Source organism: Pinus tabuliformis, chromosome 3_2, assembly GCF_031772625.1.
Source record: "Pinus tabuliformis cultivar Carrire ecotype Pingquan chromosome 3_2, CPIR1, whole genome shotgun sequence".
NCBI classification, from domain to species: Eukaryota; Viridiplantae; Streptophyta; class Pinopsida; order Pinales; family Pinaceae; genus Pinus; species Pinus tabuliformis.
This window is the reverse complement of record NC_142302.1, coordinates 128,640,819-128,712,907: the sequence shown is the minus strand read 5'-3', so window position 1 is coordinate 128,712,907 and position 72,089 is coordinate 128,640,819.

Genomic DNA, 72,089 nt, shown 5'->3' with positions numbered 1-72,089 from the left:
TAGACTTTAATGTCTGTAATTTCTTCTTTTTTCACAATTTCTACAACTCTACTTCATAACAAGTTCCACAACTTTTCTTATGATGTTAAATGAATAATAAGTTTTATAAATCTTTGCACCATGTAACTTGAAACACAGGAACTAACAAATGCATCTAAACAGAGCAAAAACATAACAAAAAAAAAAACAAAATAATAAAACTTGCAACATAAAATGAAATAATGTGGGGTTTTCCTGCTGCCGGACTAGTTGGGGTTTTCTTTCTCCATGAAGAAGAATGTGGCTACATTGAAGGAAATAATGTGACTACCAAGTCTAATGCAATTAGCTAAAAATTTGTGAATCTCTAGCATACAAGATTACACTCACCCTACCCAAACTTTGTGCATGGCTAAAGTGAAGACATTTGTGAAACTAAAGTATGTGTGAAAGTGCAAACATAAAAGGGTAAGTTGCATTACTCTGCACAAGATGAGCCCAAAAGAAAATATTGGAAATCACGACCCAGATATGCATACTTACTTGTTAATATTTCACTAGTCAAAGAATTCCTTTTTGCCTTATGTGGAGAGAAATTAATATGACCTTCACCTCGTAAATTGAAGAGTTACGAAAAAACACATGTAGCACTAAAATATGTGTGGAAAAAACATGCACAAATCTAAAATTTGTGCGTAAGTGCAGAGATAAAATGGTAAACTCCACTGACCTGCACAAGGCAAGACCAAAAGGAAATATTGAATACATAATCATATTGCAAAAATAACCTAGATATCTAGACTTACGTCTAGATATCTTACCAATTCTAATGAAAAAAAATCTTACCCAGTCTAATGCAATTACTTGAGAATGCATGAATCTCTAGCATACAATATTATACTTTCACTATAGCTAAATTGTACACAGTTAAAGTCTGTATAGAACAAAGATGTGTAGAACTAGAATCGATGCGAAAAAAATACATGTGAAACTAAAGTATGTGTAGAAGTGCAGACATAAAAGAGTAAGTTCCACTACTCAACACAAGATGAGCTAAAAAGCAAATATCTAATCTATAATTGTATTATTATCACTCTAGCGAAATTGTGCACATTTAAAGTCTGTACGGAACAAAGATGTGTGCAACTGAAATGTGCGGAACAAGATGAGACAAAACAAAAACATTGAATCTATTATCATATTTGAAAAGGTAGCGCAAATATCTAGACTTGGGTGCAATGACTTCTCTAGTCATAGAATTTCTTTTTTCATTATGTGGAGACAAATGAAGATGACCTTCACCTAGTAAATTGGAGAGTTAAAACCCTTGTAAAAGTGGTAAATAAAAGTGAGAATTGAAAGTTAGAGCATGGCCTATCAATTATGAATTAGTAGTCTTGGTACCTGGTAATTTTAATACTGAAAGGGGGACCAAGGATTGAAACACTTCAAAAAATATTACCAACTCTAACACAATTACCTAAGAAAGCATGATTTTTTAACATACAATTGTAAGATACACAAATCAGGACAAAGCATAAGACATAGTAATCATTCAATTATCAAAAGAATGTTAATAATTTTAGATATCAGTTTCAAGTCACTATCATTCATGCATTTCAAATTTATTTCTTTTTTCACTTGTCTGAAATAATTTAAAGTTTGGTATCATGCATATACTTGCTATATTTATATATGTGCATACAACACACAACACAAGGATTCGTCACAATCCATTTCGCTAGCCTCAATAGGGTTACTTGAAGGTGACTAGTTCATTATTACCTGCCCAATGGCCATGTCCATAGCCACAAACAAAAACAAAAAACATAAATTGAAAGAGATGAAAGGATTTTAGTTCTTGAAGCCACACATTTCTTCCACTCCAGCTTGACACAATGAACTGAAAGTAAAATACGAGAAATTATTATGATACATAATGAGGATTTCACGTTGTGCCATGGGAGTTTAATAAAGTGTTTCCCACTTCGAAAACTCTTACTAACCTTAACAGAATTAGCCAAGAAGACATGAATTTCTAACATACAACAATCACAAGACACACATCAGAACAAAGAGTAACACCTACTACTAAGGTCACTTAGACTACGAATACATTGTATTAATGTTAACTGAATTGTTGCTTCATCATTTACGCTAATGTATTATTGTTAACTAAATTATTGCTTCACAATCCACGAAAGCATAGTGTTAAGCCCATCAAATCCATGTAACTCTAAACACACAAACAAATGCACATTATAATGCCAACTTGAAACATAAACCAAGTCTAACACAATTAACTAAGAATGGATGAATCTCTAGCATACAATATTATACTTTCACTCTAGCTAAATTGTACATTGTTAAAGTCTACACAGAAGAAAGACCTACGGAACTAGAATATGTACAAAACAAAGACATGTGTAGAACTAAAGTATATGCAGAAGTGCGGACATAAAAGGGTAATTTTGACTGCTCCGCACAAGTTGAGTCCGAAAGAAAATATTGAATCTATAATCTTATTGAAAATTATCACTCTAGCTAAATTATGCATAGTTAAAGTCTATAAGGAACAAAGACATGCAAAATTTAAATGTGCACAACAAAATCAAGTGCAATACTAAAGTATATGGGAAAGTGAAAACATAAAAGGGTAAGTTCCATTACTTTGCACAAGGTGATCCCAAAAATAAATATTGACTCTATAATCATATCAGAAAAGGTAGCCCAAATATCTAGACTTAGGTCTAATGATTTCTCGAGTCTTAGAATTCTTTTTTTTGTTACATGGAGACAAAAGAAGATGAGCTTCATCTGTTAAATTGGAGAGTTAAAACCCTTGTAAAAATGGTAAATAAGTATCAATTGAAAGTTAGAGCATGGCCTATCAGTTATGAATTAGTAGCCTTGGTACCTGGTAATTTCAATACTAAAAGGGGGACCAAGGATTGAAACGCTTCAAAAAATCTTATCAACTCTAACACAATTACCTAAGAAAGCATGAATTTTTAACATACAGTTGTAAAATACACATATTAGGACAAAGCATAAGACATATAGTAAAAATTAAATAATCAAAAGAAAATTTATAATTTCATATATCAGTTTCAAGTTATTGTCATTCATGCATTTCAAATTTATTTATTTTTTTACTTGTCTAAATTAATTTAATGTTTAATATCATCCTATTAGTTCAAAATCATATAATTGTTATAATTATATGTGTACATACATCACATAACACAAGGAGCCATCTCAGTCCATTCTGCTTGCCTCGATAGGGTTACTTGAAGGTGAGTAGGTCACTGTCACCTGTTTGGTGGCCATGCCCACAACCACAAATAGAAACATAAAACATAAAATTGAAAGAGCTCGAAGGATTTTAATCTTGAAGCCACGCATATCCTCGACTCAAGCCTGGTGCAATTAATGAAAGTGAAATATGGAAAATGCTTACCATACATAATGGAAGATTTCACGTCACACCATGGGAGTTTTATAAAGTGTGACCCGCTTCGAAAAATCTTACCAACCCTAATGTAATTACCTAAGAAGACATGAATTTCTAACATATAACAATCACAAGACACACATATCAGAACAAAGAATAATACCTACTACTAAGGTCACTTATACTACGACTATATTGTATTAATGTTAACTAAATTGTTGCTTCATAATTTACATTATTGTATTACTGTTAACTAAATTGTTGCTTCACACTCCACGAAAGTAGACTGTTAAGCCCACTAAATCCATGTAACTTGAAACACAAAAACAAATGCACATTATGAAGCCAACTTGAAACACACAAACTAACAAATGCATGTAAGACCTACTAATAAGGTCACTTAAACTACAATTATATTGTATAAATGCCAATTGAATTCTTGCTTCATATTTTATGATATTTTATTATTTTTAACTGCTTTGTTAATTCTTACTTCACGAAAACAGAATGTTAAGCCCAACCAATGCATATAACTTGAAACACAAACAAACAAATGCACATTGTTAAGCCAACAAAATACATGTAACTTGAAACACACAAACTAACAAATGCATGTAAACAGAGGAAAAACAAAGCACAAAAAGAACCCAACAAAATATGAGTCAACTTGAAACACATTGAAAATAATTTGTTTGCAAACAAAAAAATATGTACTTACCAGTTTCACTGCTCTATACTTTTCTCTTTTTGCTCACAAATTCACACACTTAAATCTTTGTATTCTTTCTTCTTCACATTGTTCTATAACTCTACCTCATAACAAGTTTCACATCTCTTTGCAAAATGTTACATCACCAATGGACTCTATAAATGCAGCTCCACATCTCAATGCTAAGTTTTATAGGATGAATCCCAAAATGTCCCCTTTGCAATCAAGGTGACATATTAAACGTTCAAGGTGTGTTAATACTGCTGCAAATCAGTAGTGGGATTTGATCATCAATGTTCTTAAATGTGTTGAATGCAAATTTATTTAATTAATTTTGATGTTCACTCTTAGGCCTCAAGTGAAATGCTGCTTAGTTTTCCTTTAATTAAATTTTGGTTATAACTCTCACAAAAAGATCTTATCATCAATGCTTTTCTTGAAACAATAAGTTTTTTTAATTAAGAACACATATAGTCTCGAATAAAAATGTCATTGTGCCAGGATTTCATTTCTAACTTTACAAAACACAAGACATATGTCACGCTCTTTATTATTACTTTCAAATACCTTTTGTCACATAAAAACCCACGCACATGTCACTGACCACTTGGATTTTTATGTATTTTTGAAATATATATATATATATATATATATTTTTTACCAGTCACGTCTGACCACATGTAATTAGTCTTTTTGAGTATTTTAGACAATAAAAAAATTGCAATTTCATTTCCGAAAAATTAAAATATCAATTATTTTATTTACAATAATTTCATAAATATTGCATTTTCTGAGACATAATAGCAAACTATAGAAAACTCGACAAATTTTCCAAATTCAACTTTGTTTGTTGCAAGGGTTGACTAAAAATCGATTTCTATAGTCCCCACTATGGCAGTGACTAATAACTAATAAACATTGATAGGCATCAATCCACTCGTAAGCATCATAACACTTATCTCATTATACATCTTACATTACCCACATTAAATAAAAATAAAAATAAAATAAAATAAAAAATAAAAAATATCATAACACTAAATTATAATTGTCGTCAATTCAATTGCATTAGAATTTTGTTACATTAAATTGTCAATCTAAGTTCGTAAACTTACGAACTGTATGACAAAATATATGCAATGATTTAATTTCTAATTCAATCAAATGTAAATTGACATAAAAGGAAATTATATTCTATGAAAACAAGTAAATTGACATCAAAGAATATTTTAATATATGAAATAAATAGAAATCTAAACTAAGAAATCGATAGAAATATTAATCTAGGAAAGCAATGGAAATCTGAAGTAAGAAAGCAATAAAAATCTTGATCTAGGAAAGCAATAGAAATCTAATATAGGAAATCAATAGAAATCTTAGTCTAGGAAACTTGCATTGGAAAATTAATCTATGAAAATTGATAAATCTAACTTATGAAAGCATGTAATTTTAATCTATGAAAGCATGTAAATATAATCTATGAAAGCATGTAAACTTAATCTATGAAAGCATATAAATCTAATCTATGAAAACATTTGAAATCTAGTCTATGGAAGCAATTGAAATCTAATTTATGAAAGCAATTAAAATCTACAACTATAAACAAAGAAAGGAAAGAGTGGAGATGCTTGACAAAGGCGACCCTCCAATGCTCAACAAGCATAGTAGAAGTTGAAAATTAGAACATCATCATATATTAAGTGAAATAATCTTGGAGCAAGCTCCAAAGATTGAAGTCTAGCTACAAAGATATATCTTCAAGTATTCTGTTTAAAAATTCTAAATTTATTCTCCCTTCCTTTCCTCTCAATGGAGAAAGCGCTCTTATTTATACATGAGTTGTTTTGAGAAGAGGATAAGCAATTAATAAATTCAGATCCACTTTTTTCTCAAGTAGGTATAACCAAATTGCTAAAATTAGGAGACGATTATCTCTACAAATCTCTAATAACTTTGATAGGAGACACTTATCAAAACTTTGATGATTCTTCTCTATTGAATATGCTTGAATAATGATCTCAAATATTCCTCAAATCTTCAAGAGTTTGAAGAGGAAATTCGAATTTGAGGCTAAGTAACCAAATATGACTTTGTTGGAATCTTCAAATATGCCTATAAACATCACAAAACTCATCCAACTTTTAGATATAAGTGAAAACATGTTTTTTTTTTAATATTTAATCATAAATACATTCAAAATACTAAAATATATTCTTTGAAAAATAATAAGTCTAAACCCATATATAATCACGAAAATGGTCTTAATGTAAAGTTATCGAGCTGCAAAATATGGTAAAAATTGAGGGAAAGTGAAAGAAAAGAGAGTGAAAAAAATGACATTTTGGAGAGCCAAAATTCCCCCCCGGCCGAAGATGTTGCATGTCCTCATGCAACTTTGCATTGATTTTCGTGGACTGAAGTTGTCTCATTTTCTATAGCCTCGAGGAGTGAAAGATTTGTCAACAAGTAATTTTGTGACTTTTATATACTCTCCAAGACTTTCAAATCCTTTTTTAATTATTTATTTTTCTCAACAGCTTGTTGTTGTGGAGAGTCTTCTTACTATGAAATATTTTTAAGAGGCAACTCTTGTGGTTGGTTCTTGTGTGGCAACCAGAAGTATTACAAGTCTTGGTTCTTCTATGGCAACACTTTTCTTTTACTCTTATTCTTGTTTCAACAATAATACTTGAAAATGCATTCAAAATGAATACCCATTCATATACATATCACCTGATCCTTGCTCATAATCTGAATAATTTCAAAGTATATCCATCTTTGAATCAAACAGGAACAACAATTAGTTGGGAGAATCATGTTGATCAATAGCGTATGATGTCATGGAATATTTAATATGGGATTGACAAATGGTAATGAATATACATCCCCACCCCCCCCAACTGAAGGTGTGTTTTGTCTTTGGAAAAATGGGGAAAGCAGTGTTGCATGGGAAATTTTCCAAATGCATGTATTTTAGCATTCAAGGAATTATTGATCAAAGATTAGAAAACAACATACCTTCAACTACCTTAAAAGTTAATAGTATATGCATTTGGTATATCTTGGTTGTTATTGTTGGATCATTGAATGTGAAGTGAAAGAATCTGATCTACTTCTTCTCTTGGTTGTATGAGTATAGGATGAAAATTTGAAATTGGAACCTTTATGCCTTCTTATTGTTATAAATAAGCTACTGGAGTTGAATTCTTGGAATTAAATCTTGATTTATTGGAACATTGTTGCAAGTTGCTGAAACCATATAGTCTCCATTCATATCCACATCATGCATAATTATTTTCTATGTGAATAAATTTGGTTGATGTTGAACACATAAATAAATTATTGGATTACCGACCATTAATGAATGTTGTTAACCAACATGAGAGTAATTACCATTAATGTTAGTGAGAGTCAAGATGCCCAGGTACATCCTACTAAGTACAAATAAATGGGTTATAGTCGAGTCACTTAGAAGATCTGAAAAACAAGAGACATTCGTGCATTCCCACTGTTTATTGGTGAGATAACTTTCCATTAAGGCATGCAAGCCTCAAGGTACTAAAAGATCTCTAGTATTGATCCCAGATAATGTGTTGAAGTCAATGGGTCAAGACTTGCTAAAAGGAGGGCCTTAATGAATCCCCCATCATCTAACATGAGTATAAAGTAATGACTTAGAGGACCATAGATGAAATATTTTCACTATCAAGAAGACTTTATTTGCCAAAAGGAAAAGGACAACAAGATGACTCAACATGGTAAGTGAGTTAAATGACTTTATTCATGGGTTAGGGGTGAATGTAGGTGAGGCAGGAAAGTATGAAACTTGCAAAGGGAAAATTGTTTTGAAGTCATGATCTGGGAGTAGTAAGATGATGGAAATTTGGACTTCAACATGAATGGATTCTTAAGCTTAGAGAGAGGAAAATGAATGATGAGCAATAACATGATGGATGCGATCTAACATAGAATGAACTTGACTTCTTCATGATTTCATTGAGACATGCTCTTCTAGAAGGAATTCGGTCTTCGAAAATCACTTGTGCTTAGATTGATTTCTTTGATCATCCCGGAACCTGCAAAAACTTAACATTAATCTGCAATAAAATCTAAGATTATCGAGGGAGATAGATTATCAATCTCTCTTCATCTGATATATATGTAAAAAAATCACAATTAGTGGTAATAAAACAAATCCAAGGAAGATAAATAAAATTGAAATACATTGTTAACATGTCGAGAAGTGGTGCACCTTGAACTACCCATCAGTGTTTCATTGATAACTTTTTCATTTGATGTCTAACTTGAGTGATTCAAAAACCATATTAAAGCAAATTCATATTAGAAACATGTTTTAAATGATTTGATGATTTTTTGAATTTTATTTGCTATAAAATTCCAAAAAACACAATTTTTTTAGTCTCAAATGTGTATACAAATGATTCCATGATGTAGAACTCGCTGAGACCTTTCCAATGGCACTTAAATCACCTCAAACAGACGTCAAATGAGAAAATTATGGTCATTTAAAGTTTTTAGGAAATAAGGAAAAATGTTGTGTAGGGGTGTCACGTGGAAACACTAAAGAATGCCATGTGGTAGCACTAGAGAGTGTCACATGGTAGATGTAGAGAGTGACATGTGGATTGTATGACGTTGATTGGGTGATGACATGACAATGACTTGGAAGTTGACTGGGAAATGATGTGGGAGCCTACTAGGCAACTACCACGTGGGTCAATCTGCAGCTGCGACGTGGACCAATGATGAATTGCCACATGGTAGCATGAATTTCTCCAAAATTTGTTAAATTCCACAATGTTCGGCTAACGACTCAAACATACAAATTTCTCACGACAAACATTATGATTTACCACTAGACCACATATTCAATTTCTGATATAATATGGATTGCTTTTGTAAATTGTAATAATTTGAAAATTTGTTTAAAAATTAACCACTGGCTAAGATTGATCCTAAGATTTCCACCCAGAAAATGAGATGACCTAACCATTACATCGACATCTTGGACCATTTCTCACCCATCAAAATGTTTTATTTCTATTGAAATTGTTGTATTTTCTTGGAAAAACGGATCGGTCCATCGCCCTAGTGCTATACAACCCAGCATTTTACCAACACACCAAGGAGTGGAAGTCAATGTAATGCACACAAGAATAATTTTTTATTTGTAGGTTTTATATGAGGCTGAAGCCCGAGCACATATTAGAATCTACATTTCATTGTTTCATGTTTTCACCTGTGCACCATGACCATTGTTTATTTTTGTGGAAACTCACTCAAAACTTGGACTATTTTTTATACATTGTGAACTTGTAACCTACATTTCGTTGGTTTTTATGCATTGATTTTTTATACTTGATTTTTTATTTTTATTTTTATTTTGTGTTTTATTGTTTTTATTCTTTTATTTTATTAGTTTGTGTTTAACCTAAATGGGGTTGGATATATATATCTATATATATATATATATATATTTAATAACAAATCAAAATAATCTATTTTAGAAATCTTGACAAGAATCCGATTAAGTTTGTTTTTCTTTCTTTCCTATTTTTTTTATTTAAAAAAAAAAACAAGAAACCATTTTAACAATTTTTTAGACAAATTTATTTGAAAGTTGGAGATCAAAACTTAAGCATTTTTTTTAGAATCCATAGTAACTTTAGTCTTCTAGTCATTTCTTTATATCTTAAACATCTATAAATTTTGCTTCAAAATATCATATCAAAGTAGACATTACAATGCTAACTTATATCCATTTTTTCTTTTTTTGATTTTCCATATTATAACTAGGCGCGGGAAGAGAGCATACTCAGGAACTTTGGCAATTCTTTTATATATTTGAAATCTAAAATTTCAAAAGCATAGTAAGAAGAATTTATCTTAGACCTAAATTTTTTAGCTCTTGAAACTCTACTTGTATTCCTCCTTCATATATGTCCCTTCTCATGTAGATCTTCTTACTAATAGTTAGTCAACGAGGTGGTTCTTACTGCACCACCAAACGAATATTTCTAAGAAAATAAATGAAATCTTATAGAAACAAACTTCAAAAAAGCAACTTGGATTTATTTTTTTATTCTATCCTACTTTACTTGAAAAGTGAATTTTTTTAGCAAGTGTAGGAGTATTTCTAGTGTAACCATTTACATATCAAGATCTCTAGTGTGCTCACATCCATCTTTGAAAAATATATGTCAATTTCTACAAGGATATGAGAGACCAGTTGTACATTTGTTTTTGGTGCCATGATTTATTGAAGAATGAAGGAATGTTGTGGCCTAGTCATTGTTCGAAACCAATGTTCAATGTATTCCTTGATTTCATTTGTTGGTCTAGAGCTTCTGTCTACAAATATATTAGTATTAGGACTCTTAAAGCACTCAAAAAGAATAATTGAAAACTTGAATTTTAAACTAATTGTAGAATTGAAAAATACACCACACTTGCAATAAAGGAACAATCAAGGCTTTAGAGAAACCTCACTATGTGATGTGCAGGTTCTTACCTCTTGTCTTACCTTTTCTCTTCCACTGAGTTGTGTAATTTAAAGACAATCTAAATTAGAAACTAAATGTTAGGTCCCTATAATACTAATGTATCCCCCTTATTGTTATTGCTAGTGTAGCTCCCTTATTGTTATTGTTGTGCCCCATAGAAGCCCACTATTGTTATTGTTGTGCCCTTACATTATTATAGTTATGTGGGCTCTGATTATATTGTGACCCTTTAGACTCCTATATATACCATGGAGGTCTTGTCATTTGGATCATCTAAGAATTGTTCATTTATGTGATGTAAAGTGGTTTTCCCCCTCGAAGAGGTTAATTTTCAAGTTGTTTACCTATATTTTCTTATGTTTTGTGATCTAGTTGCATAACATTTGGTATCAGAGGTTTGGATTCTAGGGTTTTGCTGCTTCAAATAAGCCATCTTGGAATTTTCGTTATAACTTTTTTTATACAAGGCTTCAAAAGATTAAATTTCGAACAAGTGGAGCTGAAATCTTGGTGAACTTTATGTAAAAGTTATAGATCTTGGTTCACTATATTTTCCGAGATATGGTCTGAAGAATTTATGATTTTTGCATGCTCCAGAATTCGGTCTCAAACAAGTCACCTAGGTAAAAACATCATAACTTTCTCTATGAGCATCAGATTTGAATTTCGTAAAAAGGGACTAAAATTGCAAAAACTTTAGTTTGTCTTATATATTTTTTAGGGCCGAAGGTTGAAACAATGACACGTGGCATTCTGCACAATTTCGCTCTACTAAACCAATCCATAATCAGGTCATCGTCGCAAATTGGACATAACTTTACCTTGAAGAATATAATATTAGTGTGACTTGTGGCATTGAAAGAAGGCTCAGAGGGATACCATAGGATGAAATTTTAGACCGTGGAGAGCTGAAATTATAAAGATATAATAGCTTCAATGTTGAGCTCCTAAAAGCAAGAAAAATATGTGTATTTTTTTTTTATTACATAACTTTTGATTGAAAATCAGTTTGAAGTGATTTAAAGGGCATATTTAAGAAAAGATATCAGTATTTGGTTCTAAAATGCCTCCCAAACAAAATAATTCTACACCCATTAAGCCCTCATAAAGCTCTACTATGACACATGAAGAGGAAGAATTGCAACATGATATATCAAAATTACGGGACCAAGTACAACAAGTTTCACTCTCACAAAGAGCAACCAAATATGAACTAAAATGGGACATGGATGGTTTAAAATTAAAAATAAAATGAAACATGGATGGTATAAAAAGCGATATGAATGGTTTAAAAGCAGACATGGAAGGTTTGAAGGAAGATTTGGCAAAGTTTCTAGAAGAAAGGCTTCCAAGTGGTGACAAGGTATTTCATGAAACTCGTGAAGAGAACAAACAGATTGTGAATCATGATTTTAGAGAATCCAACTTTGGGACAAAGACCAACCATATTCCAAATATCGATATGCAGAAGTTTGATGAGAAGGATCCGATAACATGGATACTTCAGATGGAGCAATTATTTGATCTACATGATGTGTTGCACACACAAAAGGTATGCATTGCATCTTTATATTTAGAACAAAATCAGTTTGTGTGGTATCGATGGATTTGTTCTCGTAAATCAATTGTCACTTGGACAATTTTTACAGAATAATTGGTAGCACATTATGAGGATACAAAGAGAAATACCTTCTTTATCCAATTGATAAATCTCAAACAAAAGGGTTCAATGGCAGAGCACATTGAGGACTTCCAACGAATGAATATCAAGGTAAATGATATTCTAGAGGAGCATAGGATTGATGTCTTCATTGGGACTCTAAAAGATAAAATCCAAAATGTGGTTCGCCTTTGGGAACCCAATTCATTAGATAAGGCATTCAAGGTGGCAATAAAAGTTGAAAGCAAAATTATGGCGACAAGGAAATCTACCACTCACAACTATAAAGATGGAAGTGTTGCTGCTCTAAGCCTACCACAATCTACAAGGTTGACACCACAACAACCAGAGGAAAAAAGAGAAAAAGGGATTTGTTACAGTTGCAATAACAAATACATTAAGGTTCATACAAATGTTGAGAAGAAATTATTTTACATAGATTGTGAAGAGGAGGAAGAAAAGGAACAATAAACATCAAAAGAAGAGGATATACACCAGGAACCAACCCCAGAGAAAGAAGAGATGAATCCAACCATATCTTGTAATTCATTTGTAGGAATTACCACTCTTCAAACTCTCAAGATAGAATGATTTATCAAGAAAAAAAGGTAATAGTGTTGATCGATTCCAGTAGTACCCATAATTTTAGTCGTTGTAAGATATCCAAGGAATTGAATTGATTTTTATACCCAACACGAGAGTGTCAAGTGATGGTTGAAAATGGGGGAACTATAAATTGCTCATGGATATGCCATAATATCAATCTAACCATGGGGGAATATGTATTGAATAGTGCAATGCTTTCCGTTCCAATGATGGTGTTGATGTTGTATTAGGAGTCCAATGGTTACAATATTCGAGGACGATAACTTTTAATTTTCAAGAAATTTTCAAAAAAAAATCCGAGGAAGGAAAAGAAATTGAATTAAGGGATATCATAGGGAAATTGGGGAAGATAATCAACTCTAATGACATGAAAAATCTTTTGAATAAATAATAATGAGGCATAATTACACAATTATGCTCACTAGATGTTCAAACATCGAAATCATCTGTTTCTCCAGATCTCTAAAGAATCTTGGACAATTATTCCAAGGTATTTGAGACTCCGAAAGGCCTCCCACTTATTCATGATCATGATCATTCTATTCACTTGATTCCAGGAAGTCTTCGTCCAAAGATCCAACCTTATAGATATCCTTATGCCCAAAAAAGTGAAATTGAATGTATGGTTGCAGAAATGTTAGAAGAAGGTATAATTCAAACTAACCAAAGTTCTTTCTCTACTCCAGTAGTATAGGTACACAAGAAGGATGGATCATGGCGTATGTGTTTGGATTATAGGGAGCTCAACAAGATCATTACTAAGATAAATTTCACATTCCTGTCATTGATGAATTGTTATATGAATTACATGGAGAAATTTACTTCACCAAGCCGGAGCATCGTTCAGGATATCATCAAATTAGAATGAAGACTGAAGGCATTCTGAAAAAAACATTCAGACCTCATGAAGGTCATTATGAATTTTTGGTCATGCATTTTGGCCTTACTAATGCATCTTCCACATTTCAATGTTTGATGAATTCCATTTTCAAACCTTTTCTTAGAAAAATTATGTTAGTATTTTTTGATGATATCCAATCTACAACAAGTCTTGGAAGGATCATGTTCAACATGTTGACAGGGTGCTCAAACTATTGGAGGACAAACAATTGTATACAAAAACCTCCAAATGTTTCTTTGGGGTACAAGAGGTGGAATATTTGGGTCATATTATATCTCCATAAAGGAATGGAAAATCCCCATAACCCTAAAGCATTTTCGAGGATTTCTTAGGTTGACAGGGTATTATCACAAGTTTGTTAAGAATTATGGGAAACTAGTATCACCTCTAACGACATTACTGAAGAAAGATGCATTTTTTTGGACTCCAAAAGAAACTAAGTCCTTTGAACATCTTAAAGAGGCAATTTGCCAAGCTCCAAATTTAGCTACTCCAGGCTTCACAAAAACCTTTATGCTGGAATATGATGCCTCGGGAAATGGAATTGGTGTTGTTTTAATGCAAGAAGGAAGACCCATTTCTTGTGAAATTCATCCAATCAAGGGAAATTATTTACACAAACCTATTTATGAGAATGAAATGCTGGCAATACTACATTCCCTGGAGCAATGACACCCTTACCTAATGGGAACACACTTCAAGGTAAAAACAGATCATGATAGTCTTAAATACTTTTTGGAACAAAGATTATCTTTAAAAGAGCAGCAAAAATGGGTCACTAAGATGTTGGGTTATGACTTTGAAATCATGTACAAAAAAGGGAAGAAAAATGTTGTTGCAGACGCACTTTCATGAAGAGATGAGGATGTGGAAGCATTGCTCTATGCCATTTCTATTATCCAACCTAATTGGATAATTGAAGCAAGGGAGGAATGGTTGAATGATGAAGAGGTGTGGACACTCATTCAAAATTTATTGCAAGATCCAAATACATATGATGCATTTATCTAGAAAAATGACTCATTATGGTACAAAGATCACTTATATCTATGTAAGAAATCTCAACTCAAACAAAAGATTCTTTTGGAATTCAACACCTCTCTTTTAGGAGGGCACTCAAGACTTTTATAAACTTACCACAAAGTTAAGAAGGAATTTTTTTGGGATGGACTTAAATCTGATATTCAAAATTTTGTGGCAGAATGTTTGATTTTCCAACAAAATAAAGTTGAGACAATTAAGACTCCAGGTCTTTTACAACCTTTATCCATTCCAAATCAGCATTGGGAGGAGGTCCCAATGGATTTTATCACAGGTTTACCCAAGTTCAAAGGAAAGAGTGTCATCATGGTGGTAGTTGGTAGACTTACCAAGTATACACACCTTTGTGCATTATCTCATCATTTTAAAGCCAATAAAATACTACATTTTTGGAAACAATTCAAAAGCTACATGGAAACCCAAAGATTATTGTAAGTGATAGAGTTCCCATTTTCACTGGAAAATTTTGGACGAAATTATTTTCTTGTCTTGGCACTCAATTAGCTCATAGCTCATCTTATCATCCTCAATCTAACAGACAAACTGAGATAGTGAACAAATGTTTGGAATGGTATCTTTGTTGCTTTGTATTTGATAAATAAACATAATGGGTCAAGTGGTTACCTCTAGTTGAATGGTGGTATAACACTTCCTTTCATGCTGCAACAAAAATGACCCCATTTATGGCACTTTATGGATATTATCCATCATTCATCACATCATATTTAAGAGAAAATTACAAGGGTCAAGCAGTGGAATATCACATTGAGCATCAACAACAAGTTCTCCAACTCTTAAAGGATAACCTCACTCTGGTTCAGAATCAAATGAAACAACAGGCATATCAACATCGTAGTGAAATGAGTTTTGATGTAGGCGAATGGGTATTTTTACAGCTACAACCATACAATCAAATGGCCCTCAAGCAAGCTAATAAGGTTAATAAAGTATCACCCAAGTACTATGGTCCTTACAAGGTGTTGCAAAATATTGGTACTACGATATGCAAATTGGAGTTGCCTGCATCTTCCTAAGTACACCTAGTTTTCCATGTTTCATTCTTACAAAAGGTTATCGATGACATGCTCCCAGTTCAAACAATATTGCAGAACTTTATGAGGAAGGAAAAATCATATTGGATCCTAAAGCAGTCACGGAAACAAGAACCAGACAACTATAGAACCAATCAATTTCAGAGTATCTCATTAGGTGGAAGAACTTACCCACTGAGGATTCCACATGGGAGGATGAGAATTTTATACAAAAGCATCCATAACTACTCAAGTGTCGAGGACAACACTTGTTTTGAAGGAGAGGGGCATGTTAGGTCCTTGTAATACTAGTGTAGCCCCCTTATTGTTATTTTTGTACCAATGTAGCCCCCATATTATTATTGTTGTGCCCATGTAGCCCCCATATTGTTATTGTTTTGCCTTATAGAAGCCCACTATTGTTATTGTTTTGCCCTAAAATTATTATTTTTATGTAGTCTCTAATTATATTGTGACCCTTTAGACACATATATATACCAAAGAGGTCTTGTCATTTGAATCATCTAATAATTGTCCATTTATGTAATGTAAAGGAGGTTTCCTCCTCAAAGAGGTTAATTTTCAAGTCATTGATCTATCTTTTCTTCTTTTTTTTGTGATCTAGTTGCATAACACTAAATCCTATCTACACTTCCTCGACAACAACGTACAAAATGTCAGTTATTTCAATATCATTATAATTTTGTTACATTAAATTATTAATCCAAATTCTTAAACTTACAAAGTGCACAACATAATATATGCAAGGATTTAGTTTCTGATTCTATCAATTGTAAATTGACAAGAAAGGAAATTCTATTATATGAAATCAAATAACTCGACATGAAAGGAAATTTTAATCTAGGAAAGAAATAGAAATCTAAATTAGGAAAGCGACAGAATTCTTAATCTAGGAAAGCAATAGAAATCTATACTAGGAAAGTGCTAGAAATCTTAATCTAGGAAAGCAAGGGAAATCTATACTAGGAAAGTGCTAGAAATCTTAATCTAGGAAAGCAAGGGAAATCTATACTAGGAAAGTGCTAGAAATCTTAATCTAGGAAAGTAATAGAAATATTAGTCTAGGAAAGCATTGGAAATTTAATATATGAAAGCAGATAAATCTAATTTTTGAAAGCATGTAAACTTAATCTATGAATGCATGTAAATTTAATCTATGAAAGAATGTAAACTCAATCTAAGAAAGCATTTGAAATCTAGTCTATGAAGGCAATTGAAATCTAGTCTATGAAGACGATTGAAATCTAGTTTATGAAAGCAATTGAAATCTACGACTATAAACAAAGAAAGGAAAGAGTGGACATGCTTTGCAAAGGAGACCCTCCAATGCTCAACAAGCACACTAAAAGCTGAAAATTAGAACATCATCATATATTAAGTGAAATAATATTGGAGAAAGCTCCAAAAGATTGAATTCTAACTACAAAGATATCTCTTCAAGTATTGCAATTAAAAATTCTAAATTTATTCTCCATTTCTCTCCTCTCAATGGACAAAGCACTCATATTTATACATGAGTTGTTTTGAGAAGAGGATAAACATTTAATAAATTTAGATCCACTTTTTTCTCAAATAGGTACAACCAATTTACTAAAATTAGGAGATCATTATCTCTATGAATCCTCTCACAACTCTCTAATAGCTTTGATAGGAAACACTTATCAAAACTGCATGATTCTTCTCCATTGAATTTGAGACTAAGTGACTGAATATGACTTTGTTGGAATCTTCAAATATGCCTTTAGACATCACAAAACTCATCCAACTTTTAGATATAAGTGAAAACATGTTATTTTTCTATTATTTAATCATGATTTCACTCAAAATACTATAATAAATGCTTTGGAAAATAATAAGTCTAAAGCCATATGTAATCATGAAAATGGTCTTAATGTAAGGTTATGAAGTTGCAGAATATGGTAAAAACTGAGGGAAAATGAAAGAAAAGAGAGGGAAATAGATGGCATCTTGGAGAGATTACAATAACTTTATTTTAAATATTATTATTATTAATTATATAAATAAATAATATATGAATTAAAGATATATACATTTTAAAAAACAAGTAGCAATATTTTTAACCATGGAGATTTATCTCCACTTTAGCATGAAAATTCTTAACTTGTAAATAGCTCTTCTTACAATATCATGGCTTACCAATACCACATGCCCAATATGACCTGTATGACATGAAATTTTTTTAATAAATTAATTAAAAGAGCATAACTAACTTGGAGATAAATCTTAACCCTTAATCTATGAATACTACTTTGAATATTACAACATATTCCACGCAGGTTAAAACTCTACCATCCACTTAATAATTGTTGATAACTAAATTAAAATTGTGGAAGGCCTATTCTAAAATAGATATGCATATTGACATAATAATATATGTTTAATTATTTAAAATTAATTGTATTTTATGTTTCAATATATAGTTTTAGGTGAGTTGAAATGAAATAAAAGTTAAAGTGTATAATAAATATAACATAAACTTATATGTAAAATGTTAATTGGGTTTTGTTTGGATGGTCGAGAGAGGGAGTGTTAACTTTCTACTCATGTTCAATGCTCACCAGTGATATGTTGAACTTTTAATGAGTATATTATGGACAAATCTTCAAGGCTTTAGATAATTTGGTGTATCATTCTCAGAATGAATGGAAGTGCCTAATTGTTGAATTAGTTAGGGCAAGTTTTTAAAATAGGACTTGTAATGCAAAAATTGAGAACTAAAATAGAGATAAAGAGTAAAGAAAATAAATATTATAGAGACACAATATGACAAAATGTGAAAACGAAGGAGGAATTGATGGATTACACCGAAGATCATTATGAAGGAAAAATCTATTTTCACTAATAGATTTAAGTCCCCAAGGGAAGATAGGGATGGAAGTGGAGGGGTCTAAAGGATACAAAATTACTCAAATGCAAACTATAGTTAAGACCATATCCAAGCATAATTAATAATACGTACAAGAATTAGAGTTTGACATTAAAAAGGATGTCAAATCCCATCCTTTGGCACTAAAGGTATCTTTTGGAGTTGAGGCTAAAAAGCCACCAAATAATCAACATTTAAATGCTCCAGCATGCATGAGTAATTCAACTCTATTTCTAAAGGGAAAAGGTGGTAGAGCAGAAGTGGAAGGTGTTGAATTTTGTTGCCATGGTCAGAGTTCATAATTCATATTTAACCCTCAAAATTACATGAGAAATAATAAACAAAAATATAGTTTTTCATGTCAGCTTCATAGGAAGGAAATTTGAATTTTAAAGCTGAAATTTTAGCGCCAAAATATCAAGTTGTCCTAACCCCTTGACCTAACCATTCAAGATCTTTGATTCACTATATATATGCCAATTTGTTCTCCACTTCAAGCCAAAACCTCAAATCACTTGTGTTCAAGCGAAGTAAGAGAAACAAGGGCAGATCGAAGTGAAGAAACAAGAATGAATTTTTGGGTAGATCAAATATGAAAAAGACCATCTATAGCAGACCAAATTTTGGCAGAATGAATTTTTGGGCAAATTAAATCCCTAACAAAACAAATCTCTTCTGAACAGATTGAATTTGTGAGACTATTTAACCTCTATTTGACCAGGGTCAACCTGGATTGTCTATGGTCAGTTTTACCCTGTTTTCACTAAAAGGATTATATGTATCTCTTTTTGAATGAATACTTTCTCTAATGAAAAGGTTGTTGGGTTTTCCCAGGGTATAATTCTTGTGTTTATTTTTGGCTATCTCTTTATTATCCTACTGCTTGCTGACGTCTTCTGTGTAATTTCTTAATGAAGAATAAAAATATGATAAAGATTAAATCATTAGAAGTAATTATCATTTTATAATACCTATGAAAAATCAACATGGTATCAGAGCAATGGTGAAAGACAAGTCTTGGATAAGTCAACAAATATTGAAGCTGGTTATCCTCCTAGGGCCTGCATTATTCCTCCTTTGTGGCATCTACTGCTAATGATCTCTCGTTTGACAAAAGTGTAGTCTGAGTAAAAATTCTGAGGAAGACTTTAAGGTCTATTTGAGATTTGTCTCTCAAACTCCCTAAGATTTTCATTTGCATCTTTGTGGCAAAATTAGGCCTAATCTGAGGCCGAGTTCTCAAAGTATTTTGGGTTTATATTTTACATCCTCTTAGGTAATTTGTTCTTTGGCTACAAGAGAAGTTCTTTGGTCCTATTGTAGAAGCCTCCTAAGGCTCGGACCTAGTCTATTCCTGAGACCCATTTTGATTTGATTGAATCTGAAGGGTAGTGTTGAAGACATCTTTGCACAGACTGAAGTAACTTTTGTTGGCTTGATTTCAATTAAGTACATAGATCTGATGCATTGTGAATGTCTACTTTTATGGATTGAAACAAGATTGAAGCAATTGAAAGTCAATGATGTGATCTAATTGACCCCTACACATTGAATGTAAATCAAATTAATGTGACTTGACTTAAATGATTACAATTAGACTTGTTGACTTCTGCCCAATTGAGAGTTATGTGCATTGAACATAAGTATGTATGATTGAAAAATGATGACCATGATTGTGTGGATGCTTGTATAATGATGTGATGGTATATCAATATTATGATTAGTATGATTAATCTTGTAGAGGCCATATGAATGAGTCTGTAATAATGTGCCACTGAAAGGGAGTGTGATCTATGCATGGAACCTGTCTCATATTTTATAATATAGTGCAAGATGAACAACCTGAATACTTGGGTGATGCACAAACATTAGTACTAGATTATATAGATGTGATCCAGGTGGATATTGGAGTTCACTCTCCTATTCCACCTAGACCTCTAGTTGGTTTCATCAGTTTCCTTGATTATAGCAACATTTACTATTTTTAGTAGTTTTTTTGGGTCCTAAACTTTTGGCGCTGTTTTGACCCCCTAAAAAGTGTTTTTTTGAGGTCCTCAGCAGGCTCATTACCATAGGTAGGGGCTTGCCACAAATCCTGTAGTACTCAGAGATATCTTTCCTATGAGGTATCATACATGCCAAATGGAGATCATTTGACCATGACCTCAGGAAGTTGGCTGCCTAACTAACCCCAATGGGGCCCATAAACTCTTGGTGTTCCATCTCTTGGGGCTAGGGTTTTGGTTGTTTAGGGTTTCCGTTTGTTTTTCAATAATAAAAATGCCCTTGAGCCTCGTTGTAACATAGTTTAGAGGCATGTAGCCTCCACATATCTTCTCAGAGATAAGTTATCATCCCCCGAGCTAGTTTATTTCCATTCTACTTGTAAGCATCTTTCAATTCTTTGATATTAATGAAATGAAGATTTGTGTGTTTATGTTTATATTAGTATTTTGTTGCATTCTTACATAAGTTCATATCAATATGTTATAGTTTATGTCAAAGATCTATTGCAAAGTATATTTGGCATTATGAAGAATAATCTTATAAAGGACCGAACACATGAGATCAAAATCTGAGCATTGGATCTAAGGTAAAGATACCTATGGAAAAGGTTTAACATAACATATTGTTGAGGATAGTGTTGATATGGTCGTAGGTATTAATTTTATGAGTTCAAATGGTAGAGGTAGAGTACTATACATGCTTATAGTATTGGTTGCAGAAAATTCCTTGTTGTGACTATTATAAAAAGGTTTGAGTCATACTCATAAGAGTTGAATGGTGAAGGGTTTGGTGTTCGAATATTTCTTCTTGATTCTTCTGATTGATTAAGGACCTAAATTCTGAAACTTAAGATAAGGAAATCCACATTACCTCATTGAAGGATAGATCGGTGGCCAAAAGGCTTATAATTCACTTGACCAAATTATATCCTTGAAGTTATGCCAAGGCTAGAGCCTTGTCATGTATGCCTTGCACATGTTGCTAATATTTTAATGTTGAGGTTATGATTGGATGCCAATGCTTGATTCTAGTTGTTGAGAGTTTTAACTCCTGTGCTGCGAGACCTTATTGGAAGTCCTTATTCTTGAAAATTTATAAAAAGACTTAGGGTTTGTGGACAAACCCCTAGACCTAAAATATTAAAAGAAAATGATTCTGTTGGAAGAAGAATCCTTAACTCATGCAAGGAAGGAATCAAATCATGCTAATGATGCAAATAAGGATGATAAATATGCAAGATTGACACAAGAAGGCTAAGATCAAGAGGGACCTGACAATTCCCTGTGATCCTCAAGAGATAAATAACTTATATCTCTCTTCCTTGATTATTGTTTTTGTTTTACTATTAGTTAACCTCTTGTCTTTGCATCTTTTGCTTGGTTATAATTGGTCTTCCATTGCATCCTACTGAGAATTGCAGGTACATCATGAAGGATTCTAAGGCTCTTATTGTTGAAGAATGTAACTCTGTCAGTCTTCATAATTGTATTTGAGTCATGATGTAATTTATTTATCAAAAGAAAGAAAAATAAATTTTATTATTAAATAAATTGACTTATTAAAGCATGGGTTTCATGCTTGGTTCATTTGTTTATAGGTCAAAGCCTCCATTGCAGGCTTCTAGGTTTTATGTCAAGTGCCCTTTTTCATGTCATAATGTATAGAACCCTTCTTGGGATTTATTTGTCAAGAAAGAAAAATATTTTAATGTAAATTATGTCTTCTAGGCTCCTCCACAAAGTCGGCCTCAAACTAGACAAGTCATCTTAAACTGCGGGGAAAAAACACCTCTATAAAGGTAGCAGCTTGACCACATTTGGAGCACTCACTCACTAGGTTCGATTTGTATCTTCTAGGCCAGAAAAAGTGTGAATTTCAAGGAAGAAGAGGAAGAAAGCTAGCGAAAAGGAAGAAGGTATCTCTTAATAACTAGAAGTCGAAACTCTCTCTCTCTCTCTCTCTCTCTCTCACGTGTGAATTTTCTGAGTTGTTGGAGTGGCTGAAACTACAGTTTTGCTATTGCGTCAAAGTTCTATTACTAGAAGTCGAAATTTTGTAGCTAGGAAGTCAAATTTTTGGATTGTTGCTGTTGGATAAGAAGAGACTACTAAATCACCTTGGAAGGCCGACTTGGTGGAGGAGGAAGGTATATTAGTCTAAGGTGTTAATCTATATCATTTTGAATTACTGAAGGGAGAGTTATTGACTGGGTTTTCCCCTACATAGGGGTTTCAGCCTTGGTTGAGTGCCCATATCTGGTGTCCTTTATCTTCGTGTTTTGGATTTAGTAATTTCTTGATGAACTAAGATAAAAGAAGAACATAAGAAATATAATAAGAATTCAAAGATATCACAAGTAATTATCAACTAGAGAAAATCTTTCTGCCTTTCTGATTTTCTAAAATGGTGTCAGAGCTAAGGTGAAAAAGGAAGAAAAATGCAGGTTAAAATAATTATTAAGGAAAGAGAGATCAAGGAAAGTTCATTAAAGGGGGCCATATAAAGTATCAAGCCTACTATCTACAGGAACTATGTCAAACTCAATGAAGGGATAAAACAAACTATAAGGAGCCTCCAACTATAGGGCCTGGAAAAAAAGGATAGGCCAAATTATCGAAAAGAACAAAGTTTTGGATCCCATTCAAGGAAAAATCAAGAAACCTACAGATGAATCAAGTGAAGTAGAAAAAGAAAAGTTCAGTGGAATAAAAATCTTGGCTATGAACCTTATAGTGGATGGAGTTAAGGAACATATAATTCCATACATATCTAATATAAATATCGCTCAAGAAATGTATGAGGCTCTCTCCAAATTGTTCACCATCAAGAACATTGGTCAAATAGAAAACCTCAAGAGTGAATTAAGGACTATTAAGATGAAAAAATACGACACTGTATCATCCTACTTTATAAAGATATCTAGAAGAAGAGATGAACTCCAAGAAATAGCTGAAGTTATCCTAGAAAAGGAGCTCATAATCACTGCTCTTCTAGGACTACCAAAATCTTGGAGTGCCTTTGCATCAGGACTCAATAGTTGGAAGGATACTCCAACATTTGAACAAATGTGGAATTCATGCAATCAAGAAGAAGCTCAAGTATTATAAATAAACAACAAGAAGGAGGATGAATAAGAAAATACCTCTAATGCTTACTTCTCTCATTACAAAAAGAAAGTAACCTTCAAAAGGTTAAAAGGATCAAAGAAGAAAGTTGACCTATCCAAGATTGAATGTTACAATTGTCACAAAATGGGTCGTTATAAAATTCATTGTCTTGAAGGTCCAAAGAATAAAGATAGGGATCAAGCAAATGTTACGATGAAGCTCCACCCAAGAAGAATAAGACCGAAGAATCAAAAGTCCACGACTTATACTACTAAGTTCTCTCTCTCACTTTTCTCTCTTAATGTTATATTTTTTATTTGTTTTCCTTTATGATTTGATGTCCAGAATTTGTAGGTCTAACATGTCTTGCTATAACATCTTTATTTTGAATTTTGATAAGTTGTAGGTATCCCTCAAAGACTAGATTAAGAGGGATCCTTCACCATTTTACCAAAAGATAAGTATCTTATTCCTTGTCTCCTCTTTTGTGTTTGGTTTCTCTCTCATATCAAAATATGTTTGTATTGTAAGCTAATAACCTTTTCTTTATATTTTCCCTGGTTAGGAAAGCTTACTGAATACTCAAAGGCTATGAAGAAGACTTCAAAGAACAAACTTGAAGCATGGAAGAAGTTCCGCTCCAAAGAAAGCCCTTCAAGGATTGATGTACTACAAGGTTTGTTAAGAAACAACTCAAGGTATGTCTTAGACTATAAACTTTGTTATAAAATTCTCTTCATGAAAAAGGTACGATCATTCTTCTTTTAAATTTTTCTTTACATTACAAACATCATTATGTTTAAGGTTTTGAATCGTAAAAGATTCTTGTTAGGGTGATTAATCATTAGATCGAATCTACCCTCATTATTTTATCATTCTTGTGGAACCCTAAAGAGGTTCACTATAAAACCCTAAACTAAGGGTATGTCAATACTTTTGAAGACATAGTCTACTTAGGGTTGTTAATGAAATCTGGAAATCCTATTCTTTTGATATTTTGGGTTTTTGTATTGTTATGGAAAAATCCTAGTCCTCTAGGATTTGTTGTTAGTGTCTAAACCCTAGCTATTTAAGGTTTTATAAATTAGGGTTTATAAGTTAAAACCCTTGTGATAATTGTAGTAAGATCCTAGGAATGCAACCCTAGGTGTATGTTCATTTGTATGATCAAAACCCTAGCCTGGTCAAAATTATTGTATATCTAACTTTAACGTATTCATGTTTGTGTCTTGGGTTTACCTAGTAGATATTATTGTGATATGCTAGTGCATGATTATGAAATCCTAGTTATGTATATGCAAGTATGCTTATTGATACTCATGTTTTAGTTTGTGAATTCTAGGGTTTGTAACAAAACCCTAGTAGAAATTGATATTCTAGGACTTGATGATATTATTGATATGTTTTAGTTTTGATGATGAAAATCTAGGGTTTGGAACAAACCCTAGTAGAGTTTATCATAGAATATATTATTGAAACCTTAGATGTATAGTACTGTGATTGGATTATTATTTGATTTGTTATCTAAGGTCTTGTATCTCGAAATGGAATCTAGGGTTTGTGACAAAACCCTAGTAAGAAGTTGAAGTCTAGTATGCAAATAGATGTGTCTCTTATCAATTATGAACCTAACTAGGTTTAGGTATTTGATGTCTAAAGTCTGAATGCTTTGATGCTTCCATTATAAGAATTTGACATAATTAACCTCATGTTTCTATATGTATTTGGTTGTACTTGCTATTAAAGTTTTGCGGGTACATAATCTTCAAGATGTTGGAGATATTCACAATTGAAAATTAATAATGAGAATGATGAAGGAAGATATAAGGATGATGATGATCAAGATAACCTTGATGAAGTCATGAAAGGTTGAAGCTTCTCCGATGTTATAAAAGAAAAAATTGTTGATCTCCCTAAGTTAAGAGGGACCATGGTCAGAATAAAAGAGTACATCTCCCTAATTGAGAGGGAGGGCATATTATGAGTCAGGATGGATACCTTGCAGAAGAAATTGGGGAATGAATAGATCTATAATGTATTGAGGATCTCTTGGTATTGCGGAATAAATGAAAGAAGAAAAGCTTTTGAATAGTTGAATATGGATATATAAGTGGCATCATGATGATTGAGAACCCCAAAGGTTTGTGTTTAGTTGTATGTATATTTGGAAGTTTATTATTGATTGGGGTTTGTGTTTGTACAAGTAAATCTCTCCATAAAAGGTTGAACACTCTGGAAGCATGCTTGGAGGAATGGATATATCTAGTTTGATAGGGAGAGTTGAAGCATCTAATGGTGGATGCTTGGGAGGACATCTGGTCAGCCTATATGTTGATGTCTAGATATCGAAGAGGGAGGGTCGTGTTAGTCATGGAGCTATGACCTTGGATACACACCTAGATCCCTTGGTTGATGGTTAGAAAGTAAGCTTGATTGTACCTAGATTGGCTAAAAGCTTGAGTCCATCTTAGTCCCACCCAGATAGAATACCCTGGTTAGGTTTCTAGTCCGTAGCACTAAGTGTGTTAGAAATCTTCGTAGTTCATTTTGGATATCTTCCATTTACCTCTATATATTTGTAGTTATGAATACCTCCCGAGTTAAGAGGGAGTGTTGAAGAATGTAATTAGTGTTAGTCTTCATAATTGTATTTAAGTCATGATGTAATTTATTTATCAAAAGAAAGAAAAATAAAAATTATTATTAAATAAATTGACTTATTAAAGCATGGGTTTAATGCTTGGGTCATTTTTTTATAGGTCAAAGGCTCCATTGCATACTTTTAGGGTTTATGTCAAATGTCCTTGCCCATGTCATAATGTAAAGAACCCTTCTTGGGATTTATTTGTCAAGAAAGAAAATTATTTTAATGTAAATTAGGTCTTCTAGGCTCCTCCACAAAGTCGGCCTCAAACTAGACAATTCGGCCTAAACTGAGGGGCAAAAGCACCTATATAAAGGTAGCAGCTCGACCACATTTGGAGCACTCACTCACCAAGTTCGATTTGTATTTTCTGGGCCAGAAAAAGTGTGAATTTCGAGGAAGAAAAGGAATAAGGCTAGCGAAAAGGAAGAAGGTCTCTCTCAAGAACTAGAAGTCGAAACTCTCTCTCTCTCTCTTTTTCTCACTTGTTAATTTTCTGTTGGAGGGTCCGAAACTGCAGTTTTGCTACTACGTCAGAGTTTTGTTGCTAGAAGTCGAAATTTTTTAGCTGGGAAGTCGAATTTTTGGATTGTTGTTGGGTTGAAGCTGCTTGATAATAAGACACTACTAATGTAGGTTTTAACCACGTACAGAAATTACCTACATACAAATTCTAGAACACAGAAAATAAATAATGCGAGAGCATAACACATAAAACACATATACACAGAGATTTTCCCATGGATCCCAAATCGGGACTACCAGCTTGATTTTTCATTATGTTCCTTTTAATATTACAATACATATTTATACATGTCGAAGCATCCAATACCATGGACTGAAAACCATCGCGTCCAAAACCATGTGCGAAAAACATGCACAAAACCATAGGTAGGTCCGCCCAACCTAATATAGGGTCCAAAAGGGTTACCTACACCCCTCAAACCCCCTGTGACTCCCCTCGCTATGTAATCGATGCAACGAAGATGGGGCTCCAACCCCCTTCTAACCCCCCGGTTAACTATGTGAGCTAGTTGTGGAAAGAATATAACACAACCCAATATTCTCCCACTTGTTATTTTCTTTCCATAGGGGGGCACAAGAGAGCTTAGTCATTTATCCAACCCTCCAATTCCCATTGTTTCTCTACACCAAGAGAACTTCTCATAGCTCACAAATTTTGTCAATGCATCTGCAGTATTCTTAAAAGTGTCCACCTTTACTAGCAATAACTTTTTGTCTTCTATCATATCCCTCATAAAGTGACACTGAACATCAATGTGCTTTGTCTTTGAATGATATGCAGGGTTCTTTGCCAAGAATATTGCACTTTGCCTGTCACAGTCTATCCTTATAGCTCCCTGTACTAACCCCATACTTGAACACAATCTCTGCAACCAAACTGCTTCCTTGCTTGCATGAGTGGCTGCCATGTATTCTGCCTCTGTAGTTGATATTGCCACTACATATTGTTTCTTACTCATCCAACTGACTCCACCTCCAAATAGGTTAAACACATACCCACTTGTAGATTCTCTCTGATCCAGATCTCCAACCCAGTCTACATCAACAAAGCCACGAATATCCAACACTCTGTCCAATCCTGGTCTTCCTTGGTAGCACAACCCATAATCACTAGTGCCACTCAAATACCTGAAAACCTGCTTCACTGTTGTCTAGTGCTCCTTCCCTAGTTTTGACATAAACCTGCTCAATACTCCCACTACATGTGCAATGTTTGGTCTAGTACATACCATCGCATACAGCAGGCTACCGACTGCACTTGCATATGGAACACGGGACATGTCCTCTTCGTCTTCTTGTTCCTTGGGACACTGTTCAGCAGATAACTTTACACCTACAGGAATAGGAACCTTCACCGATTTACTATCCTGCATATTAAACCTCTGTAATATTGTCTCGACATACTTCCTCTAGTTTAATCAGAGCTTCCTCTTTGTCCGATCTCTTTTAATTTCCATGCCCAAAATATAGTTTGTAGCACCAATATATTTCATGTTGAATTTGGAGGACAAAAGGGTCTTCAAATCCTGGATAATTTCTTTGTCATTTCCAACCAACAACATATCATCCATGTACAAGACCAGATAAATAACACGGTCACCAATTAATTTAAAATACACACAGAGATCTGCTTTGCTTTTGGTGAAGCCAAGTCCCTGTATAAATGTATCAAATTTCTGATACAACATCCTTGGTGACTGTTTTAACCCATATAGAGACTTCTTTAACTTGCATACCAGTTCTTTCTTACCCTTCATCGCAAAGCCTTTAGGTTGCTTCATGTAGATCTCCTCTTCCAGATCCCCATGAAGAAATGTTGTCTTCATATCCATCTGTTCTACCTCAAACTCAAAAGCAACAACAATAGATAAAAGTAATCTAATAGAAGTTACCTTGGCAACAGGAGAAAAAATATCACCAAAATCAATTCCCGGCACCTGGGAATAACCTTTTGCTACCAACCGAGCTTTGTATTACTCCACCTTTCCTTCTACGTTTGTCTTCTTCTTGAACACCTATTTGCTGCAAATGGGTTTCCTTCCAGCCGGAAACTCCACCAGATCCCAAGCCTCATTTTTGTGCAAAGATGCCATTTCATCAACCATGGCCTCTTTCCAGAGTTTTCCATCCTCTGAATCTACTACTTCTTTCACAGTTCTAGGATCATCATCAGTAATAGATAAAGCAAAATTTGAACAGAAAGCAGATGGACTATACCTTTCTGGCTACCTTCTTTCTCAAACTGATCTTCTCACACCCGAAGTTTGTGGCTCTTCATCTTCTGATTCCTCCTCTGTTGTAGAGTTTGATTCTTCCTCCTTTAGCTCAAACTCTATCTTCTCAGGTTCCTTTGGTTGGACGTCATGTTTTACCTCTCTGAACACCACATCTCGGTTGTACACAACCTTCCTTGTTACTGGGTTCCAAAGCTTATAATCCTTTAAACCATCCTTATACCCAATAAAGATGCACTTTTCAGATTTACTATCCAACTTGGTTCATTTCTCCTTTGGAATATGTACATATGCATCACATCCAAATACCCTCAAATGTGAAAGAGAGGGTTTCTTACCAGTCCATACCTCTTGTGGAGTCTTATCCTCCAACGTTGATGAAGGTGAGCTGTTGACTAGGTAACATGCTGTCTCCACTGCCTCTACCCAAAATTCTTGTCCTAACCCAGCACCACTGAGCATGCTTCTGGCCCTTTCCATCAATGTCTTGTTCATTCTTTCTGCAACTCCATTTTGCTCAGGTGTGTATGGAGTAGTATTTTTCCGTGCTATACCACACTTCTTACAGAATTCTTCAAATTCCTTATTGCAAAACTCTCCACCGTTATCTGTCCTCAGCACCTTTATCTTCTTCTCTGTCTGGTTTTCCACCAGAGCCTTAAATTCTTTATACTGTCAAAGACTTCAGATTTCTTCTTAAGGAAATATATCCATGTATTCCTTCAGAAGTCATCTATAAAGGATATGTAGTACACAAACTTACCCAGTGATGGAACCTTCACAGGTCCAAACACATCACTGTGCACAAACTCTAATATCTGTTTCGCCCTCTTACCACCAGAGGGGAAACTCACTCGATTTTGCTTCCCATATACACAATTTTCATAGAAATCAAAATCCAGAGAGTTATTATTCATACCTTCTATACCTTTACCATGAAGTATTCGAAGGCCCTTCTCTCTAATATGTGCAAGCCTTTGATGCCACAACATGGTCTTCTCTCCAGAGACCACTAGATTTTCTGCTCCACTTTCAAGAACCACTGAACTATTGCACCCATCAACAACAATGCTACTTTGCAGCTTGTACAGAGTTCCAATTCGAACTCTCGACATCAATACCAGTGCCCCTCGAACTATCTTCCAGGTATCCTTCTCGAACACTGTTTTTACACCTGCATCATCCGGCTTGCTTACAAAAATTAGATTTCTGGCTAATGCAGGAATATGTAGAACACCCGGAAGTGTTCTAACCCTTCCACCTTGTAACTTCAACTTTACTTTCCCGTGACCAACGATTCTAGCCTTCCTGTCATCCCCCAAGGAGACATCACCACCATCATATTTCTCATACTCGCAGAACCACTCTCTATGGGGAGTGAAGTGAAAGGATGCACCTGAGTCAATCAACCATGCCTCGTGATCTACATGTGTACTTGAAGAAGCCAAGTACACATACCCACCTTAATTTGAGGTGGTTTTCACCTCTGCAGAAGGAGCATCATCAGATCCCTTTCCTTTATCAGGAGCTTTAGATTTATAGTCCCTTTTGTAGTGCCCTTCCTTTCCACATTTCCAGCACACCACCTTTACAGGTTTTCCTGGAGATTTAGATCTCCCTCTAGATTTAGACCTCCCACTCGATGACTTATTTTTGTTTCTGTTCTGGGACCGTCCTCGTACAAACAAGGCATCACCATTCTGGCTCTCCATATTTTTCCATCTCATTTCCTCCGTCAGCAAGGATGAGACTATTTCATCAAACTACAAGGCAGTTGCATTGCTACCTATTGCAATAACCAGACTATCCCACGAATCTGGTAGAGAACACAACAAACTGATGCACTTATCTTCATCTGAAATTTTAATATCAACAGATGATAACTAACTTACCACAATATTAAATGCGTTCAGATGCTTTGTCACCGAGTCTCCATCTTTCATCCTCAGGTTATACAACTTTTTCCGTATGAACAGTTTATTCACCAGAGACTTAGATTGGTATAAAGTCCCTAAATTCTCCCACAAAGCCTTCGCCGTAGCTTCCCCTGATACATTCAACAATATTGAATCTGAGACACAATTTTTTTGTGCTCTTTGCCTTCTGATCCAACTTCTTCCATTCTTCATTGGACACTCCCTTTGGTTTAGTACCTGGATCTACCATGATCCACTACTCTTTATCCGCCAACAGATCCTCCATCTTCAGTTTTCATAACTCAAAACTCTGACCATTAAATTTCTTGATCTCTATCTTTCCATTGCTCGCCATCTTCTTTCACCACTAGAATCGATCCCGTAGATCTCCCACTGAACAGGGTCTACCACAAGCCTGAGCGAAACCCCTCAGCAGCAAAGGCATCCCCTTGAAGCCAAAACAGCTCTGATACCAAATGTAGGTTTTAACCCCGTACAGAAATTACTTGCATACGAATTCTAGAACACAGAAAATAAACAATGAGAGAGCATAACACATAAAACACATATAGATTTTCCCCTGGATCCCAAAACCGGGACTACTAGCTTGATTTTTCATTATGTTCCTTTCAGTGTTACAATACATATTTATACATGCCGAAGCATCCAATACCATGGACTGAAAACCATCATGTCCAAAACCATGGATCGAAAACCATCGCGTCCAAAACCATGTGTGAAAAACATGCACAAAACCATAGGTAGGTCCGCCCAACCTAATATAGGGTCCAAAACCAAAATTTTTCGGGGCGCTGGTCATGGGGTTACCTGCACCCCTCAACCCTCTGGGACTCCCCCCACTACGCAATCAATGCAACGAAGGGGGGGCTCCTCCCCCCTTCTAACCCCCCAGTTAACTATGTGGGCTAGTCGTGGAAATAATATAACACAACCAAACAAGTAAATCATCTTGGAAGGTTGACTTGGTGGAGGAAGAAGGTCTATTGGTTTAATATCTTCGTCTATCTCATTTTGAATTGTTGAAGGAAGAGTTCTTGACTGGGTTTTCCCCTACATAGGGGTTTTAGCCCTGGATGGGTGCCTATATTTGGTGTCCTTGATCTTGGTGTCTTGGTTTTGGTAATTTCTTAATGAACTAAGATAAAAGAAGAACATAAGAAAGATAATAAGAGTTCAAAGATATCACAAGTAATTATCAACTAGAGAAAATATTTTCATCTTTCCAATTTTCTAACACTAATAGAAGATATAAATATGGGAAGAACAAAGCAAATTTTATGGCAAGAGGATTCTCTCAACAATAATCTATGTTTGTGAGGGAGAAATAATACGATGCTAGGTGACCAAAAGAACCTGCAACTTAGAGGGAGAAGATTGTCAAGAAAATAAGTCTAGAAGAATTATGTATATGAAAATTGTGTTGAGACTTAAAGGGAAGTCAGTGGTGACGTCCAAGGGGATATAAAATACCTATGGCAACATAGATAAGTACAAACCAAGAATCATGAAAATTTTCCTAGAAAGTGGGAGAAGACCATATTAAGACATCTACTCAAAATTATCATGTACACTTCTGTTAGAATTATTATATCTACGATTTGCATTGAAGGTTACACCAGATGGATGTAAAGATTGTTTTTCCTTGATGAAGTAATTGAAGAAGAAATGCACATAGAGTTACCTTAGGATTTTTAGGTACATGAGAAGGAATCTCATGTTTGCAAAAGAATAAGGATTTGTACAAACACCTCAAAATTTGTATACTTGGATTAATGGATCAAGGTTGATCTTGTTATTGTATGACTTAAGCAAAAGGACTCATGTGACAGAGGGAGAAACAATTGCTTCCATGATAGAGAGTGAAATATTCCTTCTATGAGTGGACCATGTTAGAAAACATATATGCTTTAGTGTTTAGGAAGCAGTAATGGGAGCAGACAAGATTGCCACAACCAGATCCATCTCAATGTTAGAGGGAGCACCGAGTTAAGGTGACTGAAAAGTTGTCGTGGTGATTGATCCAATAAGTCAGTCTATTTATGCTTGATTCAAGGCATGTGGCTCAACATGTGTTGAAGTAACTGCATGGTATAATTGGACATGGATTGAATTTATGAAGTACAACTACTAAAATATACAAATTCATATTAGGTCAAGAGCATTGAAGACATGAAGAGAACATGAGGATGATGATTCAATTTAGATTCTACTTGGGTAGGAAGCAAACATTTGGAACACTCATGACTGCAGGAGTTGAGTATATTGCAGCTAGTTTGGTGAATTATGAAGCAATGTGGCTTTAATGAATAATTATAGGATTTTTTTATCAAGTGCAAGAGATGACCGTGATGATAGATCAAAGAAAATACTGAGACACGGTACAGAAGGGAGTAGTGAGGCTCACAAAGTGTCTGTCCCAAGGAAAAGTTTGTATACTTCAGGGACAAGTAAGAGTGGTTTCCTTGATTAAATGGAGTGGTGATGTTGTTGCATCAAAGGGAAGACATTCTCTCGAGGTCAAATATAGACAAGTCAAAGTATTGACCAGGGGCCACAAAATGTGGCTAGGGAAAATGGTCTAGAGAGCGTCAAGGCCCAAAATTCTCCCCAAGTGGGTGAGTGAGTGCCTCTAGCATCAGGCAGGAGGGATACCATTCAATTAACATTTAGGAATGGTAGGAATGGTAATATCCTAGGGTTTCAATAAAGGTCACAAGTGTTAACCAGGTTCCAAGTGATGACTGGGATAATTGGTGAATTGCTCTAAGTGATGACTTATTGGGCATGATGTTGATGTAGGATGCTTTCCACAAGTAATGTGTTGACATATAAACATATCTAGATTATTCAAGGATAGTAATTCTCTCTTAGTCAAGTGTGTTGACTAGGAGTAGGAAGAATGGTCCTAGAGGCCCAAAATTACTCAACCATAGAATTGAGTAGGTGCCTTTTAACATCAGGCTCAGGAGTACTCTCTACATAGGTCGAGTTAGCACATTTAGCATCATGGCCTAGAGTGAGGCCTTTGGATTTGGGACCAAATTACCTAAATGGATTGAGCGTGTCCCTAGGGTTTCACCAAGAGTCAAAGAGATTGACTAGGACGATGGTGAACTAGGAATAGCCTATATACCATGGGTCAAAGGCACCCTACATAATCATGGTGACGAGGACGATGGTGAACTAGGAATATCCTATATACCATGGGTCAAAAGATCAAGTTGGCTTGACCCCTTGACACAATCATTCTAGCCCTTTGATTCACTACATGCACACACACACACACATGTCAATTTGTTCTCCACTTCAAGCCAACAACTCAGATCACTTATGTTCAAGAAAAGCAAGAGAAGCAAGGGCATATTTAAGTGAAGAAGCAAGAATGAATTTCTGGGCCGATAAAATTTGAAGCACACCATCTACGGTAAATCAAATTTGGGTAGAATGAATCTATGGGTAGATCGAATCCATAAAAAAAAAAAATTCTTTCGAACAGACCAAATTTGTGAGACTACTTAACCTTTATTTGACTAGGCTTGACCTAGATTGTCTATGGTCAGTTTGACATTTTTTTAACTAAAAGGATTAAATGTATCTCTTGTTGAATGAATAATTTATCTAAGGAAAAGGTTGTTGGTTTTTCCCCTGAGTGGGTTTTCCCAAGGTAAAATTCTTGTGCTTCTTGTTTGGTTGTCTCTTTATGATCCTATTGTGATAAATGTTTTATTATTGATGTCTTTTGCATGATTTCTTAATGATGAATAAGAATATGATAAAGATTAAATCATTATAATTAATTATTAGTTTAGAAAACCTATGAAAACCCAACAGAAGGAAATATTTCACCACCAAGAGGCTTACTTTGCCTAAACCCTACATAACTAGTTCCAAGAATTAGAAGATAATGGAAACAAGGTTCAAGATACCATAGGTTTCAATGGAGCAAGCAACATCACGAAGGAGATAATCCCTATGAAAGTAAATCGAACGAGGAAAGGATGTAAATGAGTGAAACTACAAGAGCCCAATGTTTCAAGAAAACAAGGTATTCCATGGAGGACAAACAACTTTAGTAACCACTCACACAATTAGATCAAAGATTACAACATGAGTACTTTTATAAGTTTGAAGCACTCTAAGAGGGAAACAAACCATGGCGCCAACCAATGTGGCCACTTGAAGAAAAATTATCAATGAAAAAGAAAAAGAAATATGTAAGAGAATTCTCATAAGTAATAATCAACCATGACCATCCATGCTCTTTAAATAGAGTTCATGGACCAGTGGCATGTTAAGCCAAGGATAAATAGTTGTTAGTATCACGAAGAATATGAGTCATTGATTACTTTATGTCTGGAACATATTGTGACCATGGATTACAAAGAAACTAATGCATACTTAAGAAACAGGCTAATAAACACACGTTTACCTAATATACACATTATACCAAGTTGAACTTAGCCCCAAGGGTTAGCTCAGTTGGTCAAAAACTGTGCCTCACCATCGGGAGGTCACAGGGTCCAATCCACCCGAAGCCCTTGGGATCAGGTCTTGCAGTAGGCCGAGGGGCGATTTAGCCTAGCTATTGCCCAGATTTTTCCATGGACATAGCGATCACTCACTGACCAGGGTGCTCGTGAACCACATGCAAAAAAAAAGAAAAAAAAAGAGTTGAACTTAACTAAATCCTATGTGTCTACATATCCTAACACCCTCCCCCCCCAAACCCCCCAAAGAACAACTATTGATTTGGGGTAGCATCGGATGTGCTCTAGCCACGAAATTTGGTGGAGAGGCTGGGGCACATGAGATCTCCAATACCCAAAAAGGGTTTGGGCAGATTCTAAATAGTTCAGGAGATATTAAAATAATTAATATTTTTAATGGAGTCCTTAAGTCTAAACTTAGGGAAAATAAAATATTAATGTGGATTAATATGAAACTGTGTTAGAATGGTCCAGAAGACATGGATCAAGCCAAATCTAATCTTAGCCATTGACTAGGGACTTAATCTCGGCCGTTCATATGTCAACAGGAAAAGTATAAGAGGAGGCTTGAGGGTCACTTGGTGAATACACCAGAGGGATCAGTCATTCTATTCTCTAGAGCGGGGTTTGCTAGGAGAGATAGAATTAGTGATCGGGAGTTGCAGCTGAGGGGCATTGAGTATAGAGATACAAAGAGGCAAAGATAGTGCCAGGAGAACAGCGCAGTAGCCGAGGAGAGTGAGGTAGATCTAGCCAGAGCTCATGTTGGGCCACGCAGAGGCAGTCAGGAGCTGCACAGAGACTCAGAGAGGCCAGCGTTGCTAACGTAGAGGGCCAGACGGCTGACGCAGGGCCTCCTAAGGTTGACACATACCCATCTGGGGTGATGCAGGGTGAACGCTGGGTAGAGAGGGGCTGACACAGTCCAGAAAAGGTTGACGCTAGGCTTTCTTGGGCAGATTGGTGCTGAGGAGCTGTCGAAATGATTATCCGAGGTTTCAGCCAGGAGATTTGTCTCAAACTGAGAGGTATTACTGCCAAGGAAATTCTCTGTTGGGTAGGCCAGTTTTGACACCTAGATTGTACTCTGATATTACTTAATAAGAAAACCCTCAGATAGCTACACTGGTTTTCCCACATTGGGTTTTTCTAGGGACATTGGTCCAAAAATAATGGTGTCATATGGTGTGATTGTTTCTGTTTCCTTTAGTTTCTGATCTGTAATATGTTGAGCATGCACCAGTGTTTATTTTTAGTATTTACATTGTAAATAACTTGTTAAGTAAAATAACAAGTAGATAGGAATAAATCAGATAAAGTGCATGGAGGGTTTCTAACTAAGTAGACTTAGAAACTTCAACATGGTATCAGAGCGTGATTGCAGATAACAGGAGGACTAAGGACATCAGCCGAGCGGAGAAATAGCAGCAGAAAATAGTTGTCCTGAGGTGACAGAAGTTGTTTCTAGCGGGGTAACAACAAGGAAGGGTGACACAGTGCCTATGTCATCAAGGGTGAGGTTGCTGGGATTTAGAAGGCTGTGAGAACATTGCAAAGTGAAGCTGGTGAGGTACTGTAGTCAGAAAAATACCTAACAGAGCAAGGCCAAGAGGAGGGAGTTGCTACCAAGGGTTTCTAGCCGAGGAACCGGATTAGTGGTGCGATTGCACAAGACGATCAGAGTAGGGGGCATCTCAACAACGACAGAAGGATTTCCAGGAGGGAAATCAAGACTCAGAGGGAGTCCAAAAGAGAAATTTCAGACGGGAAGTAGAGGCTCGGAGGAGTCGAACAGAGAATTTCCAGGATGGAAGTAGAAGAGCATCATGGAACTACACGGAGTAAGAGACCAGGATAGACTGGACGGAGCGTCGAACTTCGCAGTCTGGAAGGCCAAAATCTTATCCGTACTTGACAGAAATCGTGTCAAGAACTTCGCCTTGAGGGTAATAGCTATCCCAGTCGACCCCAATGATAACGACAAGTATGAGGAGGTAATGGCAAGGGCTAAGAGCATCATCCTTGATGGGGTCAAGGATCATGTAGTACCACACATTGCTGAGAAGGAAACAACATATGAGATGTGGGAGGCTCTCAAGAAATTGTACCCACATACTTTTGTGCAGAGAAGATGTTAGGCCCCTATACTACTAGTGTAACCCCTTATTGTTATTAGTACAACCCACTTATTATATTGATGTACCCATGTAGTGCCCATATTGTTACTATTGTGCCCCATAGAAGCCCACTATTATTATTATTGTGCCCTTACATTATTATTGTTATGTCGGCTCTGATTATGTTATGACCCCTTGGACTCCTATATATAGAAAGGAGGTCTTTTCATTTGTATCATCCAACAATTATTCATTTATGTAATGTAAAGGAGGTTGCCCCCTCGAAGAGGTTGAAGTCCAAGGCGTTGATCTATCTTTTCTATCTTTTCTTGAGCTGGTTCATAACATTTGGTATCAGAGCTTTGGATTCTAGGGTTTTGCTGCTCCAAACAGGTCATCGTAGCATTTTCGCTATAACTTTTTTCTGTGACGTTTCAGAAGTTGCAAAAAAAACCCATTTGAGAAGAAATCGCGCTGAACCTCGGGTCCGAATTTCAGAGCTTTTCGCACTATATTTGCGGAGATATGATCTACGAAGTTGGTATTTTTGCAAACTCCTGAATTACATTCCAAACAGGTGACCTGGGGAAAATTGTCATAACTTTTTCTCTGAGCATTGGATTGAAATTTCGTAAGAAGGTGCAGAAATAGGACGGACTGTAGTTTCTTGTATGCATTTTTTAGATTCAAAGGTCGAAACAGTGACACGTGGCACTTCATACAAGTTTGCTCTTCTGGAAAGGTCTATAATCAGGTCATCTTGGGAGATTGTGCATAACTCTTTCTTGGAGAATCCAATTTGGATCAGACTGGTGTCATTGGAAAGAGAACAAAGAGGGCTAACACAGGTCGCAATTTCAAAACTTAAAGATCCAAAAGTACAGAGTTATAGTCGTTTTAAGATTGAGCTTCTAAAATCAAGAAAAAGCAAGATGAGGAAGTTTGATGGCAAGGATCCGGTAAATTGGATACTTCAGATGGAGCAATATTTTGATCTACATGGTGTACCACTATTCCAAAAGGTATGTATTTCATCTTCATATTTAGAACCAGATCAATTTTTATGGTATGAAGGGCTTTGTTCTCGTAAACAACTTGTTACGTGGTCAATTTTCACGGAGGAAATGATAGCACATTATGAGGATACAAAGAGCAACACCTTCTTTAGAGCAACACCACAACAATTGGAAAGAGTAAAAGGGCTTTGTGACATATTGGAAAGAAAAACTATGGAAACCAGGAAGCATAACCCTCACAACTATAAAGATGGAAGTGTTGTTTCTCCTAGCCTTCCACAACCTACAAGGGTTACACCACAACAATTGGAAGAAAAAAAGAGAAAAAGGGCTTTGTTACAATTGTGATAGCAAATGCACTAAAGGTCATAAGTGTGCTGAGAAGAAATTATTTTACATAGAATATGAAGAGGAGGAAGAAAAGGATCAAGAAACATCAAAAGAAGAAGATATACGCCAGGACCCCACCCTAGAGAAAGAAGAAATGAATCAGACCATATCTTGTAAAGCATTGGCAAGAATTACCACTCCTCAAACTCTCAAGATAGAAGGACATATCAAGAAGAAAAAGGTGAAAGAAGTGAAAGATCACATCGAGAAAGAAGAAATGAATCCAACCATATCTTGTAATTCATTGGTCAAAATTACCACTCCTCAAACTATCAAGATAGAAGGACATATCAAGAAGAAAAATGTTCAAGAAGTGAAAGATCACATCGAGCATCAAGAAATGAATCCGACCATATCTTGTAAAGGATTGGAAGAAATTACCACTCCTCAAACTCCAGAGCTAGAAGGACATATCAAGAAGAAAAAGGTTCAAGCAGTGAAAGATCACATTAAGCATCAACAACAAGTTCTCCAAATTTTAAAGGATAACGCCACTTCGGTGCAAAATCAAACGAAACAACAGGTAAATCAACATTGTAATGAAAAATGTTTTGATGTAGGTGATTGGGTATTTTTACTGCTACATCTCAAGCAAGCTATTTATGAGAAGGAAATGTTGGCAATACTACATGCACTTAAAAAATGGTGACCTTACCGAATGGAAGACTCTCCAAGGATGAGGATGTGGAAGCATTGTTTTGTGCTATTTCTATTATCCAACCAGATTGGATAAACGAAGCAAGGGATGAATGGAAGAAGGATGAAGAAGTATGGCCACTTATTCAAAAGTTGCAAAAGATCCCAATTCAAACAATATTGCCAGAAATTGAAGAGGAAGGAAAAATCATATTGGAACCTGGAGCAGTCACAAAAATAAGAACCCGACAGCTACGAAATCGATCAATTTCAGAGTATCTCATCAAGTGGAAGAACTTACCCACTGAAGATTCCACATGGGAGGACAATAATTTTATACAGAAGCATCAAGAACTACTCAAGCGTTGAGGACAACGCTTTTTGAAGGAGAGGGGCATGTTAGGCCCCTATACTACTAGTGTAACCCCTTATTGTTATTAGTACAACCCACCTATTATATTGATGTACCCATGTAGTGCCCATATTGTTACTATTGTGCCCCATAAAAGCCCACTATTGTTATTATTGTGCCCTTACATTATTATTGTTATGTCGGCTCTGATTATGTTATGACCCCTTGGACTCCTATATATAGAAAGGAGGTCTTTTCATTTGTATCATCCAAGAATTGTTCATTTATGTAATGTAAAGGAGGTTTCCCCCTCGAAGAGGCTGAAGTCTAAGGCGTTGATCTATCTTTTCTATCTTTTCTTGAGTTGGTTTCATAACAGAAGAATGCTACTTGAGAATCAGTTGAGGTCATATCAGATGAAGAAGGGAGAACTGATTGACACCTTCCTCGGAGGACTGAATGAGATCCAAGATCAGTTGACTGTTATAGGGGCCACACCGGATGAGGAGTTGATGGTGAGGACACCCTGAATGTTGTCTTATAAGACTGGGAGGTATTTGTCCAGAGTATGCTGGGAAGAGGGACTCTCCCACCTTGTGATCTGATATTCACCCTATGAGTGCCATCAGTTAAATATTTATTAAACTAAAGGTATTATAGACTCATGTGCTGGTGTGTGTGTCCTCTGTTATTGGAACAACGGATCGATTAGATTGCCAATACATAGAAAATAAAATGGAAAGACAACAGAGAAATATAGTAAGCAACACAAAGACACAAATAGTTTTAATAAGGAGTTCACCCTATTCTCCACGGCTACGTCTCAGGTCCAACTTCAGTGGTGGCCTTGTTTTATTGTGTCTTTCAGCAGAGAAATTACAATACAGGGACTCAATATGAGTTCTCTTGAAGCAAATTTTGCTTGGCAGGGTGGTTCTTGGATTCCCCAAGCCACTCGGAGTACACAGACTCTTCTTCTTCCTACCATCTTTGTGACCCTTGGTTTATAGTGGAAAGAGCCAAATATGATGCTAAGTCCGGATAGATTCCTTTATGGGAAGGCTTGAATCTTCAAGCTCTCTGGTGCTCGACGCTGCCTGTGGTCAGCTCGGCCCTCTATCTCCTCTGCTTGGCTTTATTGTTCTCTGTTTTCAGTCCTCCTCTCAGGGTTCACTGTTCACTGTCTCTCTTGGTCGCTTGGACTCTTCTCAATTCTGATTCCAAATCAACTCTAATTGGTTCGACTGTCTCTGTTCATGGCTTTAGCCATTCAATCCCTATGCCTGTTCAGTTCCTCTTCTGCCTGTGTCGATTCACCTTTTGTAGCCGCGCTTCGAGTTCCCTGCATTCGGCGTCATCATGAACGCTTAGGGAGTGGCCACTTGTCCTCCTTTAAATGGTGCCAGCATGCTTCGTCGGTTCGTTTCTTCAATTACGCCGTGGATGCATTCTTCCTCCACCATGGCAGTCAAACAGATTCCAAATCCCTTTAGAACGCGGCTTAATTCCCTATTGATTCAGCTTCTTTCCATCGGGCACTATCTCAGCCGTCCAATCTAGGCCCTCCAGATCCAACGCCATACGCACGGTTGACTTGCTCGACTGATAGCGCACGATCAACAACGGTTTTCTCTCACCTCTGCCTGCCACGCGTCGATCGATGTATGGAATCACTCTGCTCCTGTCCAAAACCTCTTACCGTTCAAGGGCACCCCAATCAAAACCGCTGGTTTCCAGAGCGCAGGTCCCGCCTTTGTACTTTAGCGCTTTTACCTTTTCCCGCCCGCGGTCCTCCGGTTCCCCCACGCGACCGAGTGCTTGAGCTTTCCCATTTTGGCCCTATTCACTTAGCGATGCACGATTAGCACTAATCGCACATCAAAACCTCTCCCTTTTCCCATTCCGGGGCTCCCAGGGGCTACTTTGGCCTCCTGCACGGCTCCATGGACCTCGATCAGTGCACTTTGCCCGAGGTCCTCGTCGTTCCATGTCGGTTTCCATGGTCATTGGTTCAGGGTGTTTTTGATACTGTTTTGGATTTCATTAAAGATTTGTTTGACCTGATTCAATCATGGTTCTTGACAGTCTTTCTATGGATCCAATTCGGATCACGACCTCCCTACTGAAAAATCTTTTGGACCACCAAAAGTTGGTTTTCGAGCATCGACTAAGTGAGAATATTGTTTCTTCACTTGTCCAATCTCAATCCACTTTGCGCTGCTCGGCTTTGAACCTTTGAGCCCAATCCCGAGGTACTCAACTTCTCGCTTGCGCGTTGTCCTCACCTTCCTATCCAACACTGTGTCTTCCTGCAACTCATTGAGGTATTCAGGTAGCAGGTCATCAATAGAAGGCAATTGACTTTGCTCTTCAGGGTCCTCAATCATTGAAGGTTCAAACAATCTCAAACAATCTACATTTACGACTGAGTAGATGTGCATGTAAGCTGGTAGATCAAGGCGAAACGCATTTTCACCAATCTTCTCAAGTATCCTGAAAGGTCCATACCTGATAGGCTTTAGCTTTTTACCTTCACCTTGCATCCTGTCCTTGCTGATATACAGCCAGACTTGGTCTCCAACTTGAAAACTATGCTCCATTCGATGCTTATCATGCCTAGCCTTATACTTGGCCTGGCTCTTTTCCAGCTGTTCCTGTACTGCCTGATGGATCTCCTGGATCTATTCAATGAACCTAGTTTCCTTATCCACATCACTGTGCCCATCAACCATGGTATCTTTACCAAAGACAAAATCTAAAGGAGCCCTTGGTGTGAAACCAAAGAAGGTCTCAAAAGGAGATCTCTGTGTAGAAGAGTGTTTGGCTCTGTTGTAAGCATGCTGCACATAACACAAGTGTTCATCCCAGAGCTTAGTATGTTTACTGCAATATCCTCTCAGTAACTGGATCACAGTCCTGTTTACTACTTCTGTCTGGCCATCTATTTGTGGATGAAAAGCTGTGCTTTTCTTTAACTTGGTGTCCATCAGTTCCCACAGATTAGACCAAAACTTCCCCACAAATCGGGTGTCTCGATCAGATACAATGGAAGTGGGTAATCCGAAATGGACCCATACATGTTCAAAGAACAGTTTTGTAGTCTGTTCAGTTGTGACCTGTTTACTACAAGGTATCAAAATGCACATTTTTCTAAGCCTATCCACAACAACATATAGATAATCATGACCTTTCCTAGATTTAGGCAGTCCTCCTACAAAATCCATGGAAACGCTTTCCCAAGGGTGAGAAGGGACTGGCAATGCAGTGTACAAGCCTAGTTTTCTATTGTTGGGCTTGCTTTTAGCACACATGGCACACCCTATTACATATCTAGAAACTATCTCATTCATTTTCGGCCAATAGTAGAATCTTTGCAGCTATGCAACTGTTTTGCTTAACCTAGAGTGACCTGATATCAAAGAAGTGTGTGCTTCCCTAATTATCTTTATCCTCTCTGTTTGTGGAATGCAGAGTTTCCACAATGGTATAAGAGTCGGTCCTTTATATGATAGTCAAATTCTTCTACTCTTTTGCCTTGACTCAAAGTTGCATATACATCTTTAAAATCCATATCCTGAGCATATTGTTCTATGTAGCTTTCATGTAGTACAGAATTATGCTTAAGTATGGTAGATGCATTTATAATGGGTCTAGATAACATGTCTGCAACCTTGTTATGTATGCCCTTTTTATATCTGATGACTACGTGAAACTGTTGTAGAAAACCCATCCACCTGTAATGTCTTGACTGTTGTAACTTAGTTTGGGAGTGTAGATATTGGAGTGGCTAGTGATCAGTATGTATTACTGTCTCTTTGCCCATTAAGTAATGTTTCCACTTTTTCACACTCTGAACTAATGCATACAATTCTTTATCATATGTTGGACAGTTAACTACTGCAGGATTAAAAGTATCAGAATGATAACATATGGGTTTGTCGTGCTGTGTCAACACCGCTCCCATGGCATAGTCACTAGCATTAGTTTGGATCTCAAATGGTCTTTGCAAATCTGGCAGTGCTAGTACAGGTGATGTACTTATTTTGTCTTTCAAGGTGTTGAAGGCTTTCTGGTGTTTGCCTCCCCACTGAAACACCTTATTCAATCCTATTAAAGCGTGTAAGGGAGCTGCAATCGTGGAGAAGTTAGAGATGAACTTCCTCCAATATTGTGCTGCTCCTAAGAAGCTTCTCACTTCTGTAGCAGACCTGGGTTTAGGCCAGTTTACAATCACTGCCACTTTAGAGGGATCTATTTTCAATTCACCTCCCCCTACTATGTGACCCAAGTAGTTTAGAGATGTTTTGCCAAATTCACATTTTGAGAGTTTAACATAAAGTTTTTCTCTTTTCAAAACATCTAATGTTTGCTTAACATGCTTTAAATGTTCTTCCCACGTTTTACTAAAAATCAGAATGTCATCCAGATACACAATAACAAAATCATCAAGAAAAGGTCTGAGTACATCATTCATTAATCTCATGAAAGTAGCAGGAGCATTAGTTAAGCCAAAAGGCATAACTAGCCATTCATACAATGCCTGCTTTGTTTTGAAAGCAGTCTTCCATGCATCTTGCTCTGCAAGTCTGACCTAATGGTATCCACTGTGCAAATCCAGCTTGGTGAAATAAACAGCTTCTTTTAATTGATCTAAGAGATCATCTATGCAAGGAAGGGGATAACGATTCTTGATCGTTATCTTATTCAGTGCTCGGTAATTAATGCACATTCTCCATGAGCCATCTTTCTTTCTCACCAAAACGATTGGTGACCCACATGGTGATGTGCTAGGCCTGATGAAGCCCTTCTCGAACAACTTTTGCACCTGCTTCTTGATTTCAGCATTCTCTAAAGCAGACAACCTGTACATCCCAATGTTAGGCAATGGAACATCTTGCTGCAAAATAATATCATGTACTATTCCCTTTTTGGGTGGCAAACCTTTAAGTTCTTGAAACAAGACATCATACTCTGAAAAAACCTTTTCTATATCAGCTTGTTCAGCATTACAACCCTCAAATACATTGGTTTTATCAGGTTTCCTTTCCTTTACAACCATCAATAAGAATTGTTTGCATGAATTAATCATTCTTTTCATCTGTCCTGAGTTTATGAGAGTATAATTATTCTTGAGCTTATGAGCTCTTACAAAGTATTCGATTACATCTTTAACCAATAGATACTTGTTCTCAGCTCTATAGAAATAGCCTTTCTATCGTACAAGTAAGGACTTCCTAAAACAATTCCATATATATCCAAGGGAATTCTGTCTAACTCAACCTCATCGCAAACACTGACCCAAAAGAAAACTTGAGTTTGCACTGTCTAGTTACTTGTAGTTGTGCTTTATCATTCAACCATCCTAATGGGTATGGTTTCTTGTGAGGTGTAGTTGCTAATCCCAATTTCTTTACAATTGCTTCAGAAATCAAATTTACTTGAGAGCCACTATCAAACAAAGTATCAATCTTTTGATTTTTGGAAATAACTCGAATATGGAAAAGCTCATGTCTTTTTCTCTCATTTTCTTCATCAATAACAGATTGAGCAGAATTACTAGTAGATGCTTCAGAATTCTTACCTTTTATACCTGTGGCTGCTATGGTTGTTTCATCTCCCGAGTCTGACCCCAAATCTCTCTGAATAGCTGCAGCTGTCTTCTTCTTCTTGCCCTCGGACTTCTTAGGTCTCAGCTCTGGATGCAGAATCCAACAATGCTCATCATCATGCCCCTCCTTTTTATAGTGAGTGCATGAAGCTTTGGCTTTCTGTGCAGTGTTAGCCTTCCTTGCTTTCCACTTTTGTTTTCTTTTCTCCTTGCTCTTACTTACAGTGGGTTGGGATGGTCCCCCAAATTCTGGATTGCCATTCTTTCCTCTAGCCTCTAGATAAGTAGCTTGTACAGACACCTCATCTATATTAATGGGATTAAACATGAGGATGGTATGCCTCATGTAGCTGTGTAGACCACCAATGTACTTCAAAAGAGTCTTTGGTGAGTCTAGTGAGATACCCAACGTCAATGATCTCTTTCTGAACTCTTGAGTATACCCTTGTACACTTTGCCCCTTCAACTGCCGAAGAGTTTGCCAACTCATCATGGCTTGCTGCATGTAGGCCAATGGATAGAACTATTTCCTGATTGGAGAAATGAAGTCACTCCAGACAGAGATGGTCTTACCATGGCTTTTCATATCAGCTTAGGTTCTACCTTCCCACCAAACCAAGGCAGTGTCTCCTAGGCGTAGGCTTGCCAGCTGAATCTTACTCTTGTCTGAGTTTATGTTCTGTACCCTGCAATACACATCAATTTGTCTAATCCAATTGTCCAATTTTTTGGCATTTGGCTCTCCATCATATATAGGCAAATCAAACTTAACATCTAACTTAATCAAAGATGCTTTCTTATTATGTATAGGGCTATTAGGAGGTGTGAGAAAGTTTTCCTCTTTCCCTTTTCCTTTGGAGTTGTCATGGAAGTGAGACTCATCTTCTTCTTTCTCTTGCTTAGACCCTGATGCATCTTCCACCTTTTTCTTTCTAAAGTCTCGATACATTTCTTCAACCGTGGACTTCATAGCTAGGAAACTCTCTATGAATTGAGGGTCTGGTCCCATAGAACTTTCTTCTGACATGGTCTTTCGAGGATAGACTCTCCCAATTTCAGGATTAGTTTCCACCAACTCTCCTTCTCCTAATTTGAGCTTTGATCTTGTGAGCATTCACAACTATACCAACACAAGCTTGTCTAACCTTACAACCTTATGCTCTGATACCACTTGATCTGATATTCACCCTATGAGTGCCATCAGTTAAAGATTTATTAAACTAAAGGTATTACAGACTCATGTGCTGGTGTGTGTGTTCTGTGTTATTGAAACAACGGATTGATCAGATTGCCAATACACAGAAAATAAAATGGAAAGACAACAGAGAAATACAGTAAGCAACACAAAGACACAAATAGTTTTAATAAGGAGTTCACCCTATTCTCCAGGGCTACGTCTTTGGTCCAGCTTCAGTGGTGGCCTTGTTTTATTGTGTCTTTTAGCAGAGAAATTACAATACAGGGACTCAATATGAGTTCTCCTGAAGCAGATTTTGCTTGGCAGGGTGGTTCTTGGATTCCCCAAGCCACTCGAAGTACATAGACTCTTCTTCTTCCTACCAACTCTGTGACCCTTGGTCTACAGTGGAAAGAGCCAAATGTGATGCTCAGTCTGGATAGATTCCTCTATGGGAAGGCTTGAATCTTCAAGCTCTTTGGTGCTCGATGCTACTTGTGGTCAGCTCGGCCCTCTGTCTCCTCTGCTTGGCTTTACTATTCTCTGTGTTCAGTCCTCCTCTCAGGGTTCACTGTTCACTGTCTCTCTTGGTCGCTTGGACTCTTCTCAATTCTGATTCCAAATCAACTCTAACTGGTTCGACTGTCTTTGTTCATGGCTTTAGCCATTTGATCCCTATGCCTATTTGGTTCCTCTTCTGCCTGTGTCGATTCACCTTCTGCAGCTGCGCTTGGAGTTCCTTGCATTCGGCGTCATCATGAACGCTCAAGGAGTGGCCACTTGTCCTCCTCTAAATGGTGCCAGCATGCTTCATCGGTTCGTTTCTTTAGTTACGCCATGGATGCGTTCTTCCTCCAACGTGGTGGTCAAACGGATTAAAAATCCATTTAGAATGCGGCTTAATTCCCAGTTGATTTCGCTTCTTTCCATCGGGTGCAATCTCAACCATCCGATCTGGGCCCTCCAGATCTGACGCCATATGCACGTTTTGCGCGGTTGACTTGCTCAACCGATAGCACACGATCAACGACACTTTTCCCTCACCTCCGCCTGCCACGTGTCGATCGATGTATGGAATCACTTCGCTCCTGTCCAAAACCTCTTACCATTCAAGGGCACCCCGATCGAAACCGCCAGTTTCCAGAGCGCGGGTCCCGCCTTTGTACTTTAGCGCTTTTACCTTTTCCTGCTCACAGTCCTCCGGTCCCCCCACGCGACCAGGTGCTCGGGCTTTCCCATTTTGGCCCTGTTCAATCGCGCATCAAAAACCTCGCCCTTTTCCCATTCTGGGGCTCCTAGGGGCCACTTTGGCCTCCTGTGTGGTCTCCAAGGGCCTCGGTCAGCGCGCTTTGACCGAGGTCCTCGTCATTCCACATCGGCTGCCATGGTCACTAGTTCAGGGTGTTTTTGATACTGCTTTGGATTTCATTAGAGATTTGTTCGACCTAATTCAGTCATGGTTCTTGACAGTCTTTCTATGGATCCAATTCAGATCACCTTGGGACGAGACGTGGGCGGCTCTTTGCCAGGAGGAGATGAGATGACAGTTGAAGACGGGTAGCAGCAACAAGGGGATAAAAGTCAAAGAGGAGGAGGAAGATGTTGCCCTAGCATCTGAGGGAAAGCAGTAAAAGCTGAAGAAAAAGGATCTGTCCAGGATCAAGTGCTTCCACTGTGGGGAGCTGGGTCATTATTCCACCCAGTGTCCAAGGAAGAAGAGTAAGGGAGAGTCTTCGAAACTAAGGCAGCGCCAGCATGGGCAGAGAAGGAAGTTTTGATAGACGATGACTGTACAATGAGTGTACACGCACCACTTGAGCGGAAGTGGGGAGACATCGAGCTGTAGTCAGGCGGACTACAAGCAATGAGGGGAAGGATCCTCGAGGTACCCAGCCTCTTGGATTAGACCTTGCTACGGGAGCCCCGAAGAGGAGTAGAAGGACTGGCTGAGTTGGGTAGAGACGGATGCGGATGGAATGACAGAGAGAGCTATAGTGCAGGAGTTCCGAGACAGCACAAGGCTAGCAGGCTGCAGCAATGCGAGAGGCATAGGAGTGTTGCACCAGTGCAATATGGCATAGAGAGGTGTGAAACAGTGCGAGATGCAGGGAGTTGTTGTAGCAGCGCAAAGGTTAGAGAGGGAGCACTTGTTAGTGGTAGAGGGAGCTTCAACATCAGTGGGTGTCTCTAGCCCAATAGGGAGGTCAGATTGGGAGATCAGTTACTTACTTCTTAGTAACTGAGTTGCAGTGCAATAGTGGGCAGCACGATGCAACATGATGAGAAGAGGTGCAGTGCTAGGAGAAAGGACCAGCAGTAGCACGGATGCAGAGGGAGCTGTCGTACAAATGCAATAGTGGTAGTGGCAGAACCATCGGCAGCAGTACAGGATGCAATAGTGTAGAGGATGTTGGGCAAGAAGGCCTAACATCAGCACAGGTACCGATGCCAAATGATCAGAGTGATACTTAGTGAGGAGTATTGCTAGAGCACAATCCTCTCTAAGAGGGAGTGTTGATTTGGGGTAGCATTGGATGTGCTCTAGCCACGAAATTTGGTGGAGAGGCTGGGGCACATGAGATCTACAATACCCAGAAAGGGTTTGGGCAGATTCTAAACAGTTCAGAAGATATTAAAATAATTAATATTTTTAATGGAGTCCCTAAGTCTAAACTTAGGGAAAATAAAATATTAATGTGGCTTAATATGAAACTATGTTAGAATGGTCCAAAAGACATGGATCAAGACAGATCTAATATTAGTCGTTGATTATGGACTTAATCTCGGCCGTTGATATGTCAATAGGAAAATTATAAGAGGAGGCTTGAGGGTCACTTGGAGAATAGACCAGAGTGATCAGTTATTCTATTCTCTAGAGCAGGGTTTTCTAAGAGAGATAGAATTAGTGATCGGGAGTTGCAGCTGAGGGGCATTGAGTATAGAGATATAGAGAGGCAAAGATAGTTTCGGGAGAGCAGCACAGTAGCTTGTAGAGTGACACAGAGCCAGCTAGAGCTCACGCAAGGCCACGCAGAGGTAGTCGGGAGCTGCGCAGAGCCTCAGAGAGGCCAGCGTTGCTGACACAGAGGGCCAGAGGGATGACACAGGGCCTCCTAAGGCTGACGCAGACCCATCTGGGGTGACGGAGGGCCAGCGCTAGGAAGAGAGGGGTTGACGCAGTCCAGAAAAGGCTGACGCTGGGGTTTCTGGGACATATTGGTGCTGAGGAGCTGCCGGAAGGATTATCTGGGGTTTCAGCTAGGAGATTTGTCTCAAACTGAGAGGTATTACTGCCAATGAAATTCTCTGTTGGGTAGGCCAGTTTTGACACCCAGATTGTACTTTGATATTGCTTAATAAGAAAGCCCTCAGATAGCTACACCGGTTTTCCCACATTGGGTTTTTCCGAGGACATTGGTCCAAAAATAATGGTGTCATATGGTGTGATTGTTTCTTTTTCCTTTAGTTGCTGATATATAATACGATGAGCATGCACTAGTGTTTATTTTCAGTATTTACATTGTAAATAACTTGTTAAGTAAAATAACAAGTAGATAGGAATAAATCAGATAAAGTGCATGGAGGGTTTCTAACTAAGTAGACTTAGAAACTTCAACAATAACTTGGGAGAGGATTAAGGATTTACAAATGTTACACAATAGGAGAAGGAATGAGGAATTACGACCTATCCCCCTTTAATATCAACTTCCTAAACTCATATAATAGATTAAAGTTTACAAAACTTCGCTTTTGTAAGAGACTTTGTGAAAATGTTTGCAACTTTATCATCTATGGGGGAAAAGAACACTTCAATAACTTTATTGTGAATGATCTTTTTGATGAAATGCATTTGTAACTTGATTTTTTTGTTGCATTGATGTTGAACTGGATCTTTGGTGAGCTTGATATCACTTTGATTGTTGCACCAAGGGTGGTCAGATGTTGTTGTTGTAATCCAAACTCTTAAAGGATCTATTGAAGCCACAAGAATTCTTGACGTGTATTACTCATTGCTTTGTATTGTGCTTCTGGTAAAGAAACAACAATAGCATCTTGTGTTTTACAATCCCAACTGACAAGTCCAAAACCAATATTGAAAATATAACTTGCAATAAACTTCCAACCGTCAAGGTCGTCAGCCTAATTTGAATCATTGAAATCAACCAATAAAGGATCCCCCCATAAATTGTAATGTATCCCAAACTAAATTGTACCCTGTGATGGGTCTCATCAATAGGTATATTTTAAAGCCCATTTTGCTATCCTCCATCCAATAAAAAACTTATTTCCTCACATTAATTTACATTTTTTTGCTATGATGTGCTTAGTCGCAAGACTAAAGGGTGATTTTCATACTTCATGGCCTAATGTGGCTAATGTGCACGCAAAAGATAATTTTTGAGTACATTTATTATGCAAAGGGAAGTTGGAGGCATCGAGAGGAGATGTAGGAGGCTTGTCCACTGCATTTACTCTTCTCCAACTTGACTTGATTCCTAGAATCACTCATAAAAAACTCGAGGTCCATTGGAAGCTGATGAACTCAAGTGCATGCCAGGATCTAAGAGAGCTAGATCCACTATTTTCGAGGTTTTGGAGGGAAGCAATTCTCCTTCCAAGGGATCTTCCTCTTAATCATTTTTTTATAAATAAACGAGCCCAAGATCTCACTAGGATTCAAAATTTTGGAGCTAGGAAGAGATATTGAGAGCCAAGTGCTTGAGACTGTTATTTCCATTTTGATATGATGTATTTGAACTCCATTTCCTGTTAATGAAAGGTTCATTGTTGGTCTACATCTGAGTTAACTTTGGAGGGTTGAGACCCTTGGGTTAGGGCCCAACCCAGAGGCTCTAGTCTCTCTTATGTATTTTATTTTATCATTGTTTGAGTAGTGGTATTTCTTTCCTTTTTTAGGCAGAAGTTAGATTGCAAAAATTGTGGTTGCAGGCCTAATTACCACCTCTCTTGTGGGAAGTGTGGTTGAGGAGTCTACAACAACAAGCCAAAAATATGTGTTTGTTTTCCTTTGAAAGTTGTTAGGATTTGGTTTATAGTTCTCTTGCATACTCTGTTTTTGCATCCTAGAAGTTAAGATCATGTCTTTGCATATGGATTAGATGCATGTTGTAGGATAGAGTATCTCTTGATGAAATAAAAATCAACTCATCCTTTCCATCTTGATTTGTTTTGTTGCAATTTGATCACTAGATTTATGTTCTTTCCAAGAGTAAGAAGGGGTTGATTGTTAGTCTGTGGGTACTATAAGTGACTTGAAGGAATTGGCACACTCATAATGCATCCATTTTTTCATCACAATACTCCTCCTTGACACCTCATACTACTCTCAAATTTTGCCACTGAGGTCATCTTTTCAAGGTCATCGGGGGACACTCATGTACTTTTGTGAAATATGGGTCTCTAAAGGGTGTTAATCTTGGAAAAATTCCTCACATACCCTTAATACATCCTCCTCTACCTTCTCCTACCTTTAGAACACCTTTCCTACCATCAAGATGCTCTCAGATCCACTCCTGTAGCAAACTAGGGCAATCTTGTAGCATCATGTGGCAATCCTATAACAGTCCTATAACCTCCTGTAGCACTGTCTAAACTTTACCAAATTTGATTTAAGAGCTTGATTTTTGTATATTGGGATTGAATAATGACCTCCATACTTTGAATCCATGGTTGGGGAGGACCAAGGACCACTTTACACCTGTCCTTCCTTCACTGCAAGTACAAAACGACAATTAGAATTAGTAGAAAGATTTCCACATTTAAATCACAAAGATTGTTCTCTTATGCAATGTGTAAGGACTCTGTTACTAATGCTAAATTGTCTTGAAATCATTGATAAGAAGGGAAACTCTCCAATGCAAGTAGATTAGACCTAGTTTTTGAAGATATGTTCGTAGATTCTTTAGTGACGCGCTTTAGATCAAATTTCCTTTTCAAGCAATTTTTCACATTTTGCAAGTAGAGTAATGATTTAAATTTTGCAAGAAGAATATTGATTTGCATCTGCAAGTAGAATAACATATTTCATCTTTTCAATTAGTATAGTCTTCTACCATATTGAAATTATAGTTAGTCTTTACATTTGATGAATGGCACTTTCATTTATGCAAATAGGATAATGTTTACCTTCCTGCAATTAGAGTAGACTCTTGTCTTTTCATGCAAGTTCTTTTTGAAAGGCAGTAAAAGGAGTGGTCTTTGTATGCAATGATCTAATTCATTGACTGAATGTGACATCAGTATAGCTTGACCTACTGTGAATCTAGCACTGTTACCTCTAATTTTGTACAAATCCTGGGTTGATAATTAATGTGGGTAGCCTTAGGAGTCTCAACATTCTTGTTGAGACACTAGCGATCATCACTTTTTGGCACCATTGTCGGGAGGTGTCCAAGTAGGTTTTGTTTCTAATTAGAGGTTGCATTTATTTATTTTCTATAATTTGTTATGCATTAGCATTCATGAAGTGAAAAGGACAAAAAAAAAGAGAAAAAAAAAGAAAATACAGAAAACAAAACTAGTTCTTTCATGCCTCGTAGGAGTAGGGATAATCAAGGGAAATTTCTACCAAAAACCCCCACCCCATCAAGCAGTCAACCATCCTTCTTATTTGGTGACTATGAGATTCCCTCTTTGACTACAGGGGAGTTATAAAATCCTCTAGGTGAGCAACCTGAAATTCTTGAGGAACCCAGAGGGGAGGAAGAGCCCATATCACCTACCCAAACCATGGCTGAAAACAAGAAAAATTAGTTCTTTCCTATATGAGAGACCAATGGGGAGGCCAAAATGAAGAATATAAGCCCTAATTCCCTTCCACATTTCCATGGATTAGCCTCTAAGGACCCTGGCACATTTATGTTTGAGTTTGTTGTAGTTTGTAGGACCTATGACTATGTCTCTGATGAATAGAAGTTGAAGTTGTTTCCCTACACCCTCAAGGATGCAGCCTTGCCATGGTTTATGAGTTTACCTAAAGAAAGTATCACCACTTGGGAACACATGCAAAAATCCTTAATGATAAGTACATGGACTATTGTAGGTCTAAGGAGACAAAATAAGAAATCTTTAGAATGACCCTAGGGCCAGATGAGTCCTTAGAAGATTATGAGGAAATGTTCCAACTAAATTACTGGAGGGCTAACTGTACCCTGAACATTGAATCACTCAAACTTGTACTTCTCCAAGGGATTAGGGAGGATATAATGGAGACCCTCAATATGTTTTTTGGAGGAAACATTTACCAATTGACCTATGATGACATCAAGACAATATCCAAGAATCATTCCAGGGATGCTGGAAAAAAAGGTAGGTCCATTCAAGTCTTAGTCAACTCATCTCCCTTTGCATCAAATATCAAACATGAGATAGGGATTATGTTGGAATACTTTAAGAGTGAAATGTTGCATAACTTTTCCTTATATATGGATACTATGCAGATCAAAAGGAAGTAAGAGGAAGCAGAAAGGGCACTAGCCGTATTTTTCCCTAGATGCACTAAGAGGCATTCCAGAAATGATTCCCCATTGAACACCATAGAGGACTACTTTGTATGTGAGGAGAACCATGCAACAAACAAGTTCCCTATATTCTAGGCCTAAAGGTTGTGTACCAAGGGGATGAGAATGGCTTGTAGTAGCTCTATTTCATCAACCAAGGAAGGCCCCAAGGTGCTAGGCCTTATCAACAGGGCATGTCGGGTGCACAATATCCTTTTTACAATTCAAACCAGAATGCACATTTTCAGACTTAGTACCCTCTAACTCATATATCTTGGTCCATGCCCTCTCCTTGGTCATATGCTCCTCAATATCCCCATCATCATGTTAACCCACCTTTCTAGCCATATCATTCTCAACCTACTCAATGGGGAAACCCCTCACAAGGATGGAGGCCTTAGGCAACCCAACCTCCTATATTAATGTGTCATCCTCAACCTCAACCACAACTCCCTAACCATAACCCACCTAAGAAACGTCAAATGCTTGTCCAATGCAATATGAACCTGAAAAATAAGTAGGTACAACAGGTTTATAGTGGGGAGACATCCTATCTTTCTTATGTTGTGGAAATCCAAGAGATCAACCTTCATTCTAAGAAGTTACTTCCAGATTCTCACCCACCTTCTCCACTTGAATAACTTGAAGAAGATATGGAAGATAATGCCCCTCAAGCCAATGCACCTCCCTATATTAAAAGGTTGGTCGACCCTAAAAAACACACCCTTGAAGAGGTTGTAATTTTGGGAGAATTTAAGAACTTGTGTGTTAAAATACCCCTTCTTCGGGCCATCAAATATGTCCTTATTTACAACAATATTATCAACGAATAATGTTTTAAAAGGTCCAGGAGAAGAAGAAGAGATACCCCCACTATCAATGTTGTTGGACAACTGTCTGATCTAATGCTTGGGAGGGCGACATCACCAAAGTACTTGGATCCTTGTAGCCCAGTGGTGGATGTTCACATTGATAGCATTATGGTCCATAATACCTTGATTAACCTTGGGCCTGCAATCAATGTTATGACCAAAGAAACCATGCTCAAGCTCAACCTCCAAGGAGCTTTGAGAAAAACCACCACAGTACTGCAGCTTGCAGACAGGTCCACAATATCTCGTGAAGGAGTTATTGAGGATGTGATAGTCTCCATAAACTCTTGGGAGTATCCAAAAATTTCCTTGCCCTCCATCCCAAAACCAAATTTAATGGTTACCCTCTCATCCTAGGAAGACCTTGGTTGGCCACTATTGATGCCTACATTAGTTGTAGGGCTGGGAACATGACCATCAAGAATGGGCATCTCTCAAAGCAACTCATATTATATCCCCCTGCTCAACCTTCTATTGAGCATGACTTTCCCTTGTGGATAAAGTACAGCGAAGAAGAAGAAATTTATCAAACATTCCTCTACCGATTCTGTACACTAGACATTGTTGTAGGAGGTAAGCAGTCTGACGAAGATGGCCTTATTGATCATGTCTTATAGAATCAACCTCCTACTGCCTTACCAATTAATGAGCTGGTGGAAGAATCATTGGAATAATCTAAGGGAAATCCATGGACTGATTTGTGCTTTTTTGACCCTAATCTAGATCATGCCAAAGTTGTGGAAATTATCTCATCCAGAACTCTAAAGGTCAAGCCCTCTCTATCATCCGGGCAAGAAGAACAATTATGCACTGTATTGAGGAAACACCTCGATGATTTTGCTTGAGGAAATGAAATGTGTGCATCCCTCAATTTGCACTCACCATATTTACATCAAGGAAGGATGCAAACCTGTGTGCCAACCCCATAGGAGGATGAATCCCACCCTTAAGGACATTGTAAAATAAGAATTGCAAAAACTACTAGATGCAAGGTTCATATACCCCATTTCAGATAGTGAGTGGGTGTCCCCTCTTGTCATAGTCCCTAAGAAGAATGGGAAGTGGAAGATTTGTGTTGATTATAGAGAACTTAACAAGGCTACAAAGAAGGACCATTTCCATCCACCTTTCATTGATTGAGTCCTAGATGGCCTTGCGGGGAAGATATTATTTTCCTTCCTAGATGGATTTAGTGGGTACAACCAGATATGGATCAGCCTTGAGGACCAAGACAAGACCACATTCACATGTCCTTGGGATACCTTTGCCTATATAGTCCTTTCATTCAGTTTGTGTAATGCTCCTGCTACCTTCCATAGGACAATTCTAAGTATCTTTGCTGATCTTATTCATGACAATGTTGAGATATACATGGATGAATTCACTCCTTATGGATGTGACTTATAGAAAGTTATTTCTAATCTATGTAAAGTCTTAAAGAAATGAATTGAGATGAATATTTCATTAAGTCTCGAGAAATGTGAGTTTTTTATGAATGCAGGGAATTTCTTAGGCCATTCCATATTTAAGTAAAGGATACAATTAAAAGGGTCTATACCCCTAAAAAATAAAGGGATGTCAAAATCTTCATTGGATTGACTTGGTATTATATGAGGTTCATTAAAGACTTTAGTAAATTGGATTCACCCTTGTTTGGGTTACTGGCTAAAGACACGAACTTCTGTTGGACAGAAAATGTCAAGAGGCATTTGAAGTACTAAAGGATAAGTTGACCACTACACCCATCCTTAGGGGTCCCAATTGGGCATTGCCTTTCCATATCCACATAAATGCATCAGATAAAGTTGTAGGAGAAGCCTTAGGACAAGTGGAAGACAAACTACCCTATGCTATATATTTCATCAGTAAGAACCTTTCTAAGGCTAAACTTAACTATATAGTCACTGAAAAAGAACTCCTAGTTGTGGTGCACTCTTTGAATAAGTTTAGGCACTATATCACTGGATATCAAACTTTTGTTCACACTGATCATGAAACCATTAAGTATTTAGTGAATAAACTTGATGTCAATGCTAGAATCATTAGATGGTTGTTACTATTGCAACTATTGTTGAAAAACCAGGGAAAGAGAATGTGGTTGTAGATATTTTTTCAAGACTAACCTTGCCTGCAGATGAGGAGATGGTAGATGATCAACTTCCATATGAACATGTCTTTTCCATCTTTGTGCTATCTACTTGGTTTGTTGATATAGGCAAATACTTGGTTGCTGGAAAATTCCCTCCTAATCTATCCTCCAAGGAGAAGAGCAAGATCATTAGGAAGAATGCCCCTTTCACCTAGATTGGGGGAAATCTCTTCAAGTTGGGTGCAGAAAAGATTTTGAGGATATGTGTAAGAGAGGAGGAGGTATTTGAAATCCTCTCATCCTACCATGATGGACCCTGTGGGGCCCATTTTGCTTCTAGAAGGAAATCCTCCAAGGTTTTACAAGTTGGCAAATATTGGCCTACTCTACATCAAGATGAAAATGTTGATTTCTAGTACCATCGAATGTGCTCTAAGTCTCAAATTTTGTAAGGAGGCTTAGACACATTCATTCTCCAATACCCACAAATCCTTTTGGGAAATTCCACCCGGAGACTGTTTTATTAAAATAAATAATTATTTTTAATGGGTTCCTAAGTATAAACTTAGGAAATTAAAATAATTAATGGGTATTAATCTAACCATGGGTGTAACTTCTATAAGAATGCGAGTATCAATCAGAAATGATATTAGCCATTTATTAGCTTCTAATATGGGTTGTTGAATGTCAATGAGAAGATTATTTAAGGAGGCTTGAGGGTCATTTGGAGAACACACCAAGAGTTGATCAATCAGATTGAATTGCTGAGCCAGAGAGCAGAGCAGAGATTTCGTGGTGATCACAAAGAGAGGGGAAAAGATAGTTTTGGCTGGAGAACTTTCTCCGGAGCCAAGAATACACAGCAGAGAGGTAGAGAAAGACACATAGGAGGCAACATAGTGCCTAGCGAAGGTGACGCAAAGCCAGCAAGAGCTCAAGCAGAAAAGTGCAGTGCCATCCATGTAGAAGTCCGATATTATTTTAGGGGTTTGACATTCTGAGCAGGGAGAGATGAAGTCGAAGATCCTGAGAGAAAATCAATCCTACAGAGAGGTGACATAGTGCCTCAAAGGTAGTGATGCAAGTCCACGCAGTGACTGTGTAGGGGAAACAGAGAGGTAGTTGGGGACTTGTTGGTTCAGCTGTCGGATCAACCGAGACATGCAGTGTAGAGTGAGATAATCTCACTAATTTCTTCGGCCAAGTGATATTCTCTATACTAGATTGCCAGCAAGGCATCCAGAGTTTATATTCAGAAATTACTACTGCATAATAATAAAACCCTTAGATTTGTTGCACCGGTTTTCCCACATTGGGTTTTTCCGGGGACATTTGTCCAAAAATAACGGTGTCATTGTGTTGTATTTTCCTTCTTGCTTAGTTTCTTGTTTCCACATTATATTTAAATAATTGAAGGTTGCAATATATGTATTTCGATATTTTTCGTAGTAAACTGCAAGTAATTTGTTTAAAGGAATTTAACAAATATGAGAAATATCATCACTTGCTGCAGTAGGGATTTCGGTTCAGGAATTTTCACAGGGTATCAGAGTTGCAGGTGAAACAAGAAGAGCAGAGCCAAGGAAACCAGCACTAAGCAGAGAAGGAGATCGAATAGTTGCAAGAGGCATCAGTTCAAATCCCTAGAGGGATTGCGCAGTCTAAGCTAGGAGGCCTAAATTTTCAAGGAAAGTCTCTCTCTGAGTGAGTCAACCGAGAGGAAGGGCTTCCAGACTGAAATTTTGTCATGCCAAAGGGAGCAATGTAGAGCCTTAGCGTTGAGGAAAGAGTTGGTGGGACACAGTTTTCTACAGGTAGTTTTGTTGGGTAGAAAATCGCGAGAATAGAGAGAAGAAGAACAGTGAGGGAATTTTTCCTTGGTAGACTTCCCTCCAAGAAGTCTGTTTTCTTATTGGTTGAGCAACAACAATAAGAAACAAAGAGGAGCAGTTCGAGATTTTCGTGGCAGAGATGGCAGCCAGTGGGTTGAGAGATTAGGACAGGTTGGATGGGGCATCCAACTATGTGATTTGGAAGGTAAGGATGTTGTGCCTTCTAGATGAGAATTTTCTCAAGGCCTATGTCGACGGCGTGGTGGCTGAGCTTGCAGGTCCAGATCTGCTGAAGAAGTACAGGGGAGAAATGGCGAAGGCGAAGAGGATGATCCTTGATGGAGTAAAGGATCACGTGGTATTTCACATCGTTAGTAGAGGGATTGTTAAGGAGATGTGGGATGCCTTGGTAATGTTGTATCAAGGATATTCCATGCAACGAAATATGTACTTAGAGAAGATATTGAGATTTTCACAGATGCAGAAGGGGGAATGCATAGATTCGTTCCTCACGAAGCTTCAGGAGACTCGGGATGAGTTAGGAGCTGTGTGGTCTACACCTCAAGCTTTCGAGATGGTGAGATTGGACCTAAATTCAGTCTCAGAAGAGTGGCAAGTCTTTGTCTAGAGCATCTTGGGCAGGGCAGCTTTGCCAGACTGGGATAGTATGGGTGTTGTGGGGAAAAATGCCTATGCAGGACGATCCTATCCACCTAAGGTGTGACAGTGCCTTAGCAACAAACAGAGACAGCTATTCTAGTATTCTTCCTTTATGAATTAAGAATGAAGAGAGATGGATGGACTAATCGGTGTCTTCCGTTTGTCCCTCGATCCAGTTTTCCTTCTCTTTGAGAGTTCCCAGCTACTTGCCTTCTCGCTCGCCCAGCTTCAACAGGTCTCTGCAAGATCACAAGAAGAGAAGACTACACAAAGACATAGATTCATATTCATAACTAGTTCAGGATTAGAAATAAACTAAATACACTAATGCAATCATACATCAAAGACACATCAGCATATAGGAGAAACCAAGATAGCTTTATTGATGAATAACAAGGTTCAGGAAGAGATACAACCCAGAGGGCTCCAATCCAGCATCTCCTTCCCAGCAAATGAAATTACTATCTTCACCCCCTTCAAAGCATTAAGCACCCAATGATTCCAGTCTTAAACCAACAACAATTCTTTGCAATAACAAAATTCCAGCCTCTAGATCTCATGGAGGAGAGATCCATATATAGATGTTTGGAGAGAGGATGAGTCAGCTTGAGATCTGACTAGTGTCCTCTCCCTCTGTCAGTTCTTGATTCCACTTGGAGGTTCTTGCTTCCACTTGGAGATTGGGAACCTCTTACTCATCATAGTCGAATTCACTGAGGCAAGTGTCATTGAGGAAGATTATGGAAGCTTCCTGGGTCTTGACACCTTGCTGAATGAACTTGCCATTTGTCAACTCTCGCTCAGCGCACCCTGGTAGTGCTTCTACCTACGTTGCAGTGCAGGTAGCCAGTGTTGACTTTGCATTTCAGCGCAGACAGCTAGTGGAGCCACTGAATTGATCTTGAATTGACTTGTTTCTAAGCAGTTTCTGGTGGAGAACTTCTGTAAATTGCTGTGGTTTGTTAGCCTTGTTCTTCTAGGGGTAGGAACAACATGTTTAGGGACTTTGGATCCCTTAGATTATGGACATTTCATGCTTATAGCTGTAAGGCACAAAAATGTCTATAACAGTTGGCCCCTAAAGTATGAGGCCGTTTATCGGGTGAAATGCTTTATCAGGAGGATCCGAAGTTCATCCAATGCTGGGAGGAGACCTGTAATGAGATACAATACAATACATTATTTTTCATACTGCTTTCATGATCTAGCTGAGGCGGGCATTCCCATGCTCAGCTTTATAAATTCATTTTCCTATACATAGAACAGACAATCGTCTGATGGTAGACTGATAATTTTGATGCAATTATCATCCTTCGGATAGGATGATTATCTGCTGCAATGATGTACATGTCAATGTCTTTATCTTTCCTGAATATATATCGCAGCCCGGATGGATGAAACTAGATCCGGGGTCTTCAAACTCGTTCGATCTTCACTCTAAGTACAAGTCGATCCATGTGAGAAATGTTCTGAAGTCGAACATGGAAAGACATCGCTTGATTACCGGTCAATGAGGTAAACCGTTAACAAGCGCGAGAGGAATCACCGATAATGATAATGACCCTCAAGGTACTGCAGTACAATTCACGTGGTGTGAATAAAGGACTTGGCGTCGAACACCACGCAAAATCTTTCGGTCGAAGGTCATTGATGTATACCTGTCGCCGAAAGTGAGAAACTTGCCATTGAGGCATGCAAGCTTCAAAGTACTGAAGGGGTTGTTCCTAGATCAACTTCTTGGATAATGAGCTGATGTCGACAAGAAGCGATCCGTCAAAGGAGGGCCTTAATGAATCCCACATCAATGACACGGAACGGAGCTAATGATTTTGATGGAGGTGAAAACGATCTGTGACATATGATTCAGGGTGGCGGTCATGAAAGGATGAAGGATAATGTACGGCAGTGGATGGGACACGGTTGACTTTTCTGAACGACTTCTCTTGAACATATGGCGACACTGATGCGATGGATCGGTAGCATTACCCCAAATATGGATGGTATGGCGAGACCATGGTGATGTGACCGGTGAATGAAACAACCCAACCCGATTGTGGTACGGAGGAAAAGTGTCATGTTCAAGAGCGACTTGCTACCATCAAAGTTTTCTTGAGTTTCTCCCAATTTTCCCCAGTCATTGCTGACCAGTACCTCTTTATTTTTGTCAAGCTTGAGGAGGATAACATATGCTTGTTCTATAACCTGCCCTTCGGGCAAGCCCATCGCTATGTTTTAACGAGCCTAGCGATAGTGAAACTCGTTCTCGTCTAAAGACAAGTTTGTCGCTATTTAATGATTTTAACGAGTCTAACGACAAAGATAACTCGGTCCTTTTCATTTTTAGAGAGTCTGAAAAGGTACATAAAGTTAACTCCAAAAGTCCTTTTTCGTCATCTAATCCCTTAGGTCCGAAAAAGTATAAAACAATACAGAAGGGATGAGTTTTCGATAGTTTTAACGAGCCGAATAAAACAAGTGCTCGATCTTTTTGTGCAATAATCCCTCAGGTCCAAAAAGATTAAAATCTAGAGGAGGGATAGCAGTTCCTGTCCCTTTAACGAGTTGGAAGGCCAAGGACTCGGCAATCTTTTCATATTTTACGAGTCAGATGAAAAGAGCTTAAAGAAGACTCGTCTTTTGAGGAACGAGTGATAAAACGGGTTAGCAGCTGATTCCAGGTACAGGTTGGAATTTTCCAATCACGGCAGTGTCACAAGGATGGCTAGTGAAATCACTCTTCGCAGTTGTTCCTCAAAATGGGTAAACAATCATATGGAGGTGGAAGATCGGCCAATGAAAAGTGGAGGTGACGGTGCAAACACGACCAAGGCTTTAATGGCTGATGATATTACATTCACTGTGGTTATTTACCGGGATAGTTCATTTTTTAACGAGCTTAAACGCGGGTGGAAACATTTGCTCGATCTTATGTTTATTTTTTAACGAGCATGAACTATGTGCTAAAACTGCTCGGATCTTGCGTTTATTTTTTAACGAGCATGAACTGTGTGCTAAAACTGCTCGATTACCCAGTCATATGATAAGAATGTCTCATGTAAGATTCCATTTTTTATGGAGCTTGCGCCTTACCAAAGCTATGCCCCGCATCCTTTCGTTATGCAAGTTCGGAAACGACTAATCCTACGAGTTTAAAGGGTTAGACCTACAGGTTTAAAGGGAGGACCTAAAAATTTAAAAAAATAAATAGCCGCCCCTTGCTTGCACTCCGAAAGGTTTGCATGCCCCCAGGTATAAAACAGAGTTTCAAGGTTACCCCTACTTTAGTCCGGCAAAACAATTGTTTTACCGAGAGAGGCCTACCTCTTTCAGGTTATCCAAAGATTGCTCCATTCGCGGCCACGAATAAAACACTTCCTCGGCGATGTCTACCGAAAATAGACAAAGGTGAACGACGACGCCCGCCAACTCACATAACTTTGACAAAAGAATCTTATTCTAGAACAACCCCTCTTCCAATCACGGACGGGGTACGGACTAGTCATATTCTCCCGCGGAAACCTACCCTATACCCAAAGTTTTCCTGCCGAAGCAGACCAAGATGCATGCCCCCTGGGTTCCAGTCATATCCTCCCGGATTACTCGCGCTCATCAGGAGGACGGACCGTGGGTTGAGACATTTCTTGCGTGAAGAGACCATTTAGGGATGGTATATGACTATTTGCGATGCGTGATCCGGGAAATGAAAGCTGGTCCACGAGCTTGACCACTCTTCCTTCATGTGGAAAACACATTACTCTAAAGAGTGAGGAGACAATAGCTCCCATGCAATATATATAGTCTCGTCCAAGGAGTAGGTTATAATCCAAGGGTCCTTGAACGACCATCACGTTCATTTGAACGGTCTTCCCTTTCAATGTTATGGGCACATTGGGGAGGATCCCTAAAGGTCGACTGGTTCCTTTATCGAAGCCTGATAGATTTCTCATTTCAGGCAAAAGCGCTGGCGAATCAAGCGCTTTCCAAGCAATAGAGGAAAGGATACTCACAGATGCCCCCTCATCAATGATAGTGCCAGCCATTACCATTCTGTATATTTGAACGATAATTCTGAATGGTATGCTTGCTGGCAAACGGGGTCTGCCTAGTTGGTTCCAGTCGAACGAGACAACTAGGTTGCTTGGTGGTGGGACCGAATAGACGGCCGGGTATGACTCTGACGAAGTTCCTTCCTGCGATAAAGGAATGGGCAAATTGCACCCTTGTCCATCGGAGTCTGTGTTGATGAAGAGAATTTGGACGGTGTCGTCTTTATTCTCCTCTGTGATGGTATCATTCGAGGATAGAGCCTATGAAGGCAAAACCGGGTCAACTGCCGCCTCAACCTTTTGACTTTCGTCAGGTATGGATTCAGACGGTTCATCCTCAATGATAGGTGCTTCAGCTGACCACCTGAGCGGGCCAGCCGGGTTCTCAACTGGTGAAGGACTTGGCAGGAGTTTTTGATATCCAGGAGGAAGTTGCACTCGTAAAATCGGGCGATCTTCCAAAACTCTTTTAGCCTCATCTAAGAAGGGACAACGGTGGATGGCATGATCGCCTTCACACAGTTTGCAGGGAAATCTAGCTTTCCCTCTCTGTCCTGTGACTTCACTTTCACTAGTTGACGGTGAGCTGTCAACATGGCTATCAGAGGTTGACGCCACCGAATTGTGCAAACGGGAAGACCAGTCCTTTAGTATCCGAGGGATGCAGGGACAATCTCTGTGGAAGTGGTCTCCCTTGCATATGACACATGGCGATTTAGGCCTAGTCAGTGCTGTGTGTGGATTTTTGTCAGACGCCACTTGTTTGCCCCCAGTCGCTTTTGGCTTCTTCTCTTTCTTCTTCTTTTCCTTCTTCTCCTTAGGAACTTGGTTTTTTGTTTTACCAGTTCCGTCAAGCGAAGAGGAAGGAGGAGAGGAAGAATTAGATGAAGTAGAAGGCTGGTGGGTAACTTTGGTCTGGTCTAACTGTTGATTCGACTGTTCAGGAATGGTGGTGTTCTGAACGAAATTGGTTGAAAAGAGCCAGACCGGCAGGCCAATTGTCAGTCCTGGAAGCGACAATGTGGCCATATGGGGCGCACCAACATCTCCCCAAGAGGAGAAGGGACTAGGATTTCCACCAAGAGGAATTCCTTGGTTGGTGTGCTCCATTTTTTCAACCTAAAGATCAACGCAGGAATAGGGGTGATTGTTCCATTTAAAATAAATTTTAACGACGCTTTAGACACAACTTGATTTTTCACTTTTAAAGAGTCGAGAAAAAGCTAAAGATGACTCTAGTCTCCTTCGATGTTTTAACGAGCCTGAAGTGACAAATGCTCGGATGGACTTTTTCCGTTATAGAGTCTGAAAAAGGCCAAAAGGAACTGCTCTGGAGTTCTAGGCAGAGGGTGTGCCAAACTTTTCGCAAAACCGCAGAATACTTTTTAGGGTACGGGCGATCGATCTTCCTGAATGCTGTGTTCAGTGCATTGCGATCAGTAGGGCGGCCGACACGGCTTCCTAAGGATAAAGGTTTTATGCCTATAGGGGTCTCCCAATATATACGCGACGGTACGTGGGAGCACAATCCGTACTGGCGCTATCGTCTCTCAGGAGGAATCACCCACCATCAACGAGATCGACAGTCACCAGGCTTTACGACGCCGGAACACGTCTCTAGCCTAGACCTCTATGTTGTGCGTTATGTTGCAAAGCGTTGTTAAGTTCATTCAGTTTATTTTAAGTTGATCTTTTTAGAAGTTTGCCTTTCTGGATCACCACGAGATGTATGATACAATTCCTAAATGCAGTCTAAAGATGATAAGCAAGCTTTATATCTTTTCAACTATGAAAATCCTAGCTACTAAGGGAAAAGAAAGACACCATCTTTTCTCAAAGAGCATTCAGCACACTCTAATGCACTTTTCCTAAATCAATCATGCAAACTATCAAAATGCAAATGCACAATGCAGGTGTTTGTTTTCCGCTCTCTTAGTATTGATGCCTACAAAGAAAGCTTTTTGTACAACTTTGAATTTGCTTTTAAATGACAAATACAAACAAGTTTACTTTTTCGAAATCAGAGAGGGTAGAAGAGATTACAACACTTAACGATTTCTGAAATGAATACTTGTTTCGACACTTAAAAGAGACAAACTCAAACCAAAAGCAAAAGTAAATGTATAATCAACTGCAAACAGCCAATGAACTCTCTCCTAAGATCACAATCAACAGATCTGAATCAAAGGCTACAGGATGACTATTTCACTTTTGCAAAGGAAAACTGCAAATGACGCCACAAACACATAAAAACACTCACAGTCTTTTTGTACAAAAGGAGGCGGAATTTAAGCAGAGAAAAGGAGTTATCAGACTGGTACCTATGCTGGTTACAGACTGCAAAAATCAGAGATCAAAACAAGGCAAAACAGAGCAGAGAACCCCAGCTGCACAAGGCCTAACTGGATCAGCGCACCTTCAACACAGGGGTTTTGACATTCAGCGCAGGTAGCCTTCACGGGACCTGCGTTGAAATGCAGAACCTCTTCACAGGGTCTGCGCTGAAGGAGAAACGAGAGTTTCTCACTGGGTTCTAGGTCACAATTTGCTGATTAATCTACGGTTTCAGGCCAAATAAAAGCAACAAGTAAGGTATAATCAAAGGGATGCTTTGAGGGAATACTAAGATCTATCACAAAGGATCATCAAATCATTTGTGAGTCCATTGTTCAGATCATAGACAAATCCAGTGATTGGATCAAAGCAACAACTGTCTACTTTGCATCTGAGAATAGCAGATGCAGTTCGATTGTTGCTGTTGAGTCTATGAAACAAACAATGCTAGAGACACAAATAAAATGACTAAACAGATCTCCCCAGCGGAGTCGCCAATTTGTTGTGGGGAAAAATGCCTATGCAGGATGATCCTATCCACCTAAGGTGTGACAGTGCCTTAGCAACAAACAGAGACAGCTATTCTAGTATTCTTCCTTTATGAATTAAGAATGAAGAGAGATGGATGGACTAACCGGTGTCTTCCGTTTGTCCCTCGATCCAGTTTTCCTTCTCTTTGAGAGTTCCCAGCTACTTGCCTTCTCGCTCGCCCAGCTTCAACAGGTCTCTGCAAGATCACAAGAAGAGAAGACTACACAAAGACATAGATTCATATTCATAACTAGTTCAGGATTAGAAATAAACTAAATACACTAATGCAATCATACATCAAAGACACATCAACATATAGGAGAAACCAAGATAGCTTTATTGATGAATAACAAGGTTCAGGAAGAGATACAACCCAGAGGGCTCCAATCCAGCATCTCCTTCCCAGCAAATGAAATTCCTATCTTCACCCCCTTCAAAGCATTAAGCACCCAATGATTCCAGTCTCAAACCAACAACAATTCTTTGCAATAACAAAATTCCAGCCTCTAGATCTCATGGAGGAGAGATCCATATATAGATGTTTGGAGAGAGGATGAGTCAGCTTGAGATCTGACTAGTGTCCTCTCCCTCTGTCAGTTCTTGATTCCACTTGGAGGTTCTTGCTTCCACTTGGAGATTGGGAACCTCTTACTCATCATAGTCGAATTCACTGAGGCAAGTGTCATTGAGGAAGATTCTGGAAGCTTCCTGGGTCTTGACACCTTGCTGAATGAACTTGCCATTTGTCAACTCTCGCTCAGCGCACCCTGGTAGTGCTTCTACCTGCGTTGCAGTGCAGGTAGCCAGTGTTGACTTTGCATTTCAGCGCAGACAGCTAGTGGAGCCACTGAATTGATCCTGAATTGACTTGTTTCTGAGCAGTTTCTGGTGGAGAACTTCTGTGAATTGCTGTGGTTTGTTAGCCTTGTTCTTCTAGGGGTAGGAACAACATGTTTAGGGACTTTGGATCCCTTAGATTATGGACATTTCATGCTTATAGCTGTAAGGCACAAAAATGTCTATAACAATGGGGGCAGCTCTCAAGTAGGAAGAGTTGAGGAGATATCTATTCAAGTGTAATCTTGATGGAAGCAACAACGGTGGGTCGAAGCCAAAATAGGGGGAAGAGAATGCAACCCTTTCATCCAAGGCGCAACAGGAGTAGCGGAGGTGGAAGAAGGACGTCTTGAAGATCAAATGCTTTAGGTGTGGTGAAATGGGTCACTATGCAACACATTATCCTCTCAGGAAGAAGGAAAAAGATGAGAAGCATGATTTGAATGTTGCACTCGCAAGGATCGAGGAGGAGGATTTTTCCATGACAGCCGAAATACCTCCGGGAGGGAGGTGGGATGATTTGGAGTTGTAGTTCGAAAGAGATATAGATGGGCAAGATCCTTGAGGAACCAACCTCTTGGATCAATTCCTTGATACGATAGCCCATATCAGTAGTAGCAGGATGGACTAGTGTCAGTTGGTGCATAGGAGTGCTAGAGTGATAGTTGTGGTGGCTAGGTGCACCAGATACTAAGCATCACGGAGCAGAGTTGGCAGTAGTGTAGAGAGCATAGAGTAGAGGTCATCAGCAACGCAGAGGCTTCAGAGGGTCAATGTAGAGACTAGCAACAATCATAACTCCAATAATGAGATGCAGCATACTAAACACCAAATTAGTAATTTGGGATGCTTTTTTGTTGCTGATGCAGTAGCAACAACAGTTGGAGAAAATTGCAGTGTAGATGTAGTTGGCAGTGGTAGTGCCAGCTGCAGCATGGATGCATAATTGAGAGGGATTTGCAGTATGGATGCAGTGTTGACAGTGGAGGGATTAGCAACAGTACATATGCAAAATTTATGCAGTAGTTGGTGGACAGTATGTTGGACATCAATAATGCAGAAGGAGATGTTACATAACAGAGTGATGCTTCAACAGGTTGCATTGTTAGAGCACATTCCTTACTAAGGGAGTGTTGATTTATGGTAGCATCGAATGTGCTCTGAGTCTCAAATTTTACAGGGAGGCTTAAACACATGCATTCTACAATACTCAGAAATAGTTTTGGGAGATTCCACCCAGAGACAATTTTATTAAAATAATTAATTATTTTAATGGGTGCCTAAGTCTAAACTTAGGAAATTAAAATAATTAATGGGGATTAATCTAACCGTGGGTGTAACTTCTAGAAGAAGACGAGGATTAAGCAAAAATGATCTTATCCATTGATTAGCTTCTAATTTGGGCCATTGAATGTCAATGAGAAGATTATTTAAGGAGGCTTGAGGGTCATTTGGAAAACACATCGAGAGTTGATCAGTTAGATCGAATTTCAAGCCAGAGAGCAGAGCAGTGATTTCATGGTGATCACACAGAGAGGGGTAGAGATAGTTTTGGTTGGAGAATCTTCTCCAGAGCTAAGAATACGCAGCAGAGAGGCAAAGAAAGATGTAGAGGAGGCAACACAATGCCCAGTGAGGGTGACGCAAAGCCAAGAAGGGCTCACACAGAGCAGTGCAGTGCCTTCCACGCAAAAGTCCAAGATTTTGCTGGGGGTTTGACGTTCTGAGCCGGGAAGGCTGAAGTTGAAGCTCCTAAGAGAAAATTGATCTTACAGAGAGGTGACGCAGTGCCTCAAAGGTAGTGATGCAGGCCCACGCGGTGACTATGTAGGGGTAGCGAAGAGGTAGTTAGGGGCTTGTTGGTTTAGCTGTCGGATCTGCCGGGACTTGTAGTGTAGAGTAAGATAATCTCACTAATTTCTTCTATCGAGTGATATTCTCTGTATTGGATTTCCAACAAGGCATCCAAAGTTTGTATTCATAAATTACTACTACATAATAATAAAACCCTCAGATATGTTGCACTGGTTTTCCCACATTGGGTTTTTCCGAGGACATTTGTCCAAAAATAATGGTGTCATTGTGTTGTATTTTCCTTCTTGCTCAGTTTCTTGTTTCCACATTATATTTAATTAAATGAAGGTTGCAATGTATGTATTTCAATATTTGCCGTAGTAAACTACAAGTAATTTGTTTAAAGGAATTTAACAAATAGGAGAAATATCATCAATTGCTACAATAGGGATTCCTGTTCAAGAATTTTCATAGCAAATAGGTACACTTCCAGATTTGATGAGTTCCAAAGGGTGGGAAAGCCTACACCTAAGTATGAAACTCCCCTACAACCTCAAGTGACTCTGGAGCCATTTGAGAAATGGGGCATGGACTTCATTGGGCCTATTGATCCCCATCAAGGCAAAAGAAGTACATCATTGTGTGCACTGATTACTTGACTAAATGGGTTGAAGCAAAGGCAGTGAAGGAAACAACTGAGAAAAAAGTGGTTGAATTTCTAAGGGAGAACATCTTCTACAAGTTTGGTTTTCCAAGGGATTTGGTCACTGATAAAGGGGCACAATTCACATCAAATTTGATTGAAGACATCATGGAGCAACACCATATCAAGAACAGGAAATCCAATGCTTATCTCCCTTAGGAAAATGGGCAAGTGGAGGTCACAAACAAAGCCTTGGAAAACATCTTGACCATGGTTGTCAACAATAGAATAAGGGATTGGGAAGATTAACTGGTAGAGGCCACTTGGGCCTATAATATCACATGAAAAACCACTACTAGATTCACCCCATTCGAGTTGTTCTATGGAAAGAAAGCCTTGTTGTCCATTGAATTTGAGTAAAATACCTTGAGGATGGCAACCCAGTTGGATTTGTACCACACCACATTACAACAAGAAATGTTGTTTCAACTCAATGACTTGGATGAGTTTAGATTTCAAGCTCTCCTACATATTGAGGTAGTCCAGCTATAGAGGAAGATATGGCATGATAAACACATTAGCGAGAGAGCTTTTCAAGAGGGTGATTGGGCCTCCTGTATGATTCAAGGTGCTATTGTTGAGTAAAATTTTGCAAGGTTGGATATATATATATATATATATATATATATATATATATATATATATATATATATATATATATATTTTAACGTGAGTAAGGCAAGGTGGGAGAAGAGGTAGTTCTCTTGGAGCTTGGGATATAATTCTCCTCCTTCTAACTAGAAAAGAAGCATCAACATCCTTACCCTACCATGACACCCTAGATCACTCATAGCACAATTCTTCACCAAAATTCTCTTTAAAATAATTTGAGGAGGCAATAATAAGAGACATGTCGGGAGGTTTCAATAGAAGAGAACCCACAAACACCAATAGAATCCATAAACATCCTCCCGTTGGAGATATTTTCCTAAACTACCAGTGGATAGGGTTCTTTGAAAAATTGAAAGGGTATGATGATGAGGTAACTCATGAATTTTCCATGGCCCTTCACTCTCAAGGAGAAGACAGTGCCACCACTATTGTTAGTAGGCTTTCCATCCATCTGAATGTAGACCTATATATTAGAGTAACTACCATACCTTTCGGAGTTTGATGGGGCAAGGAAGATATGACGAAGGCCATCACAAAAAACAAAAACTTCTTCCTCCCTAGAGAGAAGCTTGTTGAAAACAAAAATGGAGTAGGAAGGAAAGCCTCCCTATTACAGATCCATTTGGGCACATCACTCCCATCATCCAAATCAGTGTTTTAGGGCTCATCAAACCCTAATTTTAGTTGCTACATGCCCTAAACAAGTCACCCTTTTGAATGCCTCCTTCCCAGACAGTTTCATGACTTGAAGACATCCTGAAATGACCTCTAAAGGGACTAGTGTAGGTAGGCCCATGTAAGGGTGTGTTGTAGAGCAATTGAGTCCATGCCAGAGCATGCCCATGTAAGGGTGTGCTGTAGAGAAGTTGAGTCCATGCCAGGGTGCTCTGTAGAGCACTTAGGCCCTCTTTCACCTGCACTAGGCGAGATTGAGCAAAATTCACATAGGGTTTGGGGAATATTCTTATCTCTTGGAGTCATCTAGAAGTTTCCCTCACTTATCAACTCCTATGAGCTCGAAATTGGATGAAGAATGAGTTAAGATGCACCCTATCCTCTCATCCCTTCCTCCATGGAACTAATTCTAAGTATGGAAGGCCATTCAATACCCCCATTTATGATATAACCTCCTTCATCCTCCTATAAATTGAACACTCATCTAAGTGATCAAGAGCTGGACTATGTTGAATTGTAAGGAGATAATATTGC